This window comes from Hypomesus nipponensis, chromosome 11 (assembly GCF_054491055.1).
Source record: "Hypomesus nipponensis isolate SF chromosome 11, ASM5449105v1, whole genome shotgun sequence".
NCBI classification, from domain to species: Eukaryota; Metazoa; Chordata; class Actinopteri; order Osmeriformes; family Osmeridae; genus Hypomesus; species Hypomesus nipponensis.
In genome coordinates, this window is record NC_140371.1 from 9,269,105 (window position 1) to 9,341,193 (window position 72,089).

Below are 72,089 nucleotides of genomic sequence, written 5' to 3' on the forward strand. Positions count from 1 at the left end.
TTTGATGCCAATTTGGCAAACACCGGATAAAAAGTCATGATTCCACTTTTTCTTGCACTTCAACTTTTCTTACTCCCTCTGCTGAACTTTCTCATCCTTACTCACCCCCTCCAACTGTACATGCACACAACGGTGTGGGCTAATCTGGAGCTGTGATATGCTAATCTCTCCTGTCCTTTCAGATGGGAGCTCCACCTAAATGCAGAAAGGGAAGAGAAGGGAAGTCATTAAAGTATTCCCTGAAGGGGTTTGCCTGGAATGGCAGCACTTTTGGGGGGGGGGGGTGTCCTTGATGTAGCTGGGAGAGCGCCTGGCCCCCCCTGGGACTTAGGAGGTGGTCCTGTTTCCCCCAGTGTGATAAGAGGATAACAATTAGAAAGGCTGGTTTGCTGGAGGCATAAAGCATGGGGATGCTGTGTCTGTGTGTGAGAGAAGAGATATAGATTGAAGTTGACAGTTGTCACTCTGTGCAAACCTGTTCATCTGTCACTTCATTTGCCCAGTGGGACACACCACACCTGTCATCCATGCCATGTTCAATGCCCACTGAGGCAGTAAATATCTAAATGAAGATTAAATGATCCAAAAAGCTAATTATGTTCTTGTATGATCATTCATATTGTCCATGTGCAGAAATGTCCAGATAAAAATGTTATAGAAACACCATTCAATAGCTTAGAAGCACAATATATATAAAAAAGAAAATTAACATAATCACAGTATTTGAGTGAGAAAGAATCAGAGAGAATGAGGGTGCAAGTCTATACTTTTCATTTATGCTGTTTGCTGCAAAGCCCCATACTTTGACGACGTAAAGCTAATAATATGTGGACAAAAGTTGCATTCAGCTGTAAGAAATCAGGAAACAAAGACAGGATGGTACAGAAAAAAATGAGAGACTGGGGGATGTTTCCTCTGCTGGGAGCAGCACCCCCCAAACGTATCATAAATGTCTCCCATCAAGAACTTATGGGCTGTTTAATAGCTCACATATAAGATCTTAATTTGTTGCGGGCAATGATTACACTGTTACTTGACGTAATGCAGATGTGTTAAACCATAAGCCTTAAAGTTTAGCCTTCCTATTTCTCTTTCGCTGTCTCCCCTCCCCTCTCTCCTCATCTTTGTCCTCTCTCATTCCCCCCTCTCCGCTGTGTTCATACTATGTCCATCAATAAATCAAGACATTCAACAATTTAAATTGAGAGAGATCTAGGACATCAAAGAACTTTCTTCCACACACCCCCTCTCTTCCAGGTAGGAGGTGGTGAAGGGGATAGGCTCAAAGCATATGGGGTTGGATTTCTCCATTGCCAAACACATGTATGCACACAAAGCCATAGTCATCACACTGAACTGTGTAATCAGCTATGGAGAGAAATCACATCCTTACAATGAGTTGTAAACTTGGAGGAAAGAAAGAGGGAAATAGAGCAAAGGCACCACAGTACCAGCTAAGGCTCTAGGGTTCTAGCTAAGGCACTGGTAGGCAATGCTCACAAGATTTTGATATCTTGTTCACGCAATGAATCCGGAAGTTGATGAGATCTATTCCATGATGTGCGTGGAGTAATTGCATAATTGAGAAAGTGGCTAATGTCCATAACATAATCAGTTCAAAATGCAGCTAAATGCACAGATTTAAAGGCAGGGTGGCAATGTTGTTGAGAAGCACCTTTTTGTCATATTTGCTTAAATAAACCACATTTTGATAGAAACCAATACATATAAAGGTTTGACGGTAATATGAAATAATTCTGACATCTGTAGGCATCGCAAGACTGTAATAAACACAACCAATCATTAAGCATTACTCTGACTAATGATTGGAAGGGCTATTTGTCTGTTTACCTACCTACCAGCTCGCACTCTGACCCTGCTCTCAATACGCGTTAGTATAGTTTTGTGGGAGTGGCTTTGAAGGGAGGGGGTCGGATATTATGGTTTGGAATCGTTTGGAATAGCTAGCTAAAATAGCTAGCTTCGCACAACTTGACTACACAACCTTTAACACAACCTAAATTCCGGAGGCTGAGAAGGAGACGTAGCGATACCCAACCGGAAAAGCATTTTCATGCATTCAAATATTCTTTCAGTAATAACTTGGGATGTTGAGAGCATTTATTGAATGCATATTGTCTCACTTTGTACAGTATGGCGTAAGTCAGTAAACCTTGTGTGTATCAAACAATCTGAACATTTATGCAATGGAAGCCCTTGCGATTTTCATGGCACATAGCTCTATGAATAAATGAGCTTGGTTGACTGATCGATGACCTTTATTCAAATTGTGGTTTTGGAAAAAATTTAAATCGCTGATAAGGCATGTTCAAAGGAGTAGCAGCCCTTCGCTCTTGCTCCAGACAAGTCCTCCCAACATATCATACATTTTTGCTGCCTACTTCAAGGGACTTTTTGCAGAATCTATGCAAACACACCTTAGATGGCATGAAAAACATGAAATGCTCAGAGCGTGACTAATTTGACAGCTTTGACAGATTAAAGTAGCAGCCAAATTTTGCCCAGGGTCCGTCAGAGAGGTAGAGAATGGATAGTTGCATAGGTGTTACAAGAGAGGGAAAAAAAGTGAAAGAATGAAGGAAAGAGTTCTGTCCTCAGTTCTCTTTGCCCTGCGGCGTGGGGTCACCTTAGAGACAGGAGACTAAATTACCCAGCAGCCCCAGCTGCTGGAGGGATCATGTGGACAAGGGGAGAGGACACCAGGAGTTAATGAAGGGAAAAGACAGTTCAGATCCCCCGGGGGCCCTCAGGGGCCAGCCTGCCAGACCCCTGCCTCTCCTCCCAAACCACTATTGCCCACCCTTCATCACCCACCCTGATTGGCAAATTAGTAACACAAATTTAGCCCCAAGCAGCAGCATTGATTGGACAGATTTAAAAAAAATATTAAAGGGTATTTTCTAACTCCGTTCCCCAATCGTCCTCTCCCCCCCTCCTGTCTCTGGCTAGGTAGTCAGAACGCTGCCTCTACGGTCCCTCTATGCTGCCAGTGTTGACACACTGTAGCACTTGCTGCTACACCTACTCTCAGCGGACACATTGTTAATGTTAAGTGCTTCAATGATATTATTTGAATCCATAGATAATTAATAATTACAGTTTATACGTGACTGAAATTGTTTTTCAAATGAGGGAGGGACTCCATATTTGGGTCAACTTTTAACTCTTTTAATAGATGTTATTTGCCATGCACCAAGAGGGCAAGAGGGTGTGATTAAATAAGTGCTGTTGCATTTGTTCATATCCATTCATCAAGCATTAAGTAGCTACTCTAAATATCCGAGTCATGCTGGGTTCATTAGGAGCACCTCTGAGGGCAAACCACTGTGATTAATGTGATAACATCTCATACACAGTATAATGTGCTAATGCTGTTGTTATCTTACACTCTTAACTATTTTACGTTGATATCTTTAATTTAACATGTGTGTTGTCCCCCCAAGGTTTACTATGTATGTATCTCTTTAACTTTCTCTGTAAATTGTAATAGGTTGTCATAATGCATAACTCCTGTTAAATATCTTCAGGTCAACTGGAACACAGTGAAGAGACAATTGTTTCACCTTTGCATGACCCAAGAGCAGTGACACACAGATAAGGTGCAGTGTGCCATTTCCTCTGCTGAGGTAACCTCTCTACCAACTTAACATGGATGCCAATGACATGTAAATCTACAGCACTGTTCTGTGCAAACATGTACTGTGATTAGTCTGACAACCCCTAGGGTATAATAATTGGACCATTGTTTCCAGGGTAAATGGACAAGACATCTACAGCATGGCTTTTTACTGTATGCTAAAGATTACCAGAGAAGAGAGGTGTATTATGGATGTAGTTCCATGGTTACAGATACCAACAGAACTATGATCCTTTCCACTCAGAAAGTCCCTTTCATTTTTGTTGCAAAGCATCATTCGAAAGGACACCTACTGTAGTGGGCCCAGACCAGCCCTAGGGGATTGTGGGGGATTAGAGCCAGCCTATCTCAGCAGAGCTGCACATTCATTAAGTAATTATGACTCTGGGGCTTCAATGAAATATGCATGAGCTCTGACTGGTCCTTTTGTGATTGTGTAATCTAACTTCAGTCATCCAATCATCTTTTTTTCAGCTACAGTGTCAACCTAACAAACACATATGCACACCTAGAATTATACATATTCTGTGTTCTCTAAATCATTATTGTTTAAGGTGAAACTAAGTAAACCATATTCTCTTGAAAAAGGTTTGAACCTCAGTATTGGAGGGAATGTTTTTCACTCATCTAATTTTATTAATAAAAACTTGGTAAGCAGGTTGGATTAATCACCATGGTAATAAGGATTGGACCGCAGATTATGCCTCTTTATGTAATCCATTTAATTGTATTTGTGGAATCATGAGATTGAGATAGCTGAACACAATTAATAATGACTTTCAATGTTTCACTAGGGAATATCTTTCTGGTTTAAAAAAAGATGATTTAGATATGGGTCTCTGTCAGTTATTCTCTCTCTCTCTCTCTCTCTCTCTCTTTCTCTCTCTCTCTCTCTCGCTGTACTTGTGTAGAGTACTCTAACTAGTTGTATATCAGAATCAAGGGATCAGAGTTGCAAATTCGGCACCCAAAAGAACGGCATCAATACAAATGAACTCTTTCTCACACAAACTCTTTTGCACACAAACAGACACACACGCCCATCTCCTCTCTATGTAACTTGGGAGTCTAAATCGACCCAGGTGCTTCTTCCTGCTTTTTGTTTATTTTTAGATATTTTGGGGGAATGCTGCTTAAAGTACCATACAGGACTGGAATATCATGCTCTGTTTCTTTTTACATTTCTCCTGTAGTCTCAGCCTGCTCATCTCTATCTGTCTCCTACCTTTCTTTCTACCTTTCCTTCCACCTCTCTTATATTCTCCTTCTGTTCACCCGTCTGTCGTCCAAGCCAGTACCACTGTGCTCTTACATTCTGGACATAGATTGCTGTGTTGTGTGCTGTAGTGGTGTTTTTGTTGATCTGTTGTGTATTGTTGTGTGCAACATTTGGGAGTTGGGCTTGTGAGCCCCCATAGTGAAATTTAATGAATTACACTGAGCAAACAAGAAATACCTGAAACTGACAGGTCCATCTTGTTATTGATGAAACATAACAGGTTCATCACAGCGTCACGCTTTCTTAACAAATCCAATTCAATGGACCATAGTTTTTTTGTTTGTAAAGTTTCCCAAGGTTGTAGATGGTTGGTTTGCCAGCCTGGAAACAGTCTGCAGAGGAACATTAATCCAGAGCTGCAACACAGTTCCCCAATGCTTGACCTCTGCTCTGCAGGACATGAAACCCTGCAGCACATAAAACAGATCAAGGCAGGAGGGAACAGAGAAGGGGAGAGGCGGGAAGAAAGACTGTTGTGGTCTCTGGAGGGAGAAGAAGCCCAGGAGCTTGGAGTGTGCTCACACTGAGTGTTAGCTCTCTGATTGGTCCTTTGTCTGCTCTATTTCTTGCCAAGCAGCCCCTTTGGAGAACAAGAACACGAGCAGCTTGATAGCAGTTGTGTGGGAAGGGGAATGTTTTAAGTTCATGACTTTCTCATCTCAAGGCCCATACATTAACATGATAGATTCACTATCTGTCTGGATGCTTCTGATAAAGGTATGTTTTGATTTGATTGTAATTAAAAGGTCAAATATACATTTTCAGGGTGATATCGTTTGATCCTTGAAAATAACTTGTTGATTGACAGACTATCAGATTATCAGATATCAGATTATCAGAGGCAGATATTGAGACTGAGAAAGAAGAAAGACAGAAGTAGAGACAGAGGTTGAGACAGAGACAGACTTACAGACAGAGAGAAAAAAAGAGACCAGAGATCAGAAAGTGAGAGACAGAGACATAACCGCAGGTGTTTCTTTGGCATCACATTCACACCTCTCAGTGTTTCCCTGCCACACCAGTGGGGGACACACTGCAAGACAGATGATTCTGTCCAGGATCACTTCATCTCTGCTTCACATAATTAACTACCCCCCCACCCACCACCCACCCCTGATCTCTATGTTAAGGACTGGCTCCAGTCTAAACAATGAGGCAATTTCAATATGACAGAAAACAGGTTTACCTTGAAGGCAAAAGTCAAAGCATGTTTCATAGTTTGAAGGAGGTGAAGGAGGAGATTCACAGAGGTCTCTGTCTCATATGCAGTGTGTCTATGATATCCATTTCATGCGCAACCTTAATTGTAACACAATGAACGGAAGATGTGAGTTATAAAGAACAATGCAGCATCACATAATTTAAATGACTCCCGTTTTAATGTCTGTATACATTTCCAGTGTCCAATTTCAGAGACAAATCATAACATATTCTCTTATTCTCTATCCTTTTGTACCCATAAACTGGGCCAGGCTGTACTTTGTTTGGATTTGAATAACAACATGGATTTGCATCACTTGAAAAAGAGCACTGCAACTGCTTGAGTAAAGGTCAAAAAGGGAGACAAGCATAGAGAAGCATGAAAATACAAACCGACAAGATGAATGTCTGGGTGTGTGGGCGTGGGTGTGTTGTTTTTGCCATTGACTGGTCATCCTCCGATTCTCATTTGTCAACCCTCAAACCCACAAAGATGTTTTGTATAAGCAATCTAGTCATTGATTATCAATATTCAGCTTTTTGTAGGCACTGTGCCCCCCCTCCCCCCTTCACCCTTCAGCAACTGCACCTCAACCCCTATCCATAGGCTGTCTACCACCTCTAGAGATTAGATGTACTGGTGTTACTACTTGCCTAGAAAAACAGAGCATGCCTACACCTAGTCTTTTTATAGGCTAATAAGTTGACCGAAGTGTGGGGGTGCTGTGGGATCGGCCAGCCTTTCGGCTCTCCGTCCACTAACTACAGACACCTGCCCTGTCATTAGCTGCTGATTGGCTACCTACTCAGATACTTAATAACAGTGTCACTTCACAGCGTATGAATAAAATGAATGTTAAATGAATGGAATTCATTCCAGCCAAAATTAAGCTTTCTTGCCCCCGTGCCTTGTATTCATATACTTGCAACTTGCTTTATGACTTTGACTTTGACTAAAAGTTATGTAGTGTGTAGTGTATTAAGTAAAGACGTCTACATTTTGTGATTCAATAGTTATCCACATGGATGTGCAAGTTTAGTTTTGTTGTTCAATTGGTTGTGATGATAAAATTATTCCCCAAATAGCCAAATAGAATAAAGTTGTGTTTAAATATGTTCTGGACACAGTTCTGTAATGCTAATTAATTTTATTTCAAGGCAAATTGATTCTCTTCTATCTTATTATTACTGAAGTTGCAGTGGTGATGATTATGTGGTTGTTAGAATGTGTGGGTGCGTGTGTGTGTGTATGAGTGTGTATGGTAGGTAGTTGGGAAGCAGTAGTGGTGTGTCCAGAGTATTGTTCACATATTGCAGCTGTCAGCCATTGCCACAAGATCAAGCCTGTGATTAATAAAACTGGTTCTTAGTCCCCTCCAGCCTATTCTCACCTTTTCCCTTTACAGCACATTTACATCACATGCATCCCTCTCTTGCAGAATCTTTCTTTGTCCATGCTTTTTATTCTCTCCCTCTTTCTTTCCCACTTGGACCTTTCATCCCATGTGCATATTATCTTTCTGTTTCTTTCTATCTTTTACTCACTATCTAACCTCCCCCCCTCGCTCTCTCTCATTCTCCGTCTCTCTCCAGAGCAGAGGGTAAATGATGCATGGTAGACTCACAGACGCTGAGCGATCATTAGCGAGGTGGCACAGGTGAGCAGGAGTGAGGGATGATGAAGAGAGCGAGGGATGGAGGGAGTAACAGAGGACAGCAAAAGGCATGTTTCCTTCCCAAGGCCTTTCCTTGCATCACAGAACCAGAGGTTGTTTGTGTAAAACGCCAGTCGGTGGCATTTCCTATGCCAGTTGTCATCAATCTATGTGTACTGAGGTGGATATACACACAGGGATACACACACACGCACACACACAGACAGACAGACAGACAGACAGACAGACAGACAGACACAAACCCACATACACACCCATACAGATAAACAAACAAATGAAAAAAAACACATATATGGAAACACATACAATGTAGCAGAACTAAACTGTACCTCAGTAATAACACACTGTATAAATCCTCACTAGCTTGTCCGCATGGGGTTCACATACCTTGTGCTAATACTAATATTTGAGTGAACATAGCAACACAACAAGTAGTCTCCATTATCTGTATTGCATAAGTAGAATATTGTGAATGTAATTTGGATGTTAGTCTCATGCAGTGAGCTGCGTTTGGCCCGTTAGGATGTATATGTAGATCCCTAATCACTGCTCCTCATTCATTCAGATCAACTACATGAGCTGTTTGAGTTTATAGTTGCGAGGAAAGTCATCAGAAAAAACAGTACAGCGGTTGATTGACCTTTTGTGTGCATTGTGCCGCATACTATAGCAAACTAGTTTTGTAAGTATTTGATTACCTCTAGTCTCAAATATACTTGAAGCAGTAGAAATATGTTCATTACCACTATTGTTCTGGCACTTTTAATTTTATTAGCTTTTTTCTCCCAGAAGCAGAGGGAGGAGAGTTTCTAGGGCAACAATCAGTGTAATTGTCCTGAGTCTGACATTTGCAATCTGCTAAAAGGCCTGAGGCCCAAAGACCCAGGAGTACCCAGGGGATTGTAGCAATGGAGGACAGGTGACCCTGACACACAGTGACAGACACACATGTACACGTTTCACAAACCTCAATCACTGACATTGTAGGACACACATTTGCTTCACAATGACTTGTTACAACACATAAATGGTGGCAAAATTTGTTAACTATTAATTATTCAGAAAATAGTCAGAAACTTTGCAGACGCATCATCATTAATAATATATACTGGTTGTATACAATGAAATATTGTATAGACTGTTGTATTTTGTTTTTGTCTTTTGATTACAGTATTTGAAATGCTTTTTAGTCCTTGTAATGTTACAAAAGTAATTTTACCTTTCACCAGATTTTAATATAATTGGTCCATCAAAACAATTATAGCCAGAACTATTAGTACCTTTCTTTCAGATTCCATCACATCCCCCATTTAAGGAATCCCTTTTTATAAGGATATGGAAGACAACTATTACAGTTTTTTCCAAATGGTCACACATTTGTCCAAACTGTGATAACATTTTCAAAACTCTTCACACAGTTAGCACCAGTCTATGTGAACAATTAATCTTTTATTTTTGTATTGCTTTCACATAAAATGCACAGAACAACAAACTAAAAACACCAACATTATTTTGTACTCAAACTGAATCACCACCAAAACTCTATCCTCAGCCCATTTTGCACATGTAAACTATTTTCAGAACTGTTAAGACAATGTTAGAAAAAGCATTTTATTAATATTTTATTCCTTTACCTACCACAGCTGAGTTTAATTTTAACTGAAGACATACCCAGGTGTTTGTATTTTCGATCTCCTTAGATGGAAAATGTGATATCTTTAGAAAAATAGTATGGACTCTAAGCATTCTGCCAGACATCAGAGAACACATTGGTTTGCAGCCCATCGCAGGATGGTGTAAGTTTTCCTCCCATCCTACTCTCCATTCCTCAACCCCATAGAAGAACTGGTAAGTTCATATGGAGCCAAAAGAGCATTAGTCAGGTAAAGCACTGATGTTGGCTGACTGGACCAGGCTCGCAGGTGGCATTTGAATTCATGCCTATGGTGTCTGATGGTATTGAGGTCAGGGATCTGTGCAGGCAAGTCAAGTTCTTCCACACCAAACTTTAAAAAATACTGCAATTTTAGGTTTCTTTTTGTCGTGGTTATAGTTATCATCACAAAAATGTAGACGTTTCATTGACCAAACTGACACTGGTGTACTGTACACATTGTACATTTCAGAAAGAATACTGTGCTCACTGTGGTATTGATTGACAGTGGTGTTTATTCTTAGATGTTTATTATATGTTTACTGTATGCACCTGCCCACCAAAGTAAATTCCTTGTTTGTGTACACTTACTTGGCGATTAAACTCCATTCTGATTGTGATTCTGATTTAGATTCTGAAAGGAAAGCTTTGGGAGAGATGCCAAAGGCCAGAAGGTTCAAAGTATTCTTCTGTACTCACAACATAAACACTTGGCATCTGGAAAGATCTGTGACCCTCTCAAATTCAAAATATTTCAAGTCTTTCTCCTGCAGAAGATAGCATATTATTTCTAGTCAACTGAAAGCCTAAAGATGGTACCCGTTCACTGTTATTGAAATCTATGAAACACACTTTCATCTGGCCTGCAAGAAATAATTAGTTTGGGGGATAGGTCAACTTAATCATTCCTGAAAATAATAATCAATTATCTCCTCTGCAACTTCCAGAGTATGGCTGCTATTTATAGTCACTCTTTGTTTTACAGAGATAGTGAATATGCTTCTTTTTATGTCACATCTCCAACACAAAGCTATGGGAGGTTCTTCAGCACTAAACAGCCCTCACAGCCAGTACAGCTTAATGATAGTCTTAGCTCTCTCATTGTTTGAGAAACCCCCTTTACAGTCAGCTACATACAAGGCGGTCCATTAGGACTTCATGTTTTACCTGCTTTCCAGACTCTCCTTCTACGGGGCACCCATTACTTATATCTCCCATTAGTTCTTGGCATACCACAGTACAAAATTATAACTTATGACACATCGACATTGTCATCAGTCTGGTAATTATTTTCTGGATCGGATCTGGTAACTGTGGAACCATCATCAGAAAGCTCTAACAGATGTGTGTAGGTCTCTGTGGAGGTTGACAAGGAAACCCATACATTGAAAGTGCAAAACAAATAGTTCTGAGGAGCCTGAACATCAATAATGTGCTTCAAAGTTAATGTTAGTGGGGGACAGCATGTTAAAAGTGTGGTAAACAGATTGTAGCAATTCAAGTCTTCAAAGGAAATAAATATAGAGAGTTATGGGTTCCAAAAACAAATACACACACACACACACATCCACAAACAAACTCAGACGCATACACATATACACAGATCACTGTGAACATGCACAGGCATGTAAAAAGAAAAAATACTTTTCTTTGGGAAGGTTGGCATCATCCTCATAATGAAAATATTTGAGAAGGAATTAATAATCCCCATCATATTGTGTGCTCCAGGAGGCGGCAAGATAATTGTCATGGTGAAGCTGGAAACTGGGAGTTATCACTTGTCCAAACGGATTATGACCTTTGAAGTGGGATTTCAACCAGGCAATGCTGTTCTGTTGTCTGATATTTTTACAGCTCAGGGAGGGCCTAGCTCTGTGTACACAAGCCCAGAATGCTCTAGATAAATGTTTGACACAGACATTAAACACATCTTACAGTTTATACATACTGTCCATCAACACAATCGTGGCACACACCCATCCAGACTCATCAACTAGTTATCAGTGACAGCCATATCTAAAGTACAGCATGATTTTTGTTTTCTCAATAAGATTCTACCTTAGATCAGATTAATACACATTATTACCTATAAACAGTTCCACATAAACATCTGGGAAGTTCTCCTTAGAAACAGTTTGAAAAGTCTGGCAATTGTGTTTGCTGAAGTTTTTCGATCAACTCAAACACATCTATGAAATGGTGCTCTCTTGTGGCAATTAGTGGTAGTCATAAGATTTCAAACGACTCACCCTCCAACCTGGGTTGGTTATTTTAGAGGTCAAAAGTATGCCGTTCTATAGGCTTATTTAATTCCAAACATGGTAATCCATCTTGCTGAAATTTTTTATACAAGTTTCAAAATTGGATTATGAAAGCAGAAATATAAATGATATCAGTGCATACTATTGTATACTACAAATGAAGCCTTTACAAGTGGAATTCTGCAGGAGGTACCAATGGTGACAAACTGCTCAACTGAATCTTCAGTGGAATAGCGGGTTACCTCCCTACTTGATGGCACATGGGAGTGTCAATCTCTCATAACGCAAATCCATTACATTGTTTTCTGTTCCAGGTTTTCCATCTTTCCACAATCTCCTTCTAGTTTTCCACCACCCCACCTCCCTCTCTCCGTTCCCTTCTGATTTCATCGTTCGTTCTAGGGGGTGATGGTCTATGATTGGCCAGGCGGGGAATGGTAGTCTGGAGGCAGGCATTACAGCGCGGTGTTCATCCCCGTGCTCATGTTTACACCTTGCACAATCTCGGAACTGAGAGGACAGACCGCGGGGAACGGGAAGCTTGGAGCAACCGTTTGCCGTGTTGGAAGGCAGTAGCGCCTCGGAAGGCTACTTCTTATGGTCGTAGGCGAAGTTTCAGTCGCTTAGACAGCAGTCTACACAGTCTACGTGATTTTTTAAAAATTAATTTGCAACTAATTTTCCAAAATATGAAGCATTGATACCACAAACTTTCCCGTGACTGGCTCCGCTTTGATGGGTTATATTTGACCGGGGTGATACAAACGGGAGTAACGCAGAAGTTGGTGGGTTTTTTGACCAATTTAGTTTTTTGTTTTATCAGGGAAACCTTATAACAAGGCTACACATTGTTTTGTGTAATTTATGAAATAATTTATCAAGTATAATTAACGTGTTAGTTTTGTCTTTTGGCCATACTACTAATCTCGTGTTCTATGTTTTGGTAATCATTTTTGCTAGTAGGCTACCAGATCTTTTATTGGACTTTTCCATGTTTTTAGACCAATTTCTCTTACTGAGAAATTATTCGAACTTTTAAAGACAAACATTTAAGTTGGAGGGACGACATCAACAGCATCGAGAGCACCTGGGACAATTCGCAGCAGCGTAACTTGAAAAAGATGCTCTCAGCTCAGATGCATCGCGACCTGGGTCGTGGTCCTCTAATATTTCTATTTCTCTTCAGTGGATATCTCGTGGCCGATTCTGGTAAGTTTGTAAAACTATGTCATGTAGTACGAGCGCCACATTATAAACACAATGTATTACAATGGTTTAAACAAGAAAACAGCCGAACAGCCCAACCTGTGCCTTGGTAACAATTTTTCAAGACCGTTGTGGTTTAAAATAGTTTGCAGCAGATTTCTATCTTACATCCATGCATAGGCTACATCCATGCATTCGGATTTCAATTCATAGGAAGAGAGAAATACAGGATTTCTCGATCACCACACACTGTGACCCTCCACTGTTCCAAAACAAGTTACTGTGTTCACAGTCCAGTTCAAGAAGGAACGGCCGAACCCCCGGTGTGCGGGGAGTAATTATAGTTTTGTTCAGTGCCTTGGCCTCTTAAAAAGAGAATAAAAAGATCTGCAGCGTAAAAAAGTAAAAGCGAGGAAAGCAGAGCAAGACACGCCGCAGAGAACCCTAGGGAATAAGCGCTGCTGTGCGAGCGCTTTAAAGTTATTCTACATTTTGTGACACCCGTTTTAGACTCCCGTTTCGTGTTTTGAGCAGCCTACTTGTGTTGTTTATCCCTAGTGACTACATTCAAATAGGTAATCACGGAATGTAGTTTTTTTAAATAGTTTTTCCAAACTATAGTCCGCTATTGGTTTAAGGGGTTAAATCCAATTTTTATTTGGTCAACATTTAGAAATTCGTTGTCTCCCCAACTTTTAGGGCCACATAGGGTTGGGTTTGAAATATTTATAAGAAATTTTACGTCTGTTAGAAATGTACGGCACTTAATGTTAATTAAAGCTGCGAATGCATAGGCTGAAATACTGTCAGCCTTTTATAATGACACAGTTCAGGATTCAGGATTCCTGTACTCATAGTCATAATGCATTTATTGGTCTTGCGATCAAATATAGACCAGTGACAAGGACCCCTCCCTTCAACCTATCTCTTCTCTTGCTCTGTCTGTCTCGAAATCTCTGTAAATCAGATGCAAAAACATTACAGAAATCTGAAGGTTTAGTGGAATTGTGGATTATGCAGAAAAAAATAACAAATATTGCATGAACTTCTGGCTTGAACTGGCTTGAACTTCAGCTGCACAATGGTAAAGGATAAAAGTGATGTGTTACTATGGTGATGCCTTATATACCATGGTAACGTTACCATGGTCGCCTTCTGACCAGGTCAGGAAAAATGTTGTTAAAGTGTCCACTAAGTCCCTGAACGCTGTCCTGTCCAGCCCTGTCCCACCCCCTACCCCCAAATCTCCCTGTGTTGTTACTGGATGGACAAAGGAGAAAAGCTGCTTATATTTATTAAACCAAGGTCTGTTCAGAATCCTTGCATGAGAAATGAAAAATATTAAAATAAACAGCTGATTGACTGCAGTGGATTTCAGCCTTGGGAGTGGAGGAGCAGAGTAGAGTAGAGAGGAGGGGCAGGGGCAGAGGGCACAATGAGGGCCTCTGTGTGTCCCAATAAAAAAGTTTTTCTAAGAGAGAAGAGAAACAGAGGGAAGGAGAGAAGACTGAAGAGACAGACGAGGTGAGGAAGCATAGACCTATTTAGGGAGTGCATGGAGCATGATGGTACTGACAGATTGCATTTATCTTCTCTCTCATCATGTTCATTCCTTTATTCTTCCTCACCCCGTTCCTCTCCTTTCTCAGTCTGTATTGTGGATGTGCTGAGCTCACATTTCCGCTGTGCTGCTCTTCTGTCTGTGTTGACATACACATTAATTAACTCCACTGCCAGGAACACCCGTGTGGAGCAACTACTCCGCTGGCCTAGATGGGGATCTGAGTGTGTGTGTACACGCATGTGTATGTGCTGTTGACATGAGTTAATAAAAAAGGCAGGAGTTTGCATACTTTATTAAAGGGAATGGAGAGGGGAATAGGTGAAGTTAGATGGTGATGGACATGGTGTAGGGGAAGACCTAGGGATTGGGGGTGAGGCACAGGAGGTCAAGTAGGGGGTGGAGGAGCGAAGGGGGCTGGCAGTAAAGGAGAGTGTTAAGAGTTAGGGAGCGGAACATGTCAGCCACTCCCCAGATAGTAGTGCCTGAATGGCGACACTCATCCAAGACTTGCTGTCTCATTGTGTTAATTGTGGAAACGTGCTTTTCTTACACAGTACTCGGAGACAGTAGTGGTCTCAAGCACTCTCAGACGATCTAAAAGTGTGAAAAAACAGGATGTCAGATGGTTGTTTATCTTTAAACTAAGGGGGAGAGTAAAGAACAACACCGTTGTCTATCCCGCACAAAGACTTATTTTTACTCAGAGAAATAGTAAGGACACAATAGGAGAGGTAATGCTGTAAGATCATGAGAACATTTGCTGTTACGGTTGTTGTGTAAACAGAGACACAGACAGAGCTCTCCTCAGGCTGTCGTCTGTGCTCCTGTCCCAGTAGGCTCCTCCCACCACCAGCTCCAGATCAGTGCATTAGTTTAACGGGCGGCGGGCGGCAGAGGGGGATCACCGGCCAGCCAACAGCCTCACTGCTGTATTATTCATCACTGCAAAGTGGTTGTTGTTAATATTTTAAATGTGTTTATGATGCTCAGATTCCTGACAAGGCATCTGACAGGGTTGACGGTGGGGGTCAGGGAGGGAGGTGGGATTGAGGTTTGTGTGTGTGTGTGTGTGTATGTATGGGGGGAGGGTGTTCAGCATGATGAAGGCAGCGTGTGGGCAGGAAGGAGTATGTTAGAGGTGGGATGTTATTAGATCCTTAGCATACATGTAGAACAGTACAATTTTAGAAACTGTTCCCATTAGAGTGAAGTGCTATGGGGAGGACATGTTTAAATCTGAACAAGGAAAAGGAGGAGGCAAAAAAGGAGAAGGTCAGACAGGGCAATGCCATCCATCTGAGGTGGATAGGAGAGGAGGGTAGAGGGAGAGAGACGGAGAGATGGAAGAGGGTGGCATATTGAGATGGATGGATCTGAGGGCCTGGCTTTTAAATATCCTATATTAGAAAAGACAAAGGGAGAAAAGTCCAGAACGGTGGCATTCAAGCGTCATTAAATACCTGGCACAGGCCTGGGAACGACACACATACACGGGGAGAGGAATATAGAACAGGAGATGGACGAGGAGACGGAGAGCAAAAATCATAAGAGAGCAAAAGAAACAGTGGAGGAGAAAGTGAAGGAGAAAGTGAGGAGGAGCAGGAGGAGGAGAGTGAGGGATGGAAAGAGGCGTCCACTGGGGATATGTTTTATTAAGGCTCTTATGGGTGGCAAGAGCTCTCAGTATTAGTAAGACGAGACATGTTTAATGCTTTGCCAATATTGCACATGTTAGACCTCCCCATAAATCTGCTCCAAACAGCAGTGAGAGGGAGAGTAAGAAGGGGTAGTCAATACGGGAATAGCAGGGAAAGAGTGGTGTGGAACCAAGGATTAGATGAGAGGAATCAGCTGGGGTTGGAGGGGATGGGGAGGGGATGGGGAGGGGGGTTGATGGAGAAGTGAAGGAAGGGAGGTAAAGTTGGGGAAGTGGCAGATGGGAGTTGGGTTGTCCCTGCCCCTCTGTCCTGCCCCCCCCCCCCCCCCAGGGGTAGGTGGGTGGGGCAGACAGGGAAGTAGGAAGAATGCCTCGGTGGGGGTCCATTGTGATGGATCTGAATGCAGAGAACTCCAGAGGGCTTTTTCTGCCTCTTTGAGTGGGGTGAGGGGGGACCACACATTTTCGTAGACTACAGAATAAAACACGGCTGCATTGGTGTGTGTGTTTATGTGTGCCTGTGTCTTGTTGGCATAACCTGTTTTAAAACCCACCTTACCTGGCCTTGTCTGTCCTCATGCATCCTATTAATAAAGTCTCCCCTTTATATGCAAAGGCATGGGCACTGACATTTCAGATCAAAAGGCCAGTCCTGTGGAAATGAGCTGCATGATCTCTTTCATGCTGAGGTGAAGTGTTATTCAGGTGGTCAGTTCCAGGCTAGATAAAGGACCACCAGAGAGTGGAAGAATGTCATTAAATAACTTATTATGGAGTGGGGGAGGGGAGTATTCAGGGTCTTCCATAATGGGTGATACAAAACCTAAAAACGCATGACCTCCCCACCTTTTCTCTCTGATACATTAACTATTATTAAACAAGGGTGTTAGATCAGAAGCCATGGCACGCCACTTGTGATTGGCTATGTGGCAGTCCATGCTCCCTGTGTGTCCTAGTCACAGAGAGGAGGTTTTGAGGCCATGTAGAATCTTCTTAGCAAAGGCTTTTTGTCTTCAAAAGGCAGTTCAGTCCATGCACAGAGATTAAAGCTTGGCCAATCTGCGCATTTGTGCTTGTGTTGGGGTGTTTCTGAGTGTGTTTGTTTGATACCTCCAGAAAATAAACTTGATAAATATACGTGTGATGTTTTGAAGGGAAAAAGTATGTTTTCAGGGATTGAGTATTCTTTAAGAGGATGCACTTGAGAGGATTGGTGGAGATTTTTCTACACACATTTGTGTGTCAGTTTATTTTTTCAGAATTTAATCATAGCATAGTTTCATAAAGCGAAATGTATTATTTCTCCAAACTCACTCTCTCCTTTTCTATCTGTTTCTCATCTCATTGGTTACACCCCCCCCCCCATTTTACAAATACCACCCTGTCATCCTTTCAAATCACCCTGCTCTCCTTCATCCTCTCTCCCTCCATCCTTTCTCTCCATCCCGTCCCCCTACATCCTCCATTCTTAGCCGGCCCTCCGTCAGAGTTGGGGAATTCCTCTTTAGAAGTCAGTGTGGAGAATCCTATTTCTGTGAGTGTATCGCTTATTAGGGCCCCATCTGCCCTCGGGAGTGGGGAAGGGGTTGAAGTGAAGGGGGTGTTTTTGGGGAGGTAGTTGCCTTTTGTTGTACCTCTATGTGCTGGCTCTGGGGGCCGCTTGGGGCCTGAGCAAGGATGAAGTGGGAAGGGGGCTTAGTTTTGCGCACACACACAGAGCAGCTGGTGTGTCAAAAGTAGGGGAATGGCTGAAAGACCTCCATGGAGAGGCCTGGATTGAGGCGATTACATCTGTGTGTGTCTTTATAATGGTGGGGGAGACTGAGATGATACACATGTGTTAGTTTTGGTTCACATCCCTTTTTAATTAAATGCTAGCTAAGGCAGTAGGACTTTTAAACAGGAGTTTTCATGTCCCAATGTTATGAATCTAATTGACCCTAAGAGAAGTCTCTCTCCATTTTATTGTTGCTAATTCAAGAAATGATTTTCACATGGCATAGTTTGTGAGTGTGTGAGTCTGGGGTGGGAGATTATAGAGAATAAGAAGCTACGTCAGGTTGCGTTGCATGCAGCCACCGTCTTGTAACCCATCTTGTAACCCTATCCCTATTGTGTTAGTGCCAGAATTATAGGGAGAAGGGAAAACCATATTTGGATAAATTAAACACCATTAACAACAATGGTTTAATGCAGCAGGAATGGCCCACCATTGTGATATTTTACCAAATCTAAAAGAAAATCAAAACAAGTAAACGTACAAGCAGAAAAGAAGCTTGACCCTCATAATATGGCGTCTACACTAAACCGTTTTAAACAAAGCTTGACGTCTCTTTGTATTTTCTATATGATTAACACATTGTGGGTGTGCAAATGTCAGTGTGCGGGGGGGACTATTAGTGATGTGAATCTATGTGTTTGGGTGTTGTAAAGAATCAGATTGTGCAGTGTTTGGCTCAGTAGTGCATGCATAAATCTAAGTAATGGAGCTGAGCTTGAGCACTCCAGCAGAGATCAGAGATGTGATTGGCCACTCATGGAGAGGTCAGAGCTGTGATTTGCCACTCCAGAAAAGGTCAGAGAAGACACAGTAATGCTCCTTTACAGCCCCACACATGGACTAGAGAGGTCAGACTTCTGTCCATAAACACACACACACACACACACCAATACACAGCCACACAAACAAATGTACACGTACACAAGGAGAAATAATTCCCATGAAAGTTCTTGGGTCATAAACATTCCAGAGTGTGAAATAAAAGGATGAGATTTGGTCTCATCCATCCCTCCATCCATCCCTCCCATCTATCCCTCCACCCTTCCCTCCAACTCACTTCTGGCATCTCTTTCTGAGGCTTTGCCTGCAAGTCTCCCAACGGGGTTAAGATTCTGTTCTTGCCTTGACTGCATGTCTTAATCTGAGGCTAACAGCCTCTTTGGAGGGATGTACAGATGCGTGTGTGTGTGTGTGTGTGTGTGTGTGTGTGTGTATGTGTGTCAAGTGTTGTGAGCAGAGGAGCAGAAAGCTTGTGTATTAGTGTGTCTCCTGTGTGTAGGTCAGGGCAGGGTCATACTCTGTCTCAATAAGCAGTCTGCCTCTCTCTCTCTTTCTCCTGCTCTCTCTCACTCCCCTTAGTCTCATTTAATCTCACTACCTCTCCTCGGAAAAGAGTGCACCTGGACTAACTCTGGCCTGGTGCATTTTAAAACAGAACACAGGACGAGCCCTGTGTGTGTGTATGTATCATGTGAGCCTTTTCATGGTTTTGTATCAGGCAGTGTGTGTGAGGTTTATAATAGGTATGTGCGCATGTGGTTATGAGTGTGTGTGTTTTCTTCCCAAGCCTCTTACCTGCCACTGAGCAGATGGGCTGTACAGTAGACCTCACCCTCAACTCTTCCACTCCTCCCCGATTAGTTGGGGAGGTCAGATGAGCCCCCCCCCCCACCACCACCTTTATAAAAATAAGACTACTGCCCACTGCTTATTTTTCCCACGAGAATGGGATCTCCTTCATTATGGTGGTGGTGTGTGTGCGCGTGTGTGTGTTTGCGCACGTATATTTAGAAGCATTGGGAATCTGGTGTTTACGGGGGATTATGAAAGCAGATGGACAGACATGCTGACTGGTGAGGCTTCATTAACTCTGTGTGTCTCCACTCTGACACCATAGATGCCCTGCCGCACATACCCTCCTGCTCTCCCATTTCAATCCTCTTGTCACCAGCAAGCACAGACGGTGGTGGTGGTGCCGGTGGAGAGGGGGGTAGAGAGAGGGCGTCAGACACTGGTGAAAACCACAACGATGTTTAAAGATTGGTGAGATGTGTGAGCACAGCATTTCTGCTTGTCATGTTAATATTAAACTGTAGCTGCATTTTTTTTTTCAAAATTGTGACATAACTCTGTCAAACCGCATTGAGGTGAACATGTTTCCTCTTGGCAAACATTGTGTGCATATGTGTGGCACACAAAAATGATTGCATTGGGACTATAACTGAGACAGAATTAATCTTGACAGTGAATTGTAGTTTTATATTTTGGATGGATGGGATGGATAAGTGCAGTTACAGAGGATCATCAACTACAGTGCGCACACACAAAATGCCATGTCTGTAGCTTCAACCCTCAAAGTATTACGCTGTCCTGGCCCCTCGCTCTTCACCACCCTAGAGATCAACTCACTGTTGCCCTGCACAGACATGTATGTGACAGAACAATCTATGGAGAGACTGACTGACTGACTGACAGACAGATTGATTAGTAGAAAAACAGACAGACAGACAGGCTTGTGGATAGACTGATGTGTGGACAGACGGACAGACAGACAAAGTAGCAGCCTGGGAACAGATGGGTCATAAGGAGGTCCTTAGAGGCCCATTTCCTCCTCAAGAGAGTGCTAAAGGAGAAGTCACCTACAAATACTGTACATCTCAGCATGCAACTCAGATGGAGCCAGGATATACTCAGGCAGCCGTGAAAGAGGGAAGTGTGCCCGTGTGTGTGTGTGTGTGTGTGTGTGACCACCATCTCCATTCTCCATTCTTTCAGTGATAAAATAGATTAAATAGACTGTAAGTAAATAGATGTTTCTTCTTTGTTTTTTTGTAGCTCAGTGCTTCTCTACACCCCCCCAAAAAAACAGTTTGGATTAAAAAGAAAGTCTGTAATGAAAACGTCAACCTCCTTGTGTCTGGGAGTTGAACAGGAGTACATAGGTGCCAAATTGTAGGCTGGACGCCCCACGGCTCAATGGTCCTTTATGTGGAGGGGAGGAAGCCCTTTGTTCGATTTAGCTTGTAGAGTGTGACTGACGGAAGTAAATAGAACATATGCGTTTGTGTTCACCACCCACGCTTCTCCTTGTCAGTGCCTGTGTGTGTGTGTGTGTGTGTGTGTGTGTGTGGGTGCGTGCACATGGCGTCAAGTGTGTATGTGAACATCATGTCGTTTACGGCCCTCTTGTCTTTGTGCCCATGCGAGCATGAGCGAGTGAGTGACAGTTATACAGTGGTAAAGAGTGAGTAAATCTCCCTCCCTTTAAAGCACTCAGTAGTGGGCTTTGCATTAGCACAACAATTTACACATCTGTCCAGGAGGCACTGCCAGACACACACAACCGCAGAATAATGAACCCAGAATCGACTGGAGACACTCAGTGATTGAAAGGGGGTGAGGGGGGGAGAGAGAGAAAGTGGAAGACCGAGAGAGGGATGGGTAGAGAGAGACTAAAACAACAAAGACGTGGAAGTAGTCAATAGACAAACTTTATTACTACAGCTCCCTCTTATCTTCTTGCTCCCCCTCCTTCACCATCTCTCTCTCTCCATCTGTATGTGCTGAGCAGTTTTGATTACATGACTCTGGGTCCTATTTTAACTATCTGAAACGCAAGTATCAAACGCAAAACGCAAGTAACTTTGTTGGCGGAACTCCGGCGCTGTTGCTATTATACCGGCGGGATAAATGACTCTTGCGCCCCACGCAAATCTAAAATGGGTTGGTCTGAAATAGCTACATTACTCATAGGTGTGGTTTGGGCGTGACGTGCAATTAACCAATCAGAGCGTCATCTCACATTCCCTTTAAGAGCAGGTGCGCTTGTTCCATGGCTGATTGCTATTATAATGCCCAGTGGACGTTCTCGTCGATAGATAGAGAAGTGACATTGTATGGGGTGGATGGGAGAATAAACCCACCCAAATTAGCTTCGGTTAAACAGGTGTGGGAGGAAATTGCCACAATTGTTACAAATCAAGTTCACATACGTGAGATTTCTCAAAAAATCTTTTTAATCATTGACAAGAAATGTAACGCAGCCATACAATGAATCAAAACAATGTAACGCTTTGCAGGAAGAAGACCTTGGCCTCACTTAAAATACTATCTACTGTAAATAATGCGCCACTGACTTTAGACTACGTTTTTCCTGGTCTGTGGCGGACTTGTTTTCTGAAACTAATTTACCGACGTGCGTCTGTGAAGGGATAAGTCTGCTGTGCGAAATAGGAACGATACATGCTTCGGTGTACAAATTCAGTTGCGCTGGGTGCAAGATAGGGCCCTCATGTCTCACATGTTTCATCTCCCCCTGTGAGGTGAGGAATGGAGAAGTAGTGACCTCTTTCTCGCGTATAATCGCACAAAGACATTCAGCACGAGGGCACTGATCTTATCCAACAAAAATCCTTCCTAAAGTACCCTGGACTGGCCTGGATATAGGGTACGTGTTTAGGCCTTTTGATATGGCTGGGAACCCCTGTCTTTACCTTGTACTTATGGATGCCTAATAACCACTGTCCCCAGTCTATTTATTAGCTCTGATGTTAATGTATGCATGGCATCTCTCCAGCACCCCAGCCAGTATGCAGTCTTTGGCTTTAACAACAGAGTTGTAACAAGCCATTGTTTCCGTATTACCCGGTAGTGATATTCGCTGATGATTGAGGAGGAACTATTTTTATGACTTACCGATAAAGTTGACTTAGGGTCCTATCTTGCACCTAGCGCCATTGACTTTGTCAATGACGCAAGTATCATTCCTAGTTTGCACTCGACTCAAAGCGGACTTTTCCCTCCACAGACGCACGTCGGTAAATTAGGGAATGACTTTGCGCTCCCGGGGGTGGTTCAGCAAAAAAAGGAGGCGTGTTCCGGTGCAAACGTTCCCTGGTGCTATTTTGCAGTTTCAGAAAAACAATTCCGCCACTGACCAGGAAAAACGTAGTGTAAAGTCAATGGCACGTTAGATGCTAGCTAGGTTATCGAAAAGTCGGAGCAAATTTACAAATGAGCCGTTTCATCAGTAAAATAAGCACATTTTCAGCAACTACACTGCCCATTTCTCGTCACATTTTAATTCAGATGCTGATTTACATGTCCTGTTTAGCTGAAATATGGCAACCTCCAACCCTGACTCGAGCAGTTCTTAATACGACCAATCACAGCCAAGGGGTATCCGTAAAATGACGGACTGACCGGGGTTGCCGTGACCAACAAGAAAACAGAATCCTTTGATTGTTGTAAGTTTTTTCAATTCATATTTCAGCTAAACAGTACATGTAAATCAGCATCTGAATTAAAATGTGATGAGAAATGGGCAGTATAGTTGCTGAAAATGTGCTTATTTTATTGATGAACCGGCTCATTTCTAAATTGCTCCGACATTTCGATAATCAAGCTAGCATCGCAGTGCAGCGCTGTCTACTGTTCTGGCGGTGTATATCTTTCAGCACGCAGAGCAGTCGGAGTAGTAAAATTCAACCAATCCGTCCAACTCCGTGCGTGCGTCACTCCGTAACGGAGTCGGAGAAGTATAAATCGGCCTTAAGGGCACAAGCTTGGTCCGTGCGCACTGCTGACGGTGCCAGTGTCTTCTTTCCGCGAAGCTACTTCCATTGTTTGATTTATTGTATGGCTAGCTGTGTTGCATTTTTTTCATGTCAATGATTAAAACGATTTTAATGAGAAATGTCTATGGATGTCAACTTGATTTGTAACAACTGTGGCAATTTCCTCCCACGCCTGTTTAACCGAAGCTAATTTGGGTGAGTTTCTTCTCCCATGCTTATCAGAATCAGAATTCGGTGTAGGCTATTCGCCATGTAGCCTATGTCACACGTGGGATAATGCCCGACGAGGTGTCCAATATCATCTGATAACGGACGATGCGGAGGCGTGAACCGTCCGACGCGCAGCGGAGACATTAATTTATGTTTTAAGGCGTTTTGCAATAGAAATCTAACGTTTTTTAACGTTAGCCAACTCTGATATTTATAGTCCGCTCAGCTCTTAGAACCAACACCGGCTTTCCTTTGGCTGAGCTATTAGCCCAAAAGCTAACGTTATGCTAGCAGGATTCAAAGCCAATAACATTGTGTACGGTTGACAAACAGTAAATATAATTTTACAGTATGTTTGACAATAAGATTTGCTAGCTAACCAGCCATGTCACTGTCCCAAAATCAATATCAAGATTTTCACGAACAATATCGGCCATATACTAGTACTAGGGCTACAGTATGGCCGCAACCTGTGGAGCGAGTTGAATAGCAAATGGATGTGAGATGATCGCATCATAGTTGACATTTTCTCCAATCAGTGATTATAATTTGACAGTATGTTTAACAACAAGACTAGCCAGCTATCAAGCCATGTTATTGTCCCCAAATAAAATCAAGATTTTTAAGAAGAAAATAATCGGCCATGTGTAGAGTTGCTACTAGCCGCAGACTGTCTGAAGTAGATTGACTAGCGAGGTGAATAGCGAATGGGATGTGAGATGAGCGGTTACGTGACACTGACACACTACATTCAGAAAAGAAACATTTTTCAAATAGGTTAAAATAAATATTGAAGTCACTCATTGTTGTAAATACAAGTTTGCTTGTTAAAGTCTTTCACTTATTGTAAATGGAGGCTTTGACTACGTCACTGTTGTTATGGTTACATATTTAAGATATTTTGTACAGGCTCCTGTGTAGCCAGCGGAATAATTTAGAACGGTGAAGACAGTTTTTCTGCAATGACGCAGTAGGTGTCCGTTATCACCCTATAATGTACACCCCTGCAGCCAATCAGAATCGAGTATTCACCCAGACCATGGTATAAAAACAAGGAATTTACTGTGGCAGGTATGGAACGCCGAGTTAGTCTAAATAAGTAAATACATAGGTAAATAATAGATAAATACATACATAAATAAATATGGCTATGAAATACATTCTGAAATAGAAAACATATGGCAATAAATATATAAATATAGAATTTTATAATCACAAAGCTGAATCCATTTACCGAATCAATAAATAAATAAATAAATACATTTTTTCATTTCAAAATGACGTTTTTGTAAAGACAACATTTATTTATTTCATGGGACTTTTATTTCCTAATGCCACTTTTTTTTTTTGTGACTTTTACACACCACATTTATTACCACATATATTTCCACACCACATTTATTTCCACACCACATTTAGCTACATACTGTATAATATACTTGTGTATGTTGTTTATAGAATGGGGGTTATTCTATAAAGGTTGCAGGTGTAACAGGGGGAGCTGTGTTGCTCATTAGTCCTCCCGATCTTTCCCCTCACTGGTACTCGATCCCAGGACCTCTGACTCACAAGATTGACCAGCTCAACCAGCTACACCTACAAAAAGTGAGCTATTTTCTGGTTCGGGTAGCCTATGTACATACTTGAGGAGTATACCAATCCACATTGTGTTTACCACACCCTCTTTTGTGTCCTGACATATGTGTGAATATGCCAGTGTATCTATCTAGCCTGTGTAAACCTGCTCCCATTCCAGAAGATCAGTCAAAGGAGATGAAGTGAGCGTCCTGGGGTAGCGTATGGTGGTGGTCAGAAAATAGGCCAAGGTCTGACAGTGCTCTCAGCCTCTGCTCCTCAATAGTGCCACAGCTCTCTGGGCTATGCAGATGCAGAACAATGGGCAGCTCGGCACAAAGGCAACCACAGACCCCTGGCTCCACTCAGGCCTTGTCCACCCTGACCCCTGTCCCTTGACATCTCCTGACCACACAGGCTGGGGAGAAAGTTTCTGTAGAGGAACGCCACAGCCTCCACTCTGCCACCGAACCGCTCTGAGCTGGGAATGTGTCCTGCGGTTGGGTAGGGGGAATGGCACTGATTTATAACTTTTACATGATAAGGCTACACCCAACACACACGTTACTGCACAAATATGCACAGACATACACATACATATATATATACCTTTACAGCAGACCTCCAGCTGACACGCACACATACACACACACTGAGACAGAAAAGCTCCTCTCCCTAGCCTCCATCCATTCCAGTCAGCTAGCCTCCCCTCCCTTTTCTGTTTATTCTGGGGATTAAACTGTCTTAATCTCTTTAGACCCTAATTCAGATTAGATTTTGTGTTATTATTATTGCTATGTCCATTGCCCACTGTCCTGTTGGATTTTTTTTATTCCATGGAGTTCCTTTGTTTGGAGAATTGATTAAATCTGCTGACCACTGTCCTAGATTGACTCTCAAAGACGGTAGGGCAAATACATATAGACATGGGATATCATTTTGTAATGTACTATATATGTGTGTGTTATGCATGCGACTGCCTGCATGTGTTAGCCTGGCTGCCAGCCTAACTTCTCCCCGCCCTCAAAAAAATTTGGTCGGGAAGTTGGGTCTGGAGGGTCTCGTATTGGGAAACAACTACAGAAAACCAGAATCTGGGCGTACCTATGAAATTGCCAGGGCGGGCTTTATACGATGATGGACAGATGATCAACAGTAACGTAATCACCCACGTCACAAAAGAGCGCTTAAGTTGAATTCGTTTTGAACAAATAACATATTATGTTGCTCTGATTGGTTGTAGGTCTATCCAATTGAGCGAAGAGGCATTTGTTTTCCAGGCTCGTTTGAAACACGCCCCGTAGTCAAAGCCCAACGGAGAGTTCTCAGACTCATATTCTGACTAGAATTATGAGTCTGACAACGTCAGGCTATGCATGTGTGTGTGTGTGTGTGTGAGTGAGTGTACAGATAATCTGAGGATCGGAGCATGATTGTATGCACTGTGTGCATGTAATGGGTCAGATATGGATGACGCTGTCCTTGACCCTATACAGTCAAGCTCACATATGATCACACACACAGGGCCGTTGCTAATGTAGGGAAAGGTGGATATTATTCATGGGGCCCATGGCTTGGAGGGGGCCCATTACTGTGTGGGTTTTCATATGTGGAATTATTTGTCAATCAAATAACATATGAACCAAATCAAAATTTAAAACCAAAAGAGTACAAAAATACAGACTACAAGACAAAAATATAAATAGTTGGGTAGGCAACATTATTTTGACTGACTTCTATCAACTGTAAAAATCAGCACACTGATTATGGCGGGTGGGGGCCCGGGCATATATTTTGTCATGGCCCTGCACACACACACTTGCTCAAATCACTCTCCCTTAAATGATACTCTTCCCCCAGTGAACACCCTTTCAACACTTTCTTCTTGGCTTTTTTGTTTTTTCTCAATTAAGATAAATTATGGAGAGACATCAGGGAGCAGTACAGAGGACAATGTTTTGCAATGTTACCCTCCGGCACACAGTCAATGGAAGAGAGAGAGGGGGAGAAGGAGAGAAATATATTGGTCCTTATGCCCCGTTACACCTCTCGTTCCTAACGGACCTCACTAATATGCAGCTTAGCCAAACAAACGAGCCCATCATGAGAGGATGCAGAGAGATAAAGTCAGGGACGAGGTGAGGCTTAGTGTTATTGCTCATTTAGGTGGGTGGAGAGGTGGAGGGGTGCAAGCCCTTGTTTGTGCTGGCTCCGGTGGGCCTGTAGTGTACATTTCATTACTCTGCCGTCCTCTGAGGAGAGAAGGACTGCATCTCCCACAAGCTCTCACAACCCCTCCAGAGCTGCCAACAAGTGATGAGATGAAGCTTTACCAGTAAATGGACCTTATTGATCTCCACACCTTGTAATATGAAACATTTCAACAGAGCACTCTGTATCTGGCTCTCTCCAAATTACTTTTCCTGCTGCTGTTATGGCTTTCTTTCCATCTCTCTTTTCTCTGTCCTTTCTTCCGTCATTACCCTCTCCTGTATTGGTTTGAACTAATTTATCCTCTGATTACATTTTTTACTTTATCTTAACCTCTCTTTTCTCTTGATCTTCTTTAAAGGAAACATTGTTTCAACATCATTGTATAAAAATGATGTGAGTTGAAACCCATAGAAAGCAGTCTTTTGTGATTTATTTTTGTGGTTTATTTCTTATTTATGAATGTGTTGTTACAAATAGTTCCACCTTGTATGTGTTGAGTTTGTTAGGGTACTGAGGCCTTCAAGGCATGGATAAAGCATGGATAGTCTGACAGAATTTCCAATGGACTACATACTGAACATGTAAAACTGGCAGCCACAGTTGCCTTGTAATGATTTATGTACATCTTACAAATATACTCTTGTGTAAATGCCAAGTGGATTTAAATTGAGTGTATGTAGTATGTAATCCTCATGAGCATGTGTATTCTTTGCACACAGCCACTTGAGTATTCTACAGGCCAAATCTGTGTAAAGCCTTGTGAATACACTGCAATATTTAAATATGTATCTCTCTCTCTCCAGTAGGGCAATGCAGAGGTGGAAGTTTGTAGCGAACATACAGCTCTGTAAAATAATTTGACCACTGCAAATTAGTTGTTTCTCTGGTTTTACTATTTAAAAGTACTAGTGCACAGTCGGTGATTAAGATGTCAGTGAAATACACAAATACAGATTCCTAGTAGTGCATAGTGCCCGTGATAAAATTGGTGGCACACGCACACATATTCCTGGAATTGTAGATAGGGCACAGTGCCCGCGATGATGTTGGTGACACAGATTTCTAGAATTATGGATAGATAGTGTAGTGTCCATGATGCAGCTGTTGATGACAGTTATTCTCAGTGGTTTTGGTACCTATATTTCTCAGATCACAATTGAAATTCTCTGTCATCTGTTAAGTCGCTACTTGTTCAACCTCCACATCTATTCTAGTCAAATTACCAATGCTGTGGTAGCCTACATTCATGTATGTAGCCTTCATTTGTTTGCCGGTTCCTACGTTATAAATTGCTTATGTTGTGTAAATCAAAATGTTCTATATTGGTTCTCTGTTAAATTGTCTTACCTCCACAAACATCTAAACATTACAAGTCATTGTCATTACACGCACAATGGTTGAGCCAGTTGTCATAATTGTAGGCCTAATTCACCATACAGCGCTTGTACATTTGCAATGTGCTGGCAGTTTTGACATACTTAATTTATGTAAAAGAATGCACGGATCTATACTGAAAGTATCACTTTACATTGTCGTTCTATTAGCTAGTTCAAATGTGGTAGGGTACTTAGGCAGTTTTTGCATCAGTAAACACATTCATTTTTTGAACAAAATTCACTGATCTATACTGACAAATGTATCCACTTAATATTATCGTTCTGTTAGTTAGCCAGCCCCTTTGAAAGCAGCTGAATATTGGTTGTAAAAGCAAATTCGCTTCTAAATAATGGAACAGAGTTTCTCTATTTTCTGAACTACGCTTTGTTTCATTTAATTTCAACTTGCTGCGGACCAGAGGACCAATCAGAGTAAAGGGGCTGGGACCCAAAGAGAGCAAGCCAAACGGGCGGCAAATAATCTTTTCATTATTTTTCATATTTGATGTCAAAATGCTTATCCAAACAACGTCAATCGTGGCACTGCACTCCGTTGGATTATAAAGAGGACACCTGCAAGATATAAACTTTGCAGATTGCCCGGTTCTTTCTCTGATCGTGGAAAACTAAACTAGTTCTAATTTGAACACACAAACACACAGATTCCTGGCATAATTAGAGAGATCTGTTTGGGTCAAATTACAGTTTTACTACTGACAACAAAATCCAATTAAATACATTGAACATTTAGAGCATTTATTTGAAGAAAATTACAGCTGTTCAAAATGACAAAAAAAAGATGCATTGTTGTCAGCCCTCAAATAATGCAAACAAAATAAGTTAATATTCATTTTTAAACAACAATACAAATGTTTTAACTTTGGAAAAGTTTGGAAGTCAATATTTGGTGGAGTAACCCGGATTTTCAGTCACAGCTTTCATGCGTCTTTGCATGCTCTCCGCTAGTCTTCCACATTGATGTTGGGTGACTTTATGCCACTCTTGGCACAACAATTCAAGCTTTGTTTGGCTTTGTTTGATGGCTTGTGATCCATCATGATCATATTCCAGAGGTTTTCAATGAGGTTCAGGCCTGGAGATTGGGCTGGCCATGACAGGGTCTTGATCTAGTGGTCCTCCATCCACACCTTGATTTAGGGGAAGGAACATTGTCCTGCTGGACAAACCAATCCCCAGAGATGGGGAACGTTGTCAGAGCAGAAGGAAGCACGTTTTCTTTCAGGACAACCTTTTATGTGGCTTTATTCATGCATCCTTCTCAAAGACAAATCTTCCCAATTCCAGCCTTTCTGAAGCAGCCCCAGATCATCACGGATCCTTCACCAAATTCAACAGTGGTCTAGCTTTGCTTGACTTCAGCTCTGCCCCTAGGAACCTGTTTCGAACCGTCCTTGTTCACTTCACCCCAGATGCTGTTTGCCATTCTTTTTGCAAGTCACTGGATGTCATCTTACAGTTGTTGAATGACATTCAAATAAGTTGGCGGTCATCCCAGTCAGTGGAGGGTCGTCGTCCAACTGGTCCTATTGTAAAAGGATAGCGATGACCACATCGATGTTTTTTATACTTTTAATTATTATATACAATTTGGTTCAGGTGCTCACCTGTTCACAACTTCATACAGTAGAATGAGGTGGGCCTGTGTTGGAACAGACACATGAATTGAATGGCTGCCATTTATGTATAGATGTTAATTTAAGACAAATTTGCAGCGTTCTTAATTTCTTTCCAGAGCTGTATGTCTGAAGGCTCCTTACTTGCCCCCTTACTACCCCCCTCAAATCCCCATCTCAATCTACCTCTCTTACACTAGGGTTTAACTCTTTGAGATTCTCCATGTCTTTGGCCACATCCATCTACTTTCAAGTCTCCAGTCCACTCTCTCCAGAAGAATGTCTTGCTTTCCCCTTTCCACACATCAAATGTGAGTTCTTTGTGGAGGTGGACTGAGCAGCTCGTAAGCCAGTCATGCTGAATGGATTGTGAATTGTGGGAAAAAAGATCGAATAGTCTGTGTTGTTTGCTGCCTGCCATTGTGTTCCATAAATGACCCAATTGACCGCAGCTACATGAGTGTCAAACGCTCTCATTCTTAGCCTCATTTCCTCATACAGCAGGTCCATTCAACTGCTTCAGCTGAGCCCAACATACACACTCACACTCTCTCGCCCTCACCTCTGGAATGTGCAGGCAGTCTGAGTTGAGCCAAGCTCTCCAGCTGGTACCACTGTGGACCCTTCAACTGGGCTTGCAATTTAGGGATGTGCTTGATCATCTCCTAAAGGGATGAACCAGGATCACATAATAGCAGTGGTCTTACGTGTGTCTCAAGGTTTGGGTGTTATCATGAATGTTGTGAGGGCGTTTTTGCTTTTAGCTCTGATTTCACTGAGTGATTACAGAAAGATAATCTGTCGCTATGGTCGTATGGTATAATCCAGGCTGCGGGTGGGCGTCTGTGTGTGTGTGTGTGTGTGTGTATGTCTTTGTGTGTGTGTGTGTGTGCATGCAAGTGTAAATGCCTGCAAAAAAACAAAAAACATTTCCTATACATAATCATATATTGCCTCAGAAATCAAAGGCCAAATATTCAGAGTTAGATTGTGTTCTTACGATAATTATGTTTGTTTCTGAGGGCTCTAGTCTGGCTATATGAATATTGCCTGTCTTCATTGCCTCAATGACAGTGACATTGCTGTGGATTAACCCATAAGTGTATACCGTCTGCCTTGCTAGACCAGCTGCACCAGTCCTATCTGTGTGTTTGTCTCACACATAGGATGTGTGTGCTATCTCTACGTGTATGTGTGTGTGATTATTCATTTGGTTTTGAACTCTTGGTTTCTTTTTCCCTTTCATGATGGACTAATCAATATTATTCCTCTAAATCCAGGTCAGTTTTGTTCCTGTGGTTCCTGTGTGTGCGCTCTCTCTCTCTCTCTCTCTCTCTCTCTCTCTCTCTCTCTCTCTCTCTCTCTCTCTCTCTCTCTCTCTCTCTCTCTCTCTCTCTCTCTCTCTCTCTCTCTCTCTCTCTCTCTCTCTCTCTCTCTCTCTCTCTCTCTCTCTCTCTCTCTCTCTCTCTCTCTCTCTCTCTCTCTCTCTCTCTCTCTCTCTCTCTCTCTCTCTCTCTCTCTCTCTCTCTCTCTCTCTCTCTCTCTCTCTCTCTCTCTGAGATTGCTTTGCACTTGTTCTCTCACTCCTTCTCCAAAAATGATAGCCCATCTGGACCAAGCATTGCATGGCCGTCCCACTATTAGTTAGTCCTCATGAGGCAACGGTTAAAAATAGATAAGAATAGAGTGTCAGAATTAGTGAAGCCTTGTCTTTCTCTCACCCCTTCACCCACCCCACGTCCGACCATACAGTAACAACCATTTGCTCTTGTAAAAAACAGAGTGTGATGCAAACTGAAAGGCGTTAAGGAAATGTCCTGGCCTTTCCATAGCTATCTCCTGTCTTGTGTGTGTGCGCACTTTGTGCCTGTGCCTGCGAAATCCCTGTGCTGTCTCCCGTAGAGTGTGTAGGACAGAGGCTCGTAGAGGTAAAGCTCTTGTCAGAGCAATGGCCTGAGGGAGCTCACTGATGAAAGGCCTCTTCATCATCCTAATGGGATACACAACCCTCTTAACCAGACGCTGAGCTACAGATGCCTCTGCCCTGCCCACTAGGCTCCTGGAGCGCTCTGGTCCAAACGCATCCCCGACACACACACACACACACCGTGCGGTCCAACAAACAACTAAACATGTCTGTTCCAGTTACAGTACCCCTCTACAGGCTAGCCTGTCTCTCTTCCTGCCTGTCTGACTGACGGAATGGCCAGCTTTTCATCAGTTCGTTCATTCCCAAATATGAGTAGGACAGGGTCATTAGGATCCACTACAGTATGTTAATACCCGGCTGTCCGGAGAAGCTACAGACAAAATGCTCCCCTGGGAAGGTGGGGGCACAGTGGGTCCTGCAGGGATAGACTGCTGACAGGACAGTGATGGAGGGAGGGAGCGCTGGATGTCAGGAAAGACAGAGGGAGAAGGAAGAGAGGAGCAAAGACAGAGCGAGGGAAACCGAAGCAGTCACCCCTCATTACTGTCATTGTGTCTTACACACTCGTCACTCACAGTCAAACCCTGTCCAAGGTGGCCTTGGGCGCTGTTCATGTGACCCTCCTTTCCTTCCCTTTTTCCCTCTGTTCATCCCTCACTCCTGGTTCAGTTCTGACTCCTGCCAGCTCCTTTATTTTTTCCACTTGCCCAAGACAATGTTCCTTATTACCCTTTCTTCATTCCCCCTCCCAACTAGGATTTTTCAGGCTTCCGAATGTCCCAAGCCCCACCCCCTCCACATGCCCCATGCCCCACTCCCTCCTCATTCCACAGATGTAGGACACATAGCTTACCCCCCGGATTGCTGACCACACAATTGTGACATCATCCCCTGCTGACATGCCCAAATAAAGGGCTCAGAAATGATTGATGTATACATGCTGACTCACCACTTGGGGAAACCCATTCATACTGGCACCAGAAACACATCAACCTTTGAGGTTATTTCAGTGTCTTGGGTGGCTAGTTATAATTTTTGTTGTCCATTGCCTGCAAAGCAGGGAGACAGAAAGCGATCTGCTTCTTCTGACCTGGTTGGAGTGACGCAGACAGAGGTGAGACACGAAGAGAGATCTGCTGCCTGTTTGTAAGATGGAGAGAAATTGAAATATAGGAAGAGAGAATAGAGAGAGAAGGAGAGAGAAAGAGAAATAATTGACAAGAGAAAGTGAGAGATAGGAAAAAGTGACAAGCGAGAGAGAAAGAGAACGAGAGAGAGAGGAAAAAGTGATGCGAGTGAAGTAAGTAAGTGAGACAGATACTGAGAGAGGTTGGGTGAGGACGAAAGAGAGAGAAAGAGAGGCAGGAAGGATAAAGTGAGTATTAGCCCTAATTAACCAGTACTAAGCACTGCCTCCCCTTACAGGACCCAGAGAATCCACGAGGTGAAGAGATGAGGTCCAAATCTCTCTCAATCCCTAACCTTTCCTTCTACTCCTGCTCCCACACTATTTCCCATCACTGCCCTTCATCCATCTCTTCCTCTCATCTCTGCCTTATCTATTCACGATCCATCACTCTCACACACACTTCATAGTCTCTCCAACCCTCTTTAACAATCCTATACACCCAGACGCACTCTCTCACACACACACAGGTCATGCTCTCCAACATTGCTTGTTGTGAGATGTGACTGATTCTACCTAGGGATCATCCTGATGCAAGGGGACGCAATGCTGGAACAGAGTGACGCCAGCCTGTCTTTGTTTGTCCGCTGTTAACTCACTGGTTTATAGATTTGTTTTCACCCATCTTTCACCCGAGTTTGATTACTGATCAGAATACTGATCAAACAATCAGAATAACAGTATCTGTATGTGTGTATGTGTTTGCGTGTGTGCATAGTTTGACAGTTGATCCCCTGTCAATCCCGTTCATCTCCATGTTTTTATTAGCCCTCAGCTGCCAATGCAGTTAGTCACAAAAAGCAGCCCTGTCACAACACATTATACCAGCCTGCATCTCTAACAGTGCAACACACACACACACATCTCCACCTTCTTTATACCTCACCACATGTTGCATTGAAACAGTAACCAGGTAGTATGAACCCTACCTCTTCCCTTCCACTTTTGTCCACTCTCTTTCGCTCTCTCTCTCTTTCTTTCTCACCCCACCCTTCCCTTGCCATGGTTACCTGCTCCCTGTGCATATGTCACACTGTGATCGCCTCCCTCCTCAACACCTTGTCTCTATTCTGTCTCCTTCCCTTCCTCCATCCCTCCCAATCACATGTTCTCGCATTACCCTGGTTACCTGAGAAGGTTTCTTAACCCCTTCCTCTCCATCTCTGACTCACGTCTCTGTGTCTGCTTCTTCGGCTCCCTTTGCCCTCCTCTCACCCCGTCTCCTGGTTCTTTTCATTAGCACCATTGACAAGGCGCCGGCTGTTGTTGTCGCAGGAAGTCGGATTCAGATAAGCCCCCATCTCAAGAGAGTGGGAATGATATATTGAGCTCTAGTTAACACTGTTTCCTTGACACACACTCCATCACACACTTAAATGTCACATGCCAAGCACAACATCCCATAATATCATCATGTTGGCAATCATCCACACACCTACTGTCGTTTGCTACAAACAATAATAAGATAAGATTTACTTTATTGTCCCGAAGGACATTTGTCTTAGACATATACAGTATTTGCTGTTAAAATACAAAAGCATAGTGCTAGCACATAGACAGGCTGTCACCCATACACATGCACACACCCAATGCCTACAGTAACCGACTGCCATCAACTAACCAAATGCACACTGCCCATCGTACAACACTCCTGTAGTCATTATAATGGTGTACATAACATGTGTTGTTAGAGTAAAGCAGCCAAATCAACATAAGATGAAGATGCACTCACACACTGTCCCTCCAATTAGACACCCACACATTCACTATCCTTTAAACATGGCACATATATCGGTCAAACAAAACACAAATCAAAAAACAAATCAAGTCATGCAGTGTGTTTCATGGTCGGCTATGTTAGTTATGGTAAATTGCCACAGCTGGAAACAAACTAGCACCCTACTACCATGAGAGGAACTCTCCGGGTCTGTGGAGAGGGGGAAGGTTTGGACTGGGACTAGGAATCTGTTTGTCTGGTTATCTGTCTCTCCACTATCTGTTCATCTGTCTGTCTCCAGGTATAGTCTGGCTGGTGGCTGGTGTGGACAAACTGGTTTGTGTGAGAACAGTTGGAAGGGCATGAGGGGAGCAGGGAGTGGGGGTGAATTACTTGTCAGGGCCTGTCATTGAGCTGGTCTCTGGGTGGGGTCCAGAGTCTTAATAGATTGTCAACAAGATTAACTCCTACATACACAGGTCAGGTCAGTTTGTTTATTGACCACTGCAGCTATGTGTTTGTATTCTTACTCGCCTGTTCAGTAGAAATGTGATCTTTGTGTGTGTGTGTTGTTGCTTGTGTAAGGCCCCTGTCAGGTTTCTATGTTACTTTATGAAATATGTTACTTTATCAAAGTGTTTGTTCCGTCCTTGGTGTGTCCTTTGTCAAAGAACCATAATCAGACACAGGAAAGCAAAGTGGCACCAAGAAGAAGAGGCAAAGTGGGGGAGGGGAGGAGGAGAGAGAGAAGGGGTGGAAGAGTACAGCCCTGTTGCCCCAGCCCGGGCAGAACTGAGTGCAGGAGAAGGGGAAGGGAGGTGGGGGGTTAATTACAGGGGCCCAGTAAGAGAGAGAGAGGGGCCTGTAATCAGCCTGCCCTGAGGAAGGAATGCTGCTCATCTTCTCATGTAATTACTGCCATTTAAACAGCCCCTGCTCCCAAACACTCAGTCCACTGTACTAGCACCACAATCTCTCTCTCTTTTTCTTTCTCTATCTCTTCCTCTCTCTGTCTCTCACACTCTTTCTTTCTTTCTTTTTTCCTGTTGTTCTCTCACTCATTTACTCTCTCTCTCTCTCTCTCTCTCTCTCTCTCACTCACTCACTCACTCACTCACACATCTATAAACACCTTCACACACACACACACACACACACACACTTTGAAAAGTACATTACAGAAGATCAGTGGATGCATGTGGAAAACGGGGGAGACGGGAGAGAAACTGGTGTCTAGTTGCTGTGTGCACCATGGTGATCCGTGTGTGGACTGCAGGCCTCTTGAGGAGCTGGTTCAGTGTGACTGCATGTCATGGCAACCAGCCACACTGGGCTCATCAAGCAGCTGCACAGCGGCAGAGCAGACAAGTAGTGGCGCCCGACAGTAAAACACACACACACCCATACTGGCACTTACACAAACATCCCTAGCTAACCACACGCCCATGCAAAGACACATATGAAAAAACGTGCTTGCTCACACATGCGCACACTTACACACACAAAATCACGTTCAGTCACATTGTGCCTTGTCTGAGCTTGACCTCCATGTGATGACATTGTACTAGACTGGTTGATCTATGCTGGGAACACCAATATTGTGAAGCTCTCCATCTTGCTTCCCTCTCTGTTTCTCTGATAGTGATTGATGGAGGTAGTTGTGTGTCCAAGTTCCCATGCAGTGGGTGGTCGGATGGGCTCACACATGCGTCCGCATATACATGCACACCACACACACACAAACACAGGGACACACATCCACATCACTAGGAAACGTATTAAAGGGTTGTGATGAAAGGACTTAGTAGGGGGTGGCGCCCCCTACCTCCAACGTTTTGAAGTGCAGATTCACCCTTGATGAGGAACACAATGGATTTACTACGCCCACACTTATAGTCACACTCACCCACACATACTCACATAAACGCAAATATCCTCACAATATTTGCATATGCAAGCCTATACTGGATGCAAAAGCACAGTGTTTACAGGTATGACTGTATACATGCTTGGTTATCTGAACATGGCATCAACCTTGTACACCATATTATGAGAACGTCCGTCCACTTATCAGTTTCAAAAACACCAACTGTCACTATGACTTATGCACACATGCCAACACTATCTAAGGCTGTCTAGTACGATTAGCTGTGTGTGTGTGCGTGTGTGTGTGTGTGGCTAATTAAGTGAAATCACCAAAAGTTGGGGGAGAGAGTGTGTCCAGTAGGAATGGACATGCCACAACTAATTAAGGTGTTACTCAGTAACCTACCTTAGAGGAGTGTTAAATCTAATTGTTAAAAACACCCTATTTCACAGGTGTGTGTTTGTGTATTTGCCTGCTCACAGGTTAGTGAAGGTTGCCAACTTGTGTACGTGTGACTCTTCAAGTGTATGTATGTGTGTGGGGGGGGGTTAAGTGTGTGTGTGTGTGCATCCCTAGGCTCTCTTCCTGTCACCCAGACACACTAGATGGACGAGCGAAGCATTTCTGTCACTCTGTATCTCCATCACCTGCTTGGCCCTCTCCTCTCCCAATCTGCTCTCTTGCCCCCCTGCCACCTTGCCACCTTACTCATCCGCGCACACGCACACAGACACACAAACTCTGAGTATCAACATAATCGCCGATTCTCGCACTGCGTATGCCCTAACAGACTCATACACAAAGGGGGGGTCTCACACTTGACCGAAATAGTTCCACCGCAGGCGTCCTTGTTATGTTCAAGGCAATCAAAGGCGTGACATTTCCACTGCTGTGACGAGCACCCAAGCCACCCTTAACGGGTCTGTACCGCGTGTGAATGTGTGTGTCTGCGTGTGAATGTGTGTGTCTGCGTGTGTTTTTGTTTACAGCACATAGGTGACATTGTGTGTAGCTGTGTGTGTGATTGTATACAGTATGTAGGTGTGATTTTGTGTGTGACTTTTATCTCAGATGTGATAACTTCCAACCTGTTAAACTGAGTGTGGGGGGGAGGGTGGGGGGGGGGGCGAGCAATGAGGTGTTGAGGAAATGATAAACTGGGGAGGCAAAGGAAGAGAAGGCAGAGGCAGAGAGGCACAGAAATGGAAAAGATGGACAGAGCTGAAGAGGATGCAAAGAGTGATATATTAGTGTGACCTGGCCAGGTGCAGGGATCGGTGTGTGTGTGTGAGGAACGTATTGCCAGGTGCAGCGAGCAGGGTGTGTGCAGTCAGACGAATGAGCGGCACCACGACTCCTCTCGCTCCGTCTGCCTTTATTGGTGTGAAGAGGAGAGAGGACGCTGTGAAGTCCAACCTGGCGACCCCTTCCCTAGACATGTCTTTGCATACCCAGATCTACCTCCACACACACTTTGATCTTGCCAAGCTGCTTCTTTCTTCACTATCATCTCACTTATTTTGCCTCACTACCAAATCGCTCCCCTCAATTTCTTAGCTTCGCACCCTCTTATGCCGGTGTTCTTCTATAATCATAAATCTCTGACTAATCTTGCTCTCCTCCTCTCTTGCTCTTTCTCTCCCTCTTTCCCCCTCACTATCTTTCTTTCTCTCTCCTTCTCTCCCTCTCTTTCTCCTGCCTCCTTTCTATCTGTCAGGGTGTGAGGTGGGGTAGGACCCAAATGCACGAGAGTACGCAGCCATGTCAAAAACAAAGGGTTTATTACTGGAAAAGCCTGGGACACAGAAAGGGTACTCACACGACACAGGTAGTAAGATTTAGACTGGACACAAAACAGGAACCTAAATACAGAACCAAACGACACACAGGTGGACACAATGATGCTAACGAGAAGTTGAAGACAATGACAGGGAAACACTAGGGCAGGGCAAAAAACTGAAACCAGGGGGGCACGGCTGTGGCCGTGACACTATCTCTCTTTCTACTTGTCTTTCCCACGCCCTTTCTATCTTTCTCATTCTTTCTCTCGATTCTCTATCTCTCTCCCTCTCTCCCCCTCACTCCTGGTATGTTAGTAGCTGTGTTGAAGCTGATGAGGATGAGGTCACTGAATATCAATCATGTACTTTAATTGTCCTTTAAGGAAGGCAAGGAGAGACTCTCCCTCTATCCATCTCTGTCTCGACAGCACAGTGTGTGTTTATGTGTGTGTGTATACATGTGTGTGTGTGTGTGTGTGTGTATATGTGTGTGTGTGTGTACAGTGTCCATGCCTCACAGCTCACATACCGGAATGAGAGATTGTGGTGGATGAAAATTCATGATAATTCCTGGCTAAACAGAATTAAGTGTCATTGTTGTTATCGGTGCGTCCGTCTCAGAAAGCTTAGTGAATCATCTGTGATGAGTAGCTGAGGGTCACGACCCCATCTCTGGCGTTATCTATCGTAGCTCCAGCTTGGGTGTGTGTGTATTGTGTGTGTGTTTAAGTTGATGAAATAGCATTTGAAGTAGACTGGAGCTGGAGTGCAGCGTGCCCAGCTGGCAGGCTATAGGAGGCTGGTGAGAGGAAGCAGAAACTCACAGCCTCATTAGACACTCCACTGGAAGGAGAGGAGGAGGAGGAAGAGACACACTCATATCTTTGTTTGGTTTTCTCCTCTGAGACTGCTCAAGACTCGACAAGAACAAACTGATGGCATGGGATCTCTCTGGACACATCCTGTCTGTACCATCTGCATCTTTATCTTCTCTCTCACTGTGTGTGTGTGTCTCTCTGTGTGTGTTTGTGTGTATGCTTGTGCTTGTGTGTGTGTTGAGGGTTTGGAAGCGGGGGGCTGTTTCACAAGGGGGGATTAACAATGACTAACTCTGTAAGGTAATGTGGACAAAAGTATAGATGCTCGAGACTCCACTTTGGCTTGAGGCACTAGGGAACAAAAATCAAGAGAGAGAGACAGAGAGACAGAGCACTGTTACGAAAGACAATATTTACAGATGAAGCAACACTGTTGTTAACCTTGTTACTCACTGGTCATTAGAGACCAACACCATTACACAGAGAGTGACAAATATGAGGTCACTACAATGTGTGTGTGTGTGGGTGTATGTGTGAGAGAGTTTGTGTGTTTACTCCGGGTTGGCTAACTTGACGACACCCATAATTCTGTGAGCCTGCACAAATACCCTGTTTTACTGTTGTACAATCTAGCATGTGTGTTTTTCTTTGCTTGCTTTGTCATCTTCTGTGTGTGTGATGGTATGTTTATGTTTAACAGAAAAGAATGGTGAGCTGCTGTCTGTCATTAGTGTAATAAAAGAGTTGCGGAGCCTTTACATGGCCCCTTGTCTTTCAAGGCTCTTCCATTCCACACAAATTGCTGGCTGCTGGGGCCCAAAGGATGTTTGTCTGCCTGCCTGTCTGTCTGTTGGCCTGCCTGCCTGCCTGCCTGCTCTAAAACATTGTAAACCCTTAGTTCTGTTATCCCCAAGAGTGGAGGAAAGCTTTGTCAGTTCCCAGCGGCGTTTTAATTAAACTGTGTCTGCCTTGCTGGCACACCAAAGATACACGCATACACACACACACAAATATCAACACAAACACAAAGTACTCCTCCTATTCTGTCTCCACCGCTGTTTCGACAATGTGTCTTCTCCGCCTCTCTCTCTCTCTTTCCTTTTATCTCTCTTTCCCTCTTTCTCCATGTTTATCTCTCTGTGCCTACGCTCCAGCTCACAGAGTGACAGGCTGTGTTTTTCACTGTGTGTTTGAGCAAAGTGATCAATGCTGGACAAAGGCAAGGACAGAAAGAGAAACACAATTGGTTATTGACAGAGTACTCAAAGCCTGAAAGACTGAAGGCGACAGCTTAGAGAAGGGACAGTGTTGGGGAGGGAGAGAAAGGTAAACAGAAAGAGACCCTCAAAAAACTCAAAGGGAACAACAGTGGGATTGATGCACAATAGAAAGGTTACATCTTGAAGTTTGACATGTTATCATTTTCAAAGATGTGTCATATTAAAATAATATGAGTTTGTGCGTGTGTGTGTTTGGCCTGTCCTTTCTCAGGACGAGAGAGGACACTGCTGTGTTTGTTCCTGTGTGTGTTGTGTGTGTGATAGGCTGAGATAAATTGAGAGTGACAGGTCCACTGGATGCCCTCTGGACTTGAAGCCCCTGCCCTCTACTTCTGTCCTCCTGCCCCCTCCATTTTTCTTTATTTTGTTATTGTCCTCCTCTCCCTCCATCCTGTCCTTCTATCGTCCTGTTATCTCCTCTTCTCCTCCTACCCCAGGACCAGAGCTGAGTGCCTCTCTGGCTTCTGGCCCTGCTAGGCCTGTCCTTCGCCGCGCTGGTTCACATGCCACCCAGTGATCTGCCCCTGGAGAGCAGCTGTTCTTGTCTGTTATTAATGACTGTTCTCTAAGAACTGTTTACAACAAAGAGCCTCCTGATCACAATCTCACAATCTTCAGACTCTTTGCATAGTGCTGCTGGTGTGTTTCTGTGTGTGTGTGTCTAATACCATATTGGCATTAGCAGACATGAGGATGTGGTCTCCATCTCTTTGCTCTCCCTCCTGTCCTGCATCTTATATTTATTGACCTTGGATAAGTTTACTGGCAGCAGCAAATTGACCAAACGACCAGAGGCCCAATGAGGTGGAGAGGGATGGCTGAAGGACATGAGAAGGTGTTGAGAGTTAATATTGTGTGAGAGACCAATACTCAATACATCTGTCAAGCTTCAGACAGTGACTGATGAAGACTTGCAACCTGAATAGGGTTTCGAGTTTATTTTGGTGTGTACTTGCAAGATGTGTGAAATGCTTAAAAGTTTGTTTTTGACCGAAATATGTTTAATGGTCAAATATGATGCGTCCTGGGTCCTGGGTCCAGCTTTAAGGACTATCTGTGAGAAAAGTATGAGCTTGTGTGTCCCTCTTTCTCTCGGTGGAGCTTCTAAGAGGAAAATATCATAGGAGGAAAATGTCAGGCCTAATGTGTGATCACTGAGCCTGTCACAGGTCCCCTTGTCCCCAGACACCCACTGAGACATGCCCCCCTGTGTGTGTCCCCAGACACGCACACACTCTAGAAAGACCTAACCCATGGTAGGGGCTGGCTGAAGCAGACCCCTGAGACCAGAGGGGAGCTCAAATGTCAACAGACCCCCCCCCCCCCCCTCCACACACAAGCAAAATGCCAACACCTCAAAAGGTCTTCTCAAAACACACTTGCATGCGTTTTCTACTCACTCGCACATACACCACACACACCACCCCAACAAAAGCGTGTTCTTCTTTGTGATGTCTCGCATACCATCCCTCTGGCACACACATCTGCTGCTACATTGCATACACTCTTAGACATACACTCCTTTTCAGGTGCCTGACCGTGTGGTTATTTGTGTTTCAGAGAGCAGTGACTACAGTGAGGTCCTCCCAGACTCGTTCCCCTCGGCTCCAGCAGAACCGCTCCCAGAGTTCCAGCTGGAGCCTGAGGATGCCTTCATAGTGAAGAACCGCCCGGTCCAGCTACGATGCCGAGCTGCTCCGGCCACCCAGATCTACTTCAAGTGCAACGGAGAGTGGGTCAACCAGAATGACCATGTGACCAGGGAGAGCCTGGACCAAGTCACAGGTACGACCAAGCCAGTCATAAATAACACACATTACACTAAGAAACACAAACATTCCAAACTTCCCTTACAACCAACACCCCACGACAATTAGCTCACATAGACGATAGACATTCAAGTGGATTTTGCATAATTATGGTTTCTTACATGATTATTAAAGGACTATGCATAAACATTCACTTCTCATCTCTCTCTGACATTCTCATTCTCTCTCTCTCTCTTTCTCCCCATCTCTCTTTGTTTTTCTATTTCCTCATCTCTTCCTCTCCCATTGCCTTCTTTCTCTGCTTCCCCTCTCCCCCCATCTGTCTGTCTGTTTGTCTGTCTGTCTCTCTCTCTCTCTCTCTCTCTCTCTCTCTCTCTCTCTCTCTCTCTCTCTCTCTCTCTCTCTCTCTTTCTCTCTGTCTGTCTGTCTGTCTGTCTGTCTGTCTGTCTGTCTCTCTCTCTCTCTCTCTCTCTCTCTCTCTCTTTCTCTCTCTTTCTCTCTCTTTCTCTCTCTTTCTCTCTCTCTCTCTCTCTCTCGGAAACCCAGGTCTAGTTGTGAGGGAGGTGGACATCTCAGTGTCCAGGACCCAGGTAGAGGAGTTGTTTGGCCTGGAGGACTACTGGTGCCAGTGTGTGGCCTGGAGCTCTGCTGGCACAACCAAGAGCACCCGTGCATACGTCCGCATCGCATGTCAGTACCTCACCACTGTGTGTGTGTTTGTATATGCATGTGCTTGAATTCATGTATGCACATGCAGTTTTTGGTGTCAGACCTGGGTACCATTGGTAATACTTTCAATGATTTATCTGTTCTCGAGGGTGCGTGTCTGTTGTGTTGTATCAGGGGACTATTCCTTAAGAATGCTCCCTCCCTCCAGACACTTCAGGCAGCCTAATGCTAAAGTAGGATTTTTCCAATTCAACTTTTCTCCCAGGGCTGTGTGCTTGTGTGCATGCACACATATCACTATTTATTTATTTTCCATAGGTCTATTTTTGCATGTGTGTTCTCCACAGTGCATCATCTCCACACAAGTTTCTCCCATGGGCATGTGTGTGTGTGTTGTGCATGGTGACTGACAGAGTGCATGTTTATAAGGAAATGCAGCTAAACACTGGGCAGAGGCTATTCTTGGCTGCACCCACACGTCCCTCCCAGGGCGTGACAGCAGATGACTGGCTGAGACAGGGAGGGTGTCAGTCAGACTGTCACTAACCCCCGGCTCTCTACACCCCCCTCACCCCCCACAGACCTACGGAAGAACTTTGAGCAGGAGCCCCTGGGCAGGGAGGTGCGGCTGGATCAGGAGGTGCTACTCCAGTGTCGCCCCCCAGAGGGCATGCCACCTGCTGAGGTACCCCAGCTTCATCATTCCTCTTTGTCCTCATCATCTTCCCCCTCTTTACTCTGATCCCGATAAGCTTGTCATGTGTGTGTGTGTGTGTATGAGTGTGTGTGAGTGACAGACATGATATTCATATCTCCCTCAGCAAATATATCTCCAGTGCTCTGCAAATGTCAGAGGGACTTAGGAGCACTGCAAGCACAGAATGAATTGACGGATTACTCTTTGTGTTTATTTACTGTCCTGTGTGGGTTTGTTTGTGTGTTTGTGTACGTGTTTTGTTTTGTCTGTTTTGTGTTCGCTTGTGTGTATGTCTTTCCTGTAATGTCTCTCGCAGGTGGACTGGCTGAAGAATGAGGATACTATCGACCTGGCTCTGGATTCCAACTTCCTGATGACCATTGACCATGACCTCATCATCAAGCAGGCTCGCCTGTCCGATACTGCAAACTACACATGCGTAGCCCGCAACGTGGTGGCCAAGCGACGAAGCAGCACGGCCACCCTTATCGTCTACGGTAACACACATGCATAAGCTCAGCATCAGGGGGCTTCATTTGGGGGGCTGTATTACAGAGATGAGTTTCCGGTTTTTCTTTCCACTAATTGGCTATATCCTCTGTCAGTCAGCGGAGGCTGGTCCTCTTGGACCGAATGGTCAGAATGTAACACACGCTGTGGGCGGGGCTGGCAAAGACGAACGCGCAGCTGCACCAATCCTGCTCCACTCAATGGAGGAACCTTCTGTGAGGGCCCACCCTTTCAGAGAGTAACCTGCACCACCCTCTGTCCAGGTGAGAATCAACACACACATCAACACACACACACACACACACAGAACTAACATATGACCCCCTTCAGCCAAGACAAAGGTCTTGTTGATGCATAGGGAGCCAGTCAGAGGTGGATTTGTTACGTGAACTTATGAAATCTTCACTGTGACCTCCGCCCCTCTGCCCCCTCCTATCCAGTTGACGGGGGCTGGACGGAGTGGGCTAAGTGGTCGGCCTGTGGGACGGAGTGTACTCACTGGCGCAGCCGCGAATGCCAGGCCCCTCCTCCTCGAAATGGGGGCCACCACTGCAGTGGGAGCATGATGGAAAGCAAGAACTGCACCGAGGGCCTGTGCACACGCAGTGAGTCACCTGACCTCACACAGAGCAGCCAATTGGTAAATTAGAGTAGACTAGCATCCAATCAGATATCAGCATGACAAGCCAGAAATCTGATTGCAGTTCAGCATTAGCCCCAGATACTCTTCCTAGGGGAAAGGGGGTCTGAAAAAGCCCTCATGTAGTCAGTAGACTGGCACACACAAAGGCTTTTGGTGGTAGAAATTAGCCTCCTAGAGAGGAGAAGAGAAAAGTGTCCAGATTAAAAGAGTGCAGATAGAGGAGCTCAACAAAGGTGTGGTAAAGAGACCAGAGAGTTGGGAAGTGTGCATGACACGAGCAAGTACAGGAATTAACAGAGGGGAGAGCATATGAGAGTGAGTCAGATCCAGCCTGACACCCAATGTGCAACCCGTGATGAGCTGGGCGGAATCCAGCTGACAGCGTATTAGACTCTCCGAGACGCACACATCTTTGTGCTCCAACACTCAATACATGCACGGAAACTCGACAAACACAGACACACACACACTCACACTGTCCACAGGAGTCCTCTACTTGTTGAGACAAACACACACTCACAGTGTGTGTGGATGCACACAAAATACGTCCTGTACACACTCTTCTCTCACAAAGCAGGGAGGAATACAGGCCTAAAGCTCACACACACTGATGCAGCTGCACAGGAGTGTTGTCTGTTGTTCCTTTGTGCTGGAGGCCCTGTGGAGAGTCCAGTGGAGACACTACAGCACTTGTAGCAGCTTGGAGTCTAGAAGAAAACTACTGCCTAAGTAGCTGGATTAACTGCTTTACTGTTCATTCGTCACTGTAATCACACTCACAATCACAATCAACTTGACCTTTCTCTCATTCATTAATTTACTAGCACAGGCCAGGCTGTGTGTATTTGTACAAAAATCCATAGGCCTACTTCAACAGAAATTACATTAAATAGGGTGTAAACTTTTTTTTTCTTATTTTATCTTGGCTCATTTTGGACTTCAGTACAGTGGGTTCCTTTTTATTGCATACTGTATTCATAGGCTTTGTGACCACCTTTTTTGCATTTTCCTTATGTTGCTATTACATTCATTTGCATTTCTACATACATTTTTATGTTCTTTCTTTTCTTCCTTCTCTTGTTGTTTCTGTTCAAACAGATAAAAAGGTTTCTATTGAACATGCAAGCCATCGTAAGTTCACCACTTCATAATTTCCCTCCCACTGCCCACTATTCATCCACTTCCTGCATAGTTGTCTGTATATGTTAGTATGTGTGTGTTAGTGTGTGTGTGTGTTTCTGTAGACACAGATGAGGAGTCATAGCATGGCACATGACTGTGTCCTGTTTTGTGTCGTCTCACAAGGAGGTCATTTCAAACACACCTCTGTCCCTGTCTATCCTGGTTAGGACTGCTGTCACATCCTGAGCTGTGTGTCGTTTATTAGACTAACATACGTCTGCCAACCAGCTCCCATTTGGTTTCCTCCTTCACAGAAAGCCAGCTAACCTAAATAAACAGTGGTTTGAAGATACACAAACACTAGAAAGAGAATAATTAATGCCATCACATGAAAAACCGAAATCAAACGCAAATCCATCCATCCTAAATGAGTAGTCGGGACTTGTACTGTGCAAGCTTTATTTATATTGCAGTGTAGTCGACGCTCCTTATTATTCACATACAAGGATCTACTGGGTATATATATATAAAAAAGGTGAATTATTTTAACTTTCTACAATTTCAACAGATTTAAAATCGGGACCACGTTATCAATATTCTAGAGTTTACCGTCGGGGTGATGCTAGTTGTGACTAGCTGAATGTGACAGGGGAGCGGGCCGAGCCGGCCCCAGTAATGCACCTAATTCTCCATTGTTCCCTCTTTGGTAATAAGTGCGGACGGCTGTCGGATTCGCTTCCGTTGTGCCACGTGAGCGTGCAAGCTCTCTTTTCCTCCTCTCGGCCAGGCCGCCTCTGGCTCTCAGCACCCTCCCCAAGTTTTCCTTGTACTCCATGTACTTTTTTGCTCTTGCCTCTCTGTATTTTCCCATCCTTCCTGTCTCCTAACTTGTTTTCATTTCTCTAGCCCTCCTGGGTCCTTCTCTCAAACAACAGTGTTTATTCCTTTCTCCTCTGTCCAGCCTACATCCTTCCATTCTTCCTCTACTGTATTGGTCCTCTTTTTCCAACTACCCGAGTGGCCCCCTCCCCTCCCCTTGCTCATGTTCCATCAATTGCTCATCTTTCCACTAGTATGAGGAAGTGGGATAGGTAGAGGAGTTGAGTAGTGTGTGTTGTTGTGTGTCTGCTACCCAGTCAGATACAATCAACCAGCAGAAGAGAGCGGGGAGGGAGTTGGGGTAGGCAGCAGGTCAGGTTAATGCCCCCTCACCCACCCCCCCTCGCCACAGTTTTTTTGTGAAGAACTTCCCCTGCAGGTCAGACTAATGTGTGATCATTACCACTGTTTTGTAGAGCCCCATGGGGTAATGGACTTGGAGAGGAAATGGGAATGTAGCATTGATTTTACAACAAAGTTAGAATTAAATAGATCTTTTTTTAAAGGCTACAGTTGTTATGTGCATCACAAACAACCCTGTCCTCTTGTGATTCCCTGATTTTAATTATTTATGTACTTGGGAATGTGTGTGTGGATTTGTACGTTTATACACATATAGCTGCCACTCCGTCCTCTGTCAGATTTGCATCCAGATTTGTGTGTGTGTGTGTGTATATATATATCGTTGTGGAAAACCTAACCCTACTTATTTGCCCTCCCCCAGCTTTGGAGCCTGGCATGGGTGTGGCGGTGTATGCTGGCCTGGTGGGGGCGCTGTTGCTGTGCGGCGTACTGGTGCTGTGTGTGGGCATACTGGCATACCAACGCAGGTGCCGCCACCTCCACGGTGACATCACAGACTCTTCCTCTGCCCTCACAGCGGCCTTCCATCCCGGCAACTACAAGCCTCCCAGACAGGGTAGGGAGCTCTCATGTTTCTGCTTTTAAATGGCTTCTGCAATGCTCTGATTTGCCTGATCGTTCCTCTTTTGTCTGTAGTGTTCTTAATTTGTCCATCCTTGTGGTGGGGGGTTCTGTACCCTATATGTCACTATATGTGTTTTTTTATTATCTCTATTCTATTACCCTAACCATCCTAAGTTTATTGATGGCACCAATCCTTTGTAGCAACTGTGTTTCTTATGATCTTGTTACCAGACAACATATAAATAGGTCTCTCACACTTTCTCTCTTTCTTTTTTCATCTGTCTCTTTCATCTCTCTCTCTCTCTTTCTGTCTCCCCCTCCAGACAACCCCCACCTCCTGCACCCTTCAGCGCCCCCAGACTTGACTGCCACCGCGGGACCCTTCCGTGGGCCCCTTTTCTCCCTGCAGCAGGGGGCCAATGACAGCCCCCACAAGATCCCCATGACCACCTCTCCCCTGCTGGATCCTCTGCCCAGCCTGAAGATTAAGGTGTACAACTCCTCCACACTGTCCTCCCTGGAGCTTCCCCCCTCGGGGGGCTCCTCTGATGGGGAGATCCTGAGCCTGAAGATGGTGGGCACGGTGGGCAGGGACAGGGAGCACCATGGGCAGACACTGTCCAGAGAGCCTGGACACAGCACCAGCGCCACCCTTGGTCATCTCGGTGGACGCCTCACCATCCCCAACACAGGTAATGTGAAGGCCTGTTCAGTTAAACACAGACAATGTAACACACTGGAACACACACGCAACAGCAAATGGAGGTGCCTTCTAATGGTGGTTCATAGTAATCAGTGTAATCTGCTAATTTCTTTCTCTCTCCCTCTGTCTCTCTCGTTCTCACACACACACCTTTAGGTGTGAGTCTGCTAATTCCACCAGGAACCATTCCTCAGGGGAAGTTTTACGAGATGTACTTGATAATCAGCAAGTGGGAGAAAACAACGTAAGCCAGCATCGAAGACTCCCTTTCTCCAAGCTTTCTCAGAAGGAATAACGTTGGGGACAAAATTACATTCACCATCAAAATCACTATCATTTAGAAGTATCTGGTCTTTTGTTCTGAGGTTTTAGTTCATGGATCGTCAGGAAAAGTTACAGTTATGTGGGTTTCTAACCAAAGAGAACAAATCCTAAGTTGAATTCAGAATTGCTGTGCAAGCAAGTTTAAAGCTGTGATTCAGCCTGCAAAAAGACTGTCCCCCCTACTTTGACGATCTGAAACGCAAGTATCAAAACGCAAAGCGCAAGTAACTTTGTGGGCGTGACTTCAGCTTGGTTGTTATTTTGCCGGCGGGATAAATGACTTTGCGCCTGGCGCAAATCTAAAAAGGGTTGGTCTGAAGTAGCTACATTACTAATGGGTGTGGTTTGGGCGTAACGTGCAATAAACCAATCAGAGCATCATCTCACATTCCCTTTAAGAGCAGCGCTTGTTCCATAGCGAATTGCTATTATAACGACGGATTTGCCAGGCGCACGCCAGCGGTTCACAGCCGAGGAGATCGACGTTGTCGTCAGGGCCGTAAAATATAGAGAAGTGACATTGTATGAGAAAGGCAGAGCAGTTTTCTCATTGCACTGAATTGCCCACTCATGCTACTCATTCAAATTATTATTCTTATTTTTATATGTATATATATATTTTTTTTAATTGTTATATTTTAAAAATGTTTAGTTCTTAGAATTAGTTTAAGTAATGTACTTAATTTATACCAGCATATGTTTATTGTTTGCACCTTCCTACCACAGCAAATCGCGTATTTGTGTAACATAAGCTTCATGGCGAATAAACCGAATTCTGATTCTGATGGGCATGGGAGAAGAAACCTAACCAAATTAGCTTCGGTTAAACAGTCATGGGAGGAAATTGCCACCGTTGTTACAAATGAAGTTCACATACATAGAAATTTCTTATGAAAATCTTTTTATAATCATTGAAGAAATGTAACACGCCATAAATCAAAACAAAGTAACTTAGCTTCGCAGAAAGAAGACCCTGGCCTCGCCAGCAGTGCGCACGGACCAAGCTTGCGCCCTTAAAATAGCATCTGAATATTACGCCATTGACTTTAAACCACGTTTTTCCCGGTCAGTGGCGGAATTGTTTTTCGGAAACTGCAAAATAGCACCAGGGAACGTTTGCGCCGGAACACGCCTCCTTTTTCGCTGAACCGCCCACGGGAGCGCAAAGTCATTTCGACGTGCGTCTGTGGAGGGAAAAGTCGGCTTTGCGTCGAGTGCAAACTAGGAATGACACTTGCGTCGTTGACTAAGTCAATTGCGCTGGGTGCAAGATAGGGCCCTGTATCTGTTCTGTTACATTCTTCCTGTAGAATTTATTTTTTCTTTCTTCTTACAGTATGTGTGATTGTGAGGTAATTAGCATTACCTAAATGTCAATCTCAGTTGGGATCCTTACCTTTAAGTCTAATTGATAGAGAAGCCAAAAATTGCCATTGTCATGTTGTTCTCCTTGTGTGTAGGCTCCCGTCGGAGGGCAGTCAAACAGTGCTCAGCCCCATAGTGAGCTGTGGACCATCGGGGATGCTGCTGAGCCGGCCTGTGGTTCTCACACTGCCACACTGCGCCCAGCTGGACACCCCTACCCCAGACTGGATCCTCACCCTCAAGACCCAGACACATCAGGGGGCCTGGGAGGTGAGGAGTAGTTGGGGAGGGGGGGGGGGGGGATCTGGATCCTATATCAATGTGATCTCTTTTCTCCTATCCTGATTTTCAACACTGCTAAATACAAACAACCAAAACATTACTTCATCAAATCTGGTGAGTTGTTTCATATATTAGTCAAGTGTGCAGTGGGCTGTCTGTTGATGCTGTGCTTCTGCCCCTTGCCTAAAGGAGGTGCTTACGGTGGGGGAGGAGACCCTGTCATCGCCCTGCTACCTGCAACTGGAGGAGGAGAGCTGCCACGTGCTGTTGGAGCAGCTTGGCACCTACGGCCTGGTGGGCCAATCCGCCCCACCCCAGTCTGCCTGCAAGCGTCTGCAGCTGGCCCTGTTTGCCCCCAGAGCCCCCTGCCTCTCCCTGGACTACAGCCTGCGCATCTACTGCATCCAGGACACCCCCCATGCACTCAAGGTAACCCCCCCTCTTCCCTTTCTTGTGTCATATTTTCCTCACTCGTTTTATGTTTCTATTTCCGGCTGGTCATCCCTCTCCCTGTGTTTCTGTTCACATCTGGACCCACATGCCCCTTATATCCCCCCTCTCTCTTTTTTTTACATAGGAGGTTTTGGAACTGGAGAAGAGTCTAGGTGGAGTTCTGCTGGAGGACCCCAAGTACCTCATGTTCAAAGACAGCTACCACAACCTGCGGCTGTCCATCCATGACATCCCACACTCCCACTGGAGGAGCAAGCTGTTGGCAAAGTACCAGGTCAGAAACCCAACATCATTGCCACGCCAATTCTCTCTGTAAAACATAAATGAATAAAACATCTCTGTAAACGAGTTTACATCCCAGTCATGACAAGTCAGACATATTACAAATTACCCCAAACCTAAAACAAATGAATTAACTTGTCAATGGCTTTCGTCACTTGATTTATGACCCCAGCTATTTGGGCTTGTGTTTTGGGGTTTTCTAGGAGATCCCCTTCTACCACATTTGGAGTGGCAGCCAGAGGCCTCTCCACTGCACCTTCAGTCTAGAGCGAGGCAGCCTGGCGGTGTCCCAGCTCGCCTGCAAGATTTGCGTCCGGCAGGTGGAGGGAGAAGGGCAGATCTTCCAGCTGAACACAGACATCCAGGAGGTACTTGGGAGGTTGGGATTAGAGGGGGAAGGGGGGGGGGGGAAGTGAAAATGAAGCCACCACCAATTTATGTACAAGGAAAGGAGCATCAACAGTATGTCCCAGACCTCTCTTGGTTTCCAAAAGCTTGCCTTCTCCTCCCCACTTTTTAGACCCTGCCACCACACTCGCCCATGCCCTCGGGAGGCATTTGCCTGCCCTCCTCCCAGGTGGGCCCCTATGCCTTTCGCCTGCCTGCCACCATCCGCCACAAGATTTGTGCCAGTCTCGACGCCCCTAGTGCCCGCGGATGTGACTGGAGACTACTGGCACATAGCTTGGGGTTCGACAGGTCAGAACCAACCTCAGACATGGATTGTTTGTTTTTATCTTTTTTTTGGGGGGGGGGGGGGGGGGGGGGGGGTGCTTGTGTGTGAAAATGTTTTGTACTCTGTGTTGTTTGTCTGTATCATCTGTATGTAAGTATCTAAATAAAGTACCGGCAGAGAGCCCTTATTGTTATATTCCTTTATCTCGACACTAACTTTCACCTCATTCCTTTCCCCTGCCTCTCTCAGGTATCTCAACTACTTTGCAACAAAACCCAGCCCCACAGGTGTTCTGCTGGACCTATGGGAGGCCTGTCACCAAGGTGACGCAGACCTAGTCTCTCTAGCGACCGCACTCGAAGACATGGGCAAGAGTGAGGTGCTGGTCGTCATGACAACAGATGGGGATTGCTGATTGGTCAAGTGAAAACAGAACAAAGAGAGCACATCTGCCATCATGAAGAAAATACCAATACTTGCCTATATATGCACAAAGAAACTAGGACCCTACACAGCTCCTAGAGAGCATTTCTGTCATATCCACCTCTCTATTACCTCTGCCTCATCTCCTCTCCAAGCTTTCCCATCAGTTCCTCCACACCCTCACCACACTGGGCTACCTGTGACACTCACTACCCAGGCCTGTCTTCAGAGCAATGTGGCACATTTTGTGTAGGTGAAGACGGGTGGAGTTGCAATGAGGTGTAAAATATTGGCATACAACCATCCCAGTGTCGTATGTGCAGTGCAAATTGCATTCTTCAGAAGAAGAAAAACCAATAAATGTGGCTTGTTTGTACATAAACACAATGCTTGAGGATTCTCGCACAACAATCCAAGCAATCATACATCAAAGCACACACATGCACGTACAGGCACGCCCGCACTTCTGTCTGCAGACATACTCGAAGCCCAGTGTGAAAGTGCATGATTAAACACCCTCTCACCTCATGGATTGGGCTTTGTTTCCTAGCGACCAGCCCATATTTGAGGTCCCCATTGTCATGGTGTGTTTGCAGCTAGCGACAGGATGTGTACCTGTCTGCAACCCCTCAGGCTACTGGCAGACACATACACAGGGACAGACTCACAGACTGCCCTCTTGCCAACTCTGACAGATATTATCCTCATAATTATGGTGTGACTGACGACAAATCATATCAGGAATGGTTTTGAGTTTGAAGTTCTAATTTGGTTGGATTTGGGGGTGGAGTATGATGGATTGTATGAGGACAGAGGTGTTTATGGATAGGTGTGGCAGGTGATCAAGACTGATTATTGATAATGTACCCCAGGATGCCTCAAAGTCTTGTTAGAACAGTTAGCTTCTCAGAAGGTCTCTCTCCTTTCTTGTATCTCTCCTTCTCCTTGAATCCTTCTCTCCTGTCTTTCTGCTCGGCCTTTAATCTGTTCCGATTCAGAATACACAGCAGGAGAGCCCTCTGTCCACCCTTAAAAGTTTCCTTTAGGGAACGCTCTTTTAAGTTATTATCCATATTTGTGGATCTGTTCTTTTTCACTGTCATTTGTGTCATTGCTGTTATGATCAAGACATGAACTCTGTTTTTTAAAGTTGTTCTTGATTACCGAGGTACAATGTTGCTTGGTTTTTGATGATGCTGGAGGAGCTAGCCTGGGAGAGGTGGAACAGTGGAAGGCTGCAGAAACAAATGATTATTTTCAAATGTGTGTATTTACTTGATTTATCAGACATAATATGTAAAATAACATTGGCTGTGGTAAGACAACCTCTGTTATCATGTTGACAGTCAGCAGTGCTGCCAGATAATAATGATTTGGCTTGTCGGCAGATTAATCTTGCCTTGTGTTGACCTGGTAGCAATGGAGCATAAATCCTTACCTCAAGTTTTCTAAACTGTATTTCAACCCCTTTTCTCTTCCTATATGCCCCACGTGTCTCTTTCTCTCTGTCTGTGTAACTCTTATTTAGCTTATTCTGTTCCTCAATGCGTCTTACTGATTGTTTCCCTTTTACATAGCTGCCTGCTTTGTGGTCAGGGTCATCAAGCTACTTGCATTGTCAATATTGTTATTTCAGTTATTGTCAGACAGCCTACATTTGTTTTAACTCTCTTTGTATCTTTGATGTCTGGTTTTTGGCCCTTGAAGCAAAAAATAGTGTTCAACTCCATGATTGCAAATCCAAAACAAATACATGGCAGTATCTCATCTTTCCTCCCCAGCTATCCGTCACTGTATGAATGAATTAAAAACGGTGTGTGTGTGCTTGATTGAGATATGTCTGCCATCTTTTTAAGTACTATGCAAGTACAAAATGACAGTGAATTATCAAATCTTCTTTGTTTCCTGGAAACAGTGAGATGCAAGGATGCAGGCAGACAGGGTTAAATTGATAATGTGTCACACCTGGTGATTGAACAAAGTGCAAAGTAATGGAAACTGATAATTCTCTAAGTAGCTCTCTTGTGTGTAATGTGTGAGCTCCAAATGGATACGAAGTCTGGGCTGACATATGATTACTGTAATCCCTGCTCAGTAAAGCACAGCCTGAGAAGTGAAATGCTAATATTGAGGATGATGATGATGATGATTACAGTGATGATGAAGAATATTATGTCCTTCAGCATTGTGACCCTACAGAGAGAGTTCTGGGTCACAATCATTGAACCTCCTTGAACAATGGATGCTATCGCACTACCCGCTTCTCCCAACCTGTTTGATACAGAGACTGGTTATCATTACAGAACAATAACAATAAGTTTGATGTTTCCTCTGGGTCTGAATCCTACCAGACATGACCCACTTGAGTCATGCCTCAGAACCGGACTACATGCCTTTGATTTCAGGCTGTTCATGTTGTTTTTACAAAAAAAATGAATTCAGAGACAAAAACTGATTTGCTTCACTCTGTAAACTACCATTTGTAAATAAACGTCTAGCCTTCTTACCTGTTACAAAATATAATTTTTATGCAATAAATTATATTTCCTAGTTTAACTATATCCCTGTGTCATGTCTGGAGAAGTTGGAAGAGTGTTAACCAGTAGTGATGTGTAACACGTCAACGCTCAGAGTGACTTTGTTATCCTGCTCCACAACAGTGATGTTCATCTGTAGCCCAAAGCACCTCAAACCAGTGAGCAGTGTGTTGAGGCTGGATGGTCGTAACTTGTAAGCTGCTTAGCTTACACCCAAATGTAGAATCCACTTTTCTTCAAATGTTTCTAACAGACATCAACAAGCTAAGGTTTGTGTCATTTCATTATCAAATGAAATGTTTAATATTCAGGGCTACACATGTCTGTGAGGATTTGGGTAACCCCTCACCAGAATTAGCAATATTGCAGTGCCCTCTAGTGGTGAATGTCAAAGTGTTCTTGCATCATTGTAACAGTTACAGTTGTTAAAGACATAAACTGTGATAGCATTATGCCCAAGATGACAGTTGAACGCTTTATTGACTTTGATAATCACTGGCTTCAAAAATAAAGCCACGACCATTGCCTGGAAAGAAGAGTATTTTTATTTATTTTAATTTTGATCCCCATTAACTTCAACAAAAACAAAGACAAAATAAAATGACAACCAACACTAATTAAAATCACACTATATTAACAAACCAAAAAGTCAATGCAAACCAAATAAAGCAATCAGAGGTTCTGCAGTCTCAAAATATAATTGCTGTAGGGGATATAATCATTAATAAACTTTTTTTAGATCGCTTACCAACTACTAATACATGTTTATTAAATACATACAAGTTTAAGTATATATATGTATATATATGTATATCACAAAGTGTGCATGAAAACCAGCGTACACAAGCTTTTTGTGCGTACACAACGTTTATACATGAGGCCCCTGGACTTTTTAGGACATTAGAATTTAGATGTAAATTTGTATAAAATATAGTATATATATATATATATATATATATATATATATATATACTATATATTATACAAATTTAAACGTTGTGTACGCACAAAAAGCTATTCTATATATATAGAGAATTTACATGTACATTTGTATAATATATATTATATATATATATATATATAATATATATTATACAAATGTACATGTAAATTCTATATATATATATACTATATATTATACAAATTTACATCTAAATTCTAATGAGTATCACAACTCCTGTATAATCTGCTTTGACACATTCAGTTCTGCTGCAGTGCACATTCAGTCTGTTTAGATAGATAAGATAGATAAGATAGAACTTTATTGCCACACAACAATGTTGGTGGTATTCTTTTGTCATAAGTAGCTCAGTCCAGTAAGGAGGGTAAGGAGGGGGGGATAGGGATAGGAAAAAAAAAAAAAAAAAGTCCAGGGGCTTCATGTAGTATAAACGTTGTGTACGCACAAAAAACTTGTGTACGCTGGTTTTCATGCACACTTTGTGTTGTATAAAGATTTACTTGAAAATGAATTGGAAGCCGACGCTCCACGCCGCTCCGCTCTGCTATTTAATCCGCCACCACTTAATAACTTCTGTTAATATTGAGGGTGTCAAACGAACAACAAAATCCCTCAGGTCACGCTAACCCTATAGCTGCCATTCTGTTACGATGCGCCACCACTCGTTTCTTCATTTAAAGTTTTAGATCGGAACATTTCTTCTTCACCTCAATTTCTCCACCTCTGTTGTCAGAACTTAAATCTCACATTCACCGTAATTCTTCGAATAAACGTTGCAGCGTTTGTTAAATAACGTTCATTTTTTTGTGCAGCGATTATTGGAGTGCGGCGTTTATTCGAAGAAATACGTAATTGAGACAAATAAATGACCTCAGGAGCGCATGTATAGTCCATCTGCATATTCATTTATGGGAGGAGGCAAGGCGGAGTCAGTGGCTCGTTCACGTGCGGTCATTCTCACGTTGATTGTGATTTATAAAGGAAAGGTGCGCAGGACCTGGTACAACCGGTTTTATACATGCTAATATTTCTGTGCGTAGGTTGCCTACTTTTCGAGTTTTGGCCGTACGCAATCTTCTGGTATGAAAGCTGCGCAATCCTTTATACATGAGGCCCCAGGTCAGCTTTGGTTTAGGAGTCTGATAGCAGAGGGGAAGAAGCTGTTGAGACGCGTCGTTCCAGCTTGCATATATCTGTAGCGTCTTCCAGAAGGCAGAAGTTACAATAGGGCCGCTTTCTGAACCGGGCGATGATATCGGAGGGGGGTTGTTGTGTACAAGGCCTGATTAACCGTTGGAGCAACTGGGCACTTGCCCAGGGGCACATGACATCTAAGCAAGGGTGGACTGGGGGGGGGAGAAATGGCCCGGGAATTATATTGTCAGACCGGCCCACTCAAAACAAGGCGCGTGAGAAGGGTGAACCTGCAGAGCCAGAGACCCCGGAGAGATGCAGTTTCAGGACCACAGTTTCAGGACCGCAGTTCAAGGACCCTCGTTTTATCTGACAGCGCCACGTAACGAATGGGATAACCATGGACCGGAACAAGATCATATTTTCCTGCAGTAGTCTCTCATTGAAGGATGAAGTTATATGGAAGTTGGTATGGAGGTCTAGGTGGAGTGAAATGGAGGGGATGGAGTGATATGGAGGGGTGATTGTCATTGTTTGACAATTATTCAAAATAAACAATGTATATCTTGAATCTGCCCTGAGAGTCAACCTTGTGTCTTGCCTCTGTAACATTACACATTTGGGGTTGAGATTGAGTAACTGCAAAAGCCATAGCAAATAGAATAAAATATAACTTCACTTTTCCAGAACTTTGTGGTGTCAAGACACATCCAAAATGTAGCATGCACACAGGCATGTTCAATATTTACAGGTATATGAAAGATGATCTGATCCACTGATGTGGTCAATGTTTTGAGTCATGTCCAATACAAAACATCATCTAGCATGCCCATCCACACCAAAGGAAGCATCCTCATGCAGCCCATCCACCATAGAGGTTCACCACCAGCAGCAGAGAAGGAAGCGGTGGATCCTCCGCAGCACAACCATCCCACATCACTGAAAGAAAATGTTTTTGTGATGATATTAAATAAATTAAAGTATAACAGATTAGAGTTAAACTTGTATTTTCTCAGATACATTTGATATTTATGTATAATATAGCACAGAATAAAATAATCAAACGAATCACAGAATACATACATTGCATTGCAAGTATTTTGACAGAACCCTGTGTGTGTGTGTGTGTAATGTAATATCTGCAGTATGAATCAAGGATTTACTGATGTTGAGTAGTTGTATTCCCAACAGATGTGGTAACATTGTTAAAGGCACAAGAGATATTCCACAAACACAAGCCTAGCACGTGCTTTTAGTTTTTCCAGGTGGCAGTGCATGATGCAGGAAAGTAAGGGCAGCATCATCGAGACTTCTACACTTCATGTAGGCAAACTGGAGTTGATCTGCCAGGTTCTGGATAGTCTCTTGTAGTTACAAAAGTATCACATTCAAAACTCTTCATCACCACTGATGTAAGAGCTACATGTTGGAAGTAATTGGGAAGTTTGGGTCTGCTCTTCTTTGGAGCAAGAGGTTCATACTATTGTTTCCCTCTGACATCGCCAGCAAACTATTCCATATTACACAGCTTGAACACCTCGAATAGGTGGTGGACCGAAGCTCAAAATCGTGCATTTGAACGATCCCTGGTGATGGAGGAGCTGGATTTTTCTGTATCGCTTTAAAACTTTTCTACAACCTTTAAAAAATGTGTTGGCATGTCCTGTTCTTGCACATTTTTTAAGGAACAAACTTTTGTTTCGTTATCGACATAGGCATGTTTTCCGGACACCTATAGTCTGCATCCAATAAGAGCTCATATACATGACACCTTCATAAAATCCACCAATCGTATACCCCGATATTCAAGGAGAGTAAAGTAGGAGGTAAACATTCACGTCAGGGGCGAATCTAGGTTCCAACTTGGGGGGCTAAGCCCCTAGATAAAACCTATAATTTTTCCTGTGACCCAGCAAAACTAGGGGGGTCTGGGGGCATGTTACCCCAGATTTTTTTGGTAAAAATATCCTTTTAAATTGTGTCCTCTAGTGGGTTTTCATGGGCAGCCCAAAATAGGGCTGGATACGCCCATGATTCACATGCATTTTAGTGAGCTGGTATGTTGTCAGTGGTCGACTGGGCTTCAAATGTATGGAAAAAAAGTAAAACAAATGGCTAATTCCGGTATTCTGTAAAGAAACATTGCAACATTCCACTTAAACGAGCATATTTTTTATATTATTGCGCAGCTATTAGTCATCAGAGTTAGCCTGGCTGCCAGCCTAACTTCTCCCCGCCCACAAAAAAATTTGGTCGGGAAGTTGGGTCTTTGTTCGTTTTCAACAAACAACATATTACGTTGCTCTGATTGGTTGTAGGTCTATCCAATTGACTGTAGAGGCATTTGTTTTACGAGTTCGGTTGAAACACGCCCCATAGTCACAGCCCAACGGAGAGTTTTCAGACTCATATTCTGACTAGAATTATGAGTATGACAACGTCAGGCTACATCAGAGTGATAAAGTTAACAGTTTAGTGATAATGACATTATCACTAAACTGCAGAATATTGTTCAAATAAATGTACAGTATTATTTTGTGTGTGTTGCCTAAACATAAATAATGTCATGAATTAATGACATACGTAATTATAATTAGCCAAGAGTAGGTATACCACATCAGTAACCTTATCAATACATATGGACAGCTCTGCAGAAGCCTGCTTATGACCAGTCATTTGAATCAGGTGTGTTGGAAGCAGGGAAACATCTAAAACATGCAGGACAGGGGTGCCCTGAGGACCAAAGTTGGGAACCACTGTGCTAGGTAATGCTGGATTTCACAGGGGTGTTACAGTGACTTCACCAACACAAAAAATGTAGCTAAAGCTCGTAAGAGTGAAAATACAGCTCTGGAGAAGGATTTCTGTATGGCAAGATGTACAGTGGGGTCAGTGTATACAAATAACCTACCGCAAAATCAATTTTGCTGTTACAATCTAAGTGTACCACATTTTAATTGAAAATTAGTTGACAGACATTGCATGCTTATTAAAAGCACAGACAGGACGGGCAGGGCAGAGGAGAGGATGGGCAGGACAAAGAAGACCTATAATCTGATGTGGAATACCATGCCCCTATAGTCGTCCGAGTGTCTGCTCCCATGTTCTTTTTTTCATATGATAGGGTAAACTATGCAAGATGCCTTTCTTCTTACTGGCTGGAGATGAACAGTGTAGAGAACACACATTTTGCATATACCCACAGGTACAATCTGGGGATTTTGTTGCTCAGACACAACAGGTGTATGGTTTTGCAAACACTGCCTGTGATCAAGTCATAGAGCAAACAGCCAACAGAGACTCAAACTAAAATTGGACTGAATGGATTCTCCCAAAACAAAGATGTAGTGCATAGATGCACCACATCACTCCAACGCAGTGAACTGCATGAATCATGAAAAGATGAAAAGGATATTCAAAACATCATGTCAACAATCAAATGTAGTATCAACCCATTTGACCAGACATTGGATGGATAAAGTCACATAATGTCATGAAAACTAGCTTCAGATGCTGTTGTCAGTGACCTTTTAAGGCTGAAGAGAGGAGACAATGCCTTTGTAGAGTTTGTAAAATAAAGGCTATAGAGTGAAGAGATTAAAAAACACAATCTTTAGATGTTTAAGGACAGAGCAAGAAAGACAATGACGAAGGTTTAAGGTCAGGAAATAACTTTTAGAGCAGACCGAGACCTATCGCTCGTTTGATTATTTTGACACAGCTCAGTCTCCCATCTCCAGTCAGCTCAGGGTCCCTTCACCAGCCAAAAAAGCCGGTGAAGGGACCTTGAGCTCACTGAGCTACCATTGTGGTGCCAAGACTTGTAGGCTTACTAGGCTAGCTACTTGACGCATGGTCACCTAGGTTGTTTTTACTATCAGCTAGCTAATCCTGTTACGAACCATTCAATTAGCTAAAAAGACGATACACAAGTTCTGGTTGGTGTGAGACGTAGTTAGTTGAGACAATAACGTTTCTAACTTTGCTACAGAAAAAATGTGCAAGAATTGGATGTGCCAACAAACAAAAATGTTTTAAGAAAAAAACGACGTCGATGATATCAAAAATCCAGCTCCTCCATCGACGGGGACGGGTCATTTCAAAAACTAAAGCAGATGCGCGGGCTCGGCCCACCACCTATAAATTGCTCGAAGACTTTTAGTAGTCCAGAATTGCTGACTGACTTTTATACTACTTCTCGTGATCTGTATTACAATTTTTAGAAAATGTTTAAGTGTCTTCGGAAATGTGTTCTTACGGACTTCGGAAGTTCAACGTAAGAAATGTATTATGTAATTTCTTTATAATCATCTACAATAATGTTGTGGGTATTTTTCCAAGTAGGCCAATGACTTAGCCTGAGGTTGTCATACTCATAATTCTAGTCAGAATATGAGTCTGAAAACTCTCCGTTGGGCTGTTAGCCTGGCTGCCAGCCCAACTTCTCCCCGCCCACAAATAAATGTGGTCGGGAAGTTGGGTCTGGAGGGTCTCGTATTGGGAACAACTACATAAAACCAGGATCTGGGCGGACCAATGAAATAGCCAGGGCGGGCTCTATACAATGATGGACAAATGATCAACAGTAACGTAATCAACAACGTCACGAAAGAACCCTTGGGTTGATTTTGTTTTCAACAAACAACATATTACGTTATGTTGCATATTACGCTATTTACCAGTCGATCTACGTTCCTAACCTCACCTATGGTCACGAACTATGGGTAGTGACCGAAAGAACGAGATCGCGAATACAAGCGGCCGAAATGAGCTTTCTCCGCAGGGTGTCCGGGCTCTCCCTTAGAGATAGGGTGAGAAGCTCGGTCATCCGAGAGGGGCTCAGAGTAGAACCGCTGCTCCTCCGTGTCGAGAGGAGCCAGCTGAGGTGGCTCGGGCATCTGATTAGGATGCCTCCTGGACGCCTCCCTGGTGAGGTGTTCCGGGCACGTCCCACTGGGAAGAGGCCCCGGGGAAGACCCAGGACACGCTGGAGGGACTATGTCTCTCGGCTGGCCTGGGAACACCTCGGGGTCCCCCAGGAAGAGCTGGTGGAAGTGGCCGGGGAGAGGGAAGTCTGGGCCTCCCTGCTTAGGTCGCTGCCCCCGCGACCCGATCCCCGGACAAGCGGTAGATGATGGATGGATGGACATATTACGTTGCTCTGATTGGTTGTAGGTCTATCCAATTGAGCAAAGAGGCATTTGTAACGAGTTCAGTTGAAACACGCCCCATAGTCACAGCCCAACGGAGATTTTTCAGACTCATATTCTGACTAGAATTATGAGTATGACAACGTCAGGCTATTGGGCTGTGACTGTGGGGCGTGTTTCAACCGAACACGTCTTTCTACAGTCTTTGGATCCTCTTTTCACATGAACCGCATTGTATTTTTTAGTAGAGGAAACATTCCTCATTCCCTTTCGCGTGGCCGCTGTTTTAAGACGTGAATGATATTCGCTCAAGTCATCATACTGACTGGTTTTGTTATTTTCACTTTACATTTACACTTACAGTTTAGTGCAGTGTAATTGTTTGCCGTGATAATTAAATGCTAGTGTGATAATAAATGACCAAATCATGCAAACTGTCATGATACATTATTTTTATGTAGGAATTTATTTTAAAATAGTATCAGGGAGTGCTGTGGCCGTGTTGCGTCTTTGTCCGCAGCTTCACTTGTTGTAAATCAACAAATCAGCTCATCTATATATTCATGAGCATACTATAAAAGGAGAAAACCTAGCGTTTTTTCCTGGGAAAATTTCACTGGATGTATAAGGGGGCATAGAACGGCACCCGGGGCATTTTCAGCTTAACCAATGTTACATACCCTATTCGGAGTCTTAAGGAACAGTGTGAAATACCCCAAAACCCCCAGTCAATCACCCCTTTAAGGAGTAGCGTCGCCCATATGTGATCGTTCAAATGCGGGTCTCACCGCGTAACGTCGCATACAGCCTATGCGCATATAGCCTATTTCGAACATTCCAACTGAATATTGTTGGAATATGGGGTGCGGATTATAGAAAATTTGGCGTATTTTCCCCAAAATACGGTACACCCACATTTTAAGTATATATAGGCCGACAAAAACAGAATGAGTCCACAAAATGTATAGACAAGAAAACATTTGTTTGTTTTTTGTGCGATTGGATATTGACCTGAAGAAAGTTTCCAAATGTTTTGTTTCTATCAGACTTGGTTGCATTTACACACCATTTTCTCTGACATTGCATGTTTGGTGTTCCTGGTGTACATCCAATCAATCAAAAGCGACACACCAACAGGCTCTATTCTAATGAACAAATCAGCCTTGGTCAGAAATAAGGATCCACAAGGGGCTGGATCCTTTTGTATCTATGTTCCATAAATGTTCCAGTGCGATCCAGATCTCATCCGGTGGGCCCAGTCTTCTGTAGGACCTCAAGGCCTCTCTGGTGCACTCGCATGTGCTCTGTGACCCTGTACTGTCTGGAGAAGGCCATGGGGCAATGGGGACAAGAGTAGGGCCTCACACCCAGGTGGGAACGCAAGTGTCTATTGAGGGAGCCCCTCTGGCTGAATGCCCGCTCACATAGGGAGCACTGGTAGGACTGGCCAACACCGCCACTAGGCACACTGGCTGCCAGGGCCCCCCCAGAGAGGTCTGTTTGGCCCGGTTTGGCTTCTATGTCCAGCAGGAGCAATGGGGAGATGCTAGGCTGTCTGCTTCTGCCCCCCAGAGGGTGTTTGAGGGGACTGGGACCTTGTTTGGGACTAGAGGAGGGAGTATATTCATCATTGGATTCACTGGAAGTGGCTGGCAGTTGGGTGTCCATAGGCTGGCAGTGGTAGCCAACTTGGCCTTGCTGGGGGGGTACATCACTGGTGATGTCATGGCTGTGCTTTTCTGATGTAATATCCTCTAATCTATGGTTTTCCCTTCTCCAGGGGTGTATTTTAGGAGTTCTTCCAGGCTCCACCCAAACAAACTGTGTCTCCTCAACCGGTGAACAGGTTCTGCTTGTAAACTTTGGCCCCAGTTGGTCCTGGGTGTCAGCAATGACATCCTCTGTACCAGAACATTTTTCAAAAAAGGTAGAAGGGCTGAGTCTGGAGGCCTTTTCTCTCTTTGGCTCTGATTGGTCACACATTGAGAGAGTGTCAAAGTCTAATGTCTGTGACACTGTGAACTTGCAGTGTGAAAATGGATGGCCAAGGTGATCCATGGAGTGGTGGATCTTAGAGGAGCTGTGCATATAGTTTCCCTTCTGTCCTCTTGTTTCAGACTGAGGAGAGAGTATATACTCACTGCCCAACTCTGAACAGACAACAGACTTTGCTTGCTCTGCCTGGCCTGGGCTGTGTGACCATATTGAACCTAAAGATACTCTTTGACCCCTATTGTAATAGGCTGGTTCCTCTCGAGCACCCATGGTAACCTCCCTCACATCGAATTGTCTCATTCTGGCTGATGACAATTTACTGTGTTTAGATTGTTGCTTGTGAAACCCAGCGTCATCCTCCCCATCCCTCTCCATATCAGAGCTGTGGAGATGGTGTTGTTGCCGGCTGGCCTGCTGTCCCTTTTCTATCCTATCATGAGAAGTTGTAAGATAATCCTGAGGAGGTTTTTCTGCCAGTAATGGAGGTTTCCCTTGCATGCGGCTGTGACAGATGACTGGGACCACCTCACAGCTCAGCGGAAACAGGGACCAATGAGAAGAAGGCACTTCTTCATTCCTGCAAGGCTGCTGACCAGAAACACATTTCATCTTCAAATGTGGATGCTTGTCACCTGGAAGAAAGAATAGTTGTAGAAATCAGGGGCTGTATTTCTAAAGAATCTCAACTCCTTTAAAAGGCACACATAATCAAAATATCTGCACTTCTGATCTGTTTTGTGAATGTCAGCTGACCGTGTAGAAAGCTTCTCATAATGTATGGTGTATTCCAAGAAAGTGTACTGTATATATACATATTTAGTACATTTGCATTATAATAGCTTTATTTTATGGCTTGTACTTTACCATCAACAATCCATTCAGGCTCAGCACATTTGGCAGACTGGTGTGCTGCATCCAGTTTCCTTCTCAAAGACAGCTGCAGTTCCTCCATCTGCAGATAAGTGGCAGCAGACAGCAGGGAGAGGTTCTGGTGTGAAGGAGGAAGAGCCCCAGTGTAAATGTAATCCAGCAGAGACTCCAGAACTTCCTTTGTAAAACAGGGGACCTGCAGGTCCAGCAAAGCACCTGTAGTTGGCAGAAGAGATGCCAGAATGGGACTGGAGGCTGCCAGGATGTTCTTGTGTGCCAGATAGAGTCCACCTGGACCTAGTTGGATGGATGGGCGGATCACACAGTCACAGAACTGGCCCTCTATTCTCTGGCAGTTCATTCTCCTTAGCAGGTTCATAGCATGCAAATTGACTGTTGCCACCTGTAATAGGATCACAAAGAGATAGATGAAAAATAACATAAAAGTGACCTCCATGTAAAATAAATGGACAGTCACAAGTTTTGTATAGCTGTAAGCCAAGTTTTCAGAATAGATTCATAGACCCATAGTAAGTCTTTTGAACTGCTGTTTTGAGTCTAATGAGACTGGCATTAGATTAATATAGGATATGATTAAGATAATAGACCTGCAAACAACTTGATTATCATCACATTGTATCACAAACTATGACAGTCACATAAAATCACTGCCTATTCACGTGTTAACCTACATCGATATTTTACTCTCATTAAACAAAGTGATTCCGAATTTGCTTACATTCATCGTAACTCCTGACGAGTGAAATAAGACCATCAAATCCTCGATTAGATTGAAATTTAAAAGAAGCGTCGGTGTCTACTTGGCGGCTGGTGTCCTGTGTTCTTATTCACTATCACATGCCTTTCATAGAACGAGCCCAACGTGCTGACTGCCAACCACCTGCTTAATGGGGAGTCCCAGCTGTGACGTAAAAGTCTCCATGTCCATGTATGGGGTAGACCCATCCAGATTGGTGGTCTCGGGTTGCTCGACCTGCGCAAACCTTCGGTGGCCCTGAAGTGCAAAACACACACCCCCCTAATATGAGTACTTGATCTCCCAAATGAAAACACTCCCCCCGAATACGAGTCAACTCTCCCCAAATCGGATGACTTGTCCCCTCCCCCCAATACAAAAACACGCTCCCCCAAATGGAAAACGACATTACATTAACTTAAAAACACATTACATTAACACTGAACGGAAAGGGTAGGTACTACACTTCAGCGCTGATTGGATGCAGTAGGCTAACTAACAAGAAATATGAAATTGATCGACAGAAGTACAAAATGCAATCGCCTGGCAGAGTTACGTGCACCAGGACATTTGTTTGGCTATCGAAGAATTTAGCAAATTAGTATGCTACTTAGGCAAAAGTATTTAGTGTTAAATGTAAAAATTGATAGCCAAACAATAACTATCCTGGTCCACGTTACTCTGTCCTTGTGGCATTTCGGTGTTCTGTAGTGGAATATTAGTTTTTTCATCTGAAAAGTCCTGCCTTCAACTGCGTTTTTAGCGTGCGCATATATGCTATAGGCTAGGCTAGCCTACTTATTGCAATATTGTGAAACATTAACAGCATATCTAAGATTGTTTCATAGGAATGACGCTGATTAAAATAAAGAGAAGGGTCAATCCTGTTAACCGGTGCCTTTTAAGGTCCCCAGGAAATCCTACTTCATAATTGCTGTAAAATGTTACAAATGTTTATTCTAAAAGGCTTTAATTATAGGTTTAGGTCTTCCTTATCATATAAATAACCCAAAAGTGTCTTTAAGACAATTAGTTTATATTTTAACCACTTTTGTATTTTGTACACATGTTCATTTTGCCATGTTTTGCCATGTCCCCATCACAAATGATCAACTCTTACAATAAATATCAGTCATTAAATAATAAAATATTCAAATGATTTCCTCATTATGTTGTAGACCAAGTTAAAATCTTTCTACTTTTACATATTTTTTATGAAAAAAAATAATTTAAACCCTTTTTGAGGAGATTTACTTTGTGTGTCCCCCAAAAAGTTCCACCCTGTTAGATTGTAGTTTTTCCCTCTTAAGAAAATAGCCTACACTTCCCATGTCACAAAGTTCATGAAATGACATCATTTCCTGTGGCAGGAATTCAACTTGGCCAACTGAAGTTAGTATGAACTTTCAGATTTATCTTTTTTCCAAGATTCATAATGTCAACCTGTTTGTCACAACCTTAAATTTCCACCCTGTTAGGCTACTTTATTAAGAAAATAAATAACATTTTATAATTTCAAATATGGTTTTATATAAGAATTAAAAGGCCGTATACATATAGGGTCTAATGCTAGCTAGATCATGATCACTCACAGAGCTAGGGCTAACATAGTTAACAAAATTCCCCCCTGTTAGGTTCCACCCTGTTAGGTGGGTCAATCCTGTTAACCGGTGCCTTTTGGACCTGGTAACTTCTGAAAACAAAATTATTTATTTTTCATGTTTTTAACATTTAATCAGGAAAGAGATATGTTTAACTGTTTGGAAAACATATTGGCCAAGCTCATGCACTTAAATCCTAATAATTATGGGCATTTGGTTCAGAAATTGACCATTACATTATTCCACCCTGTTAAGACATATGAATTACAATCACAAAGTAAAAAAAATGTAAAGGCATAACAATATTTACCTTTACTTGTCCATTATATGTCCCTTGTTGCAAATACATGACAAATATTGTATGCAACTTATTATGTTACTACATTTTCTAACAATATTTCCACCCTGTTAGCTGTACACTAAGTGTCATGACTCGGAATTGTTAACACAAATGTTTCCTCTTTCCTTCCAACCAAAACGATCAAGTTCATGATAATGACATACGTGGACTAGTTGTTTGGCTATCGATGTTTACGTTTACGTTAACACGCAATTTATGCTTTTTTTCTTTATGCAAATAAATGTCCCGGTGCACGTAACTGTCAGGCTATTGCATTTTGTACTTCTGTCGATCAATTTCTTATTTCTTGTTAGTTAGCCTACTGCATCCAATCAGCGCTGAAGTGTAGTACCTACCCTTTCCATTCAGAGTTAATGTAATGTGTTTTTGAGTTAATGTAATGTCGTTTTCCATTTAGGGGAGCGTGTTTTTGTATTGGGGAGAGGTGAACAAGTCATCCGATTTGGGGGGAGTTGACTCGTGTTTTGCACTTCAGGGCTGTGGTATTGTTCAATGTTATTGATAACAGTTGATTGACATGTATGTTTAACCAATAGGAAGCCGTAGGTTGATAGGCTTGGGATCAATAGGATGAGGGAGAGAATGTGGGGTGCGGGGGTCATATACGGAATGGGCAACTGATTAAACATGTCAACCTTAGTACACAGTCTGTCTCACGCGCATTATTAAGCGAACTTGACATGGTGTCAGAAGTGCTGTGTAGCTAAAACAGGACATATACAAGTTGTACTACTGTAGGGACGTTGGTAAAAGGGCCACTGTACAAACCTCCCTGTGACGCTTTGTTGATAAACCCATTTAAAGGGGATATTGACTGTTTTTTGGGGTATTTCACACTGTTCCTTAAGGTCTCCGAATAGGGTATGTAACATTGGTTGGGTTGAAAATGGCCCGGGTGCTGTTCTATGCCCTCTGACAGATCCTCTGAAATGTTCCCGGGAAAAAACACTAGCTTTTCTCCTTTTATGGTATGCTCATTAATATTTAGATAAGCTGCGCGCTGATTGGTTGGTTATCAACGAGTGAAGCTGGGAGCAAAAATGCATCATGGCCAACAGCAGCACTCGCTGAAACACCGAAGTTGGAGACTTTAACCCTTGTGTTCTCCTCGGGTCATTCTGACCCATCAGTCCTTGTGACCCACCGTCGTTTGCGACAACTTTACCGCATACAAAAACAAAGTGAAGCATTATCTTTTAACCGTTGGGCTGCCTCAGACCCCCCACATTGCGAAGGTAAAAAAAAAAAAAAAAACTTGCTTTTGTATTGGATAAAATTGGGTAAACACAACGATGGTTCGTTATGAACCTTTTGGTCATGTGACCCGAAGGCAGCACGAGGGTTAAATAAAAACGGGCAAATAAATCTATTGTGTCTACACAACACTGTTTTCAACAGATTGACTATATATCATTTGATATGATAACATTACTTGTTTCCACTTCTGTTGTTGAAGCAAACTGGATTGACTTAGGTGGGTAGAACGTAAGGCTACAGCTTAGCAACCAAACCATATCTGATTCTACTTGGCTTCAGTTAGCTAACTAGGCTAGCTCTAGATATCTTGCTGTAAAATAACATGACAAAGATCTGGACAAACATGCATCGTGAATTGTAGATTTTCATTACACAGGTTATTTATTTGAATGAAACACAGTCAGGAACATGAATCAACGTTAGCCCAATTGCCAATAAACTAGGCTAAATTATCACACATTCTACCTATGCTCTTGCGTTAACTAGCAAGCTAAACTTGGTACATGCCTACAGTCTAGGTGTTACTAGTAACAATTACTAGCAATGCTAACGTATCCTGTATCTAGAACTTGCCTTTCTCCAGTTCTTTCAAATAGATTATCTAGACAGGCGTTAGCAATAAGCCAGACTGCTGTTCGTTTTCTGGCTAATTTTCGGAAGCTTCCCTTCTACTGCTTACTACAACTAGTCTAGCTAGAGTCATTTATGTGTGTAGAAACGTATTTAGCATTCTACCTGGTATGCTATATACAGGAAACGTTAGCATTGCTAATAACTGTTAGCACAACATCATACTGTCCTTATAGCTTGCGGTTGCAATGAGCATACGGTCGGAACAGCACCTCTTTCCAGGTTCAGCTTCCTAGCAAATCCTGCTTGAAATTTTCCAAGGTTGTCAAAACTGTCTTGGGTGAAATGTTCAGAGCAAATGAATGATTGAGTGTCGAACTTCGCCGGGATCTTCTCATAAGACAACAGCAGCCATGCCTGTTGAATGTTTGGCTCCTTGGGAAGACTGTGAGTGTTAGCCTTCCCTGTACAGCCTGGAACACAGCATTTACCACCGTGGTCCATTTTCAATATCCTTGTTATAATTCAAAACGTTCTTCTTTGTAATTCCTTATAAGTAGCCTACACAGAGCAGCGCGCAGCTAAACTAGTATCGGAGATAGACGCTACCTTGGGCTGGTCTGGATGTAAATTCTGGGGCGTGACAAAGATACAGACCAGAGCCAATAAGAGGGCGATCACCGGTCTTACGTAGGACCGGTAGCTTTGTTGAAAAACTAGCGTTTTACAGACAATTTTTTTCTTTTTGAGATTTGAATAGGAAAGAGGTGTCAATGGACTTTGATATTCACGGTATGTTCAGTTTACCCACCGAACTGTCGTTATTCAACTATGACAAGGTAAAATCGGTTTTGCAGTCAATTGCCCCTTTAAGTAATTCCTCCACCCATCACTACCACGTGTTCGTCACATCCTCTCCGCTGTACACTTTCTAAAGTTACAGCTCTTGAGTGTGTAGCCTACCATATGGAAGGCCGTTTGTGCCCCAATTTAACGTTTGTGTACAGACAGCATATTTAAAGATGCTGTAAAGCAAATTCCATGATATGCTTCCAAGTACTAGCCTGGTTTCCAGCCCAATTTAGCCCCGCCCACAAAAAAATGGGTAAGTTGGGTCTGGAGGGGCTCGTATTGGGGACAAACTATATAAAACCAGGAGCTGGACGGACCAATGAAATTGCCAGCGCGGGCTTTATATGATGATGGACAGATGATCAACGGTAACATAATCAACAACGTCACGAAAGAGCGCTTGGGTTGAATTCATTTTCAACAAACATATTTACATTTACATTTATTCAATTAGCAGACGCGACTTACAGTAAGTACAGGGACATTCCCCCCGAGGCAAGCAGGGTGAAGTGCCTTGCCCAAGGACACAACTTCATTTGGAACGGTGGGGAATTGATCCGGCAACCTTCTGATTACAAGCCCAACTCCCTCACCGCTCAGCCATCAGACTTCCATATTACGTTGCTCTGATCACCGCTCAGCCATCAGCCATCAGACTCCCATATTACGTTGCTCTGATTGGTTGTAGGTCTATCCAATTGAGCAAGAGGCATTTGTTTTACGACTTTGGTTGAAACACGCCCCATAGTCACAGCCCAATGGAGAGTTATCAGACTCATATTCTGACTAGAATTATGAGTAGGGTGAGTTCAGGTAATCTGGGGAAAGTTAAAGTGGGAAAGTTATGCATTTTGATGATTTAATATGTGCAAAACCGACATCCAATCAACAGAGCTGATTTTGACTTGTAAATACAACACTTCTAGTCACTATGCAGTGGTTTTTATTTGTCTGACATCATCAGAGTATGCGTGATCTGGCTTGACAAGAGGTCTATACAGAAAAAACGCATCAAAAGTTCAGTGGCATATGAAATTATATTTCTCAATGATAAGGCTGGCAAAGGAATTTAAATTAAGTTACCGAGTACTATTGCAGCATATTGAAGCGGTTTAACCACTGATTGAAACACACACAAAAATGTGTAAAATGCTTTGTTAGAAAAAAAAACGTTTTATGTATATACATTACCTGATCATGTGGGACAGCATTTTTCAGGTA

At 43.5% G+C, this 72,089-nt stretch overlaps 2 protein-coding genes across 2 annotated transcripts; one reads left to right on the forward strand and one right to left on the reverse strand.

The window, feature by feature from the left end:
• Positions 1 to 12,849: 12,849 nt before the first annotated feature.
• On the forward strand, positions 12,850 to 55,379 carry unc5b (unc-5 netrin receptor B). The gene is made up of 17 exons (XM_084710277.1): positions 12,850 to 12,937; positions 42,660 to 42,884; positions 43,415 to 43,558; positions 44,119 to 44,222; positions 44,551 to 44,731; positions 44,840 to 45,007; positions 45,185 to 45,349; positions 46,486 to 46,518; positions 48,113 to 48,307; positions 48,639 to 49,007; positions 49,175 to 49,262; positions 50,803 to 50,977; positions 51,179 to 51,418; positions 51,567 to 51,716; positions 51,928 to 52,092; positions 52,245 to 52,423; positions 52,650 to 55,379. Exons 1-17 carry the CDS (start codon positions 12,850 to 12,852, stop codon positions 52,813 to 52,815), a joined length of 2,835 nt encoding a protein of 944 aa, XP_084566403.1. The 3' UTR covers positions 52,816 to 55,379.
• An 8,227-nt stretch (positions 55,380 to 63,606) lies between these two features.
• LOC146267987 (uncharacterized) lies at positions 63,607 to 65,866 on the reverse strand. The gene is made up of 2 exons (XM_084666988.1): positions 65,465 to 65,866; positions 63,607 to 65,232 (listed from the first exon to the last, which is right to left on the reverse strand). Exons 1-2 carry the CDS (start codon positions 65,847 to 65,849, stop codon positions 63,848 to 63,850), a joined length of 1,770 nt encoding a protein of 589 aa, XP_084523114.1. The 5' UTR covers positions 65,850 to 65,866; the 3' UTR covers positions 63,607 to 63,847.
• Between the last annotated feature and the right edge of the window lie 6,223 nt (positions 65,867 to 72,089).

What these genes read in the sequence shown, in the direction of transcription:
- unc5b (XM_084710277.1), top strand. Translation starts at nt 12,850, where the DNA reads ATGCTCTCAGCTCAGATGCATCGCGACCTGGGTCGTGGTCCTCTAATA. An exon ending in CACATCAGGGGGCCTGGGAG is followed by an intron (nt 50,978 to 51,178) that starts GTGAGGAGTAGT and finishes CCTTGCCTAAAG; the next exon opens with GAGGTGCTTACGGTGGGGGA. An exon ending in ACACCCCCCATGCACTCAAG is followed by an intron (nt 51,419 to 51,566) that starts GTAACCCCCCCT and finishes TTTTTTACATAG; the next exon opens with GAGGTTTTGGAACTGGAGAA.
- LOC146267987 (XM_084666988.1), bottom strand. Translation starts at nt 65,849, where the DNA reads ATGAACCTGCTAAGGAGAATGAACTGCCAGAGAATAGAGGGCCAGTTC. An exon ending in GCCTGAATGGATTGTTGATG is followed by an intron (nt 65,233 to 65,464) that starts GTAAAGTACAAG and finishes TCTTTCTTCCAG; the next exon opens with GTGACAAGCATCCACATTTG.